Here is a 69,973-nt window from a genome sequence, read left to right as displayed (position 1 = left end):
AGGATTAAAGTCCAAAAGTAAGCTCAGCTTACAAAAGCATGACATTTGAGCAGGTCAAAGGTACTTAATGCCCCTGATTTAACTCTAATGGGTCACTACATAAGCCAGCAGTGTTTAAATCAGGAAATAGGGGGCAAACACAAGTATTATCTTAGTCACTTTAAACTTTTGTGGCCTTACCTTCTTCATCAGTACAAACAGTCCTTTTATATAAGAAGCAAAATATCCAGTTTACTCAAAAGTCAGCAACTCAACTGTTGATCATCCAGTGACAATGGACACAGAGCAAACTGCTGAGACGACAGGAGTCTCTGCCAGGGTCATTCATAGTAAAACTTTATTGAACAGAAAACCCAGCAAAGGTTTCCACCTCTGCACAGCTCCCCTTGGTTTAAAGTCAAGCACTGCATTTTAAAAAGCAATTATACATAAGTCTTTCCTAGAAAAGTCCTGCTAAAACACGTCTAGCAATTCATTGATTATATAAAGTAGTACACTTAGTGTAATTTAAACATTCCAACAGGAATCAAATCGTACCAGCAGAACCATTTCTGCCTCTATGTCATCTATGTACAAACACACATGCAGACACACACATCTGGAAAGGTTCCTCAGGCATGAACAGGTGACACTAATGCTTTCTACTTATGTCTATTAAACTACAACAGATAGATATTAAAGCTCTTCACAATAAAGACATGAAAAGCCCTAGGCATTTTTTGTTCATCAATCTGTATCACGGCTTCATGTCCTCCTGCTTTTGCTCAATCACAAAAGCAGATCATCCTCTTTGATCTTTTTTTTTTTTTTTTTTTTAAACTAATTCTGTGCCATTACCACATCCAGGTAAGGAAATTGAGCTGTAGTCAACTGATCCAGTCCACGCCTGTCAAAGCCTCTGGCAGCCAGAGAGCAAACACCGTCAGTTTGCTATGGCTGGGGGGCCTTCTGGAAGAAGGGAGGCAAAGAACGTCTTGAAGACAAGCCAGGCCGTGCTCATGAACGAGGGGCTGGTCTGCTCTTCATCCAGTACGTCCCTGTCTGGAGGCAGGTGGTTGGGGTCTTCGATTTCAGGATCGGGGCCTTCCTATAAGTAATGAAACACGACGAGAAGATGATTAGGGCCATGAAGGGCACGAAGTAATGAGAGGAAAGGGAAGTGACTCCCTGGCCCCTTGTCCCAAATGCCAAGCCAGCCAGGCAGGAGCCCAGGGAATGATGTCCTGGCTGGAAGGACTCCTCCTCAGGCCTCCACACCACAACGGTGCTGGGATGTTCTCAGGCTTCTCAATATTCCTGGCAGCAAGTATCAGAACAAATGAAGTAACTAGAGCTTCCACTGTTATTAAACTGGTAATTCAATTAGCCATGTCACTAAATGTGGATATTTCTCTGATTCTGGCAGTGTACCAAGTTAAAAAAAACAAAAACAAAAAAAAACCCTAAAAATAAAACAGAGGATTCTAAAAACAGAATCTAGGGTGATGCTTTATATTAAAATGAATATTCTTGAGGCTGATGCATTAAACTGCCTTATAAAAATTCTATTTCTGTGTGTTTTCTTCCAGGAAATCTGTTCTGTAAGTGAGGGATGCTTATGTTCCAAATGCTTCATCAGAGTAACTATCCACTGGAGGTTTCCATGGTATGTAACACATTGTTACTGAGCATGAAACACTCAAAACAGAGAGTTTTAAAAAACCGTTATTTATATATGCCAAAATGCAAATGACCACATGACAAAAAGGGATCTAAAGAGGAAGGTTTCGAGAGCCTGGCATCTCCTGCCAAGCTCACTGGAGGCTTCTCACCTGGAAGTTATTGTTGGGGTCCTGGTTCACAGCTTCCTGAGGAGGACCGTCGTTGGGCAAGTTCTGAACTGGCCTCTGTCGAAACGGAAACCACCCAACGTGATGCCTTCAAAGGAAGCACATAAAGGCCATCTTAGCGTAGGCCGGAAGGAAATTCACTCAAGAATTTAAGGGTCCTCTCAATTAGAGGAGGTCGCCCGGCTCCCCTCTAATCAGAGCAGCCTCTGATCAGAAGCTCCCAGCCAGGCCCGTCTGCAGAGACATTTCACCACACCAGCTCCTAGACTTTCTCACGGGCCTGTTAGGTTCTCAACAGTCACCATGGAAACTATGTTTTATTCATCACCATGTGCCCAGTAACATAAACAGCATCTGGCACACAGTATATGCTCAATATGTACTTGTTCATCTGAACTAAACCTCACACGTGAAAACCCGAGCAAAGAGGGGAAATACACACACACAGAGCTGGGATTATAATATACATAATAACATACGAAGACCTAAATTTGGTCACCTAATTACATGATTCTAGAGACTGCAGAATGTAAACAAATAACTAAAAGTTTTATCTGGAAAATCCAATTAAATCTAAGGCTTGAAGCACATATGATAAAATATTAACAATGATTAATACTGGATATAAATATTTAATGTATTATTTTAAATAGTCTCTTAAAATTTTTAAAAACCAAAATAAAAATCCATTTTTCTTATAGGGGAAAGACTTGTCAGTTTTCCTGAAAGACAGCTATAGTTTGATAAAAGATAAATACGTTCTCATTCAACACAAATAAATACAATTTTCCTGTCCATGCCTCAGTATGGTTGTTTTACTGTGGTTAATGAGCCTGGCAGGTCCCCTAGCTCGAGGCAAAGAAGAAAATGTTGTACCTGTACTAACAAAAAATTAACGGTACTTTCCGCAATGCACAACCAAGTCATCAATTCTTCCCATCAAAAGTGCTAGAATGACAGGCCATTTCAATACATCTTCTTAAATAATGACTGAGACTACTCAAAAGAGAGGAAAATCTATATTTGGTTTGAGTCACCATGTAGTGTAATTTGTAGTAATTTTCTTTGTAGTACAGGGAAAAAAAGAAAGCAAAATAATGTGCTTACAGGTACATAACAATGGTGGCCCCCATGACCATGAGGAATCTGCTCAGGGAAGAGTAGAAGTAGAGGATACAGAGAAAAACAGAAAATGTAGCTGCTGAATAGGTCCAATCCAACCAATCTCGATTTATCTCATCATCTTCTTCCACAATAGGGCCACCTTGTGCATTCATCCGCAAATTCTGATTGGCCCCAGGATTAACCACCACTTGAGGAGCAGCATTCTGATTGGCTGGCTGGTTTTCAGCTGGAAACTGGTTGTGGATAGGGGCTGGAGCGGGTGCAGAGACCACAGGTATCTCTTGTGCACTTGGAGAGGGGACGAAAGCCCCTGACGCAGCAGTGGCTGCTAAACTAGAATAAAAATGACAGAGGCAGATACTGTTCAGAGCAAAGCACTGTGAAGACGGGTTCTCATAACCTCATTTATGGAGGGATCTTTCACTATTAAAAATTATAAGTAGGTACATTAAAAAACTTGATTTTTCTTTGACTTTGGGAAGAACTTCTTCACTAATAATCTTATCTATAAGTGCCTTTTTTGCTCTTTAAAGAAGCAAAATTTCCTCTGGAATTAAACATCAAGGCCACCATATAACACGGTGCAGTAACAAAATTTTCACAAAAACATTAATTGAAAACATTTTCATAAAACATTAATTGAAAATAACATAGTCTAAATAAAGTCATCAAACTATGTATCAGACACAAACACTCCTGCCTAAATACACAAATTAGTAGTTATCATTTACACCCTATTCCACCCATAGTAGCAGATAGACCAGAACCCTGCAGATACTGATGAAAATAGACTCATCCCTCCATTCCTAGCTTTATAAGTTACATGGATGGGAGCTTCCGACTTCCCGGGAGCCCTGGCCACACTCAGCATGTTGGGGAGAGACTCACTACTGCATGTAGTACTGCCGTGCATACATCTGCTGGAACCAGGAGAGCTGCAGCCATCCGTACGTTGTGTAGCCTGAGAAACCAGGCCCCAGGCCTTGGAATGCCAGCTGGGCAGCGTCTGACCTGTGAAAGATTAAAAAAAAAAAAAACCGCTTCTTCTGAGTTTAGTATGGATAAATGAAAACTAAGTTTATTTATTTATTTATTTATTTTGAAAACTAAGTTTAAATTACAATAGGGAGTTCAAAACAAAGAGACAGAAGATGGAACTTTCCGACAGTTACCTGCAGATTACTGTGTGATGCACTTGTGTGACACAGGTACAGAAGCACTGGCAGAAGCTGTTCCTACCATGGTCTGGATCCTTGCCCAGCACTGGGTTCTCATCAGATCATCACCATGACATATAACAAACTAGATCTTTTCAGGCTAAGTGGATTCCCACCCTTATTTATTTTTTGTCTCTGCTTTTATTAGGGCCGCTCCTGCGGCATAGGAAGGTTCCCAAGCTAGGGGTTGAATTGGAGCTGTAGCCGCTGGCCCACACCAGAGTCACAGCAACTCGGGATCCAAGCCGCATCTGCAACCTACATCACAGCTCATGGCAACACCAGATCCTTAACCCCCTGAGCAAGGCCAGGGATTGAACCTGCAACCTCATGGTTCCTAGTCGGATTCGTTAACCACTGAGCCATGACGGGAACTTCATCCCACCCTTATTTTGGACTTGCTAAGTCTCACTGAAGGTCGAAACCGCACCAGTCATCCTTTAGGGAGCAGCTCTAACAAGTCACATCTCTCCCAAAGCCTTTTCTGGAAATCTCCCCTCCTCCCTTTTCTCGTTTCTCTCTCACCCCCAGATCTGAACACTACAGCGGCAGAGTTCTGTGTGGCATCAACCATGCATGCTTACTGACCACTTGTGCCTTATACAGGCTGCCAGGCTGTTATCTCCCTGGATCCCCAACAACCTTATGGGGAGGGAGCAGTCCCTGTCATCTTACAGAGGGGCACCTGAATGCGGCCTAGGGAAGACAAAGGTTCCGCACAAGGTCTCTGACCTACCAAGCAGTAGGGCTAGATTTGAGACCTGTTTGTTTGATGCCAAACTCATGCTTCTATCATTCAGCACAGCCCAGGACACGTTGTGTGTAGCAGTCACCTCTGGCTTTGTGAGCCCTACAGAGTGGACTCCTCTGGCATCACCTCACGAAATTCAAACTGACAGCTGCAGAAAGATCAAGAGGTGGCTGTGTGGGTATCGATGCCAGTCAACTCATACCCTTAAAAAAAATCACATATGCTGGGAATTCCCTGGTGGCCTAGCACTTAAGGACTCGGCATTGTCACTGCTGCGTCTTGCGTTTGATCCCTGGCTTGGGAACTTCTGCGTACCACAGGCACAGCCAAAAAAAAAAAAAAAAAGAAAGAAATATGTATGTATATATATATATATTTATATGTATATACACACACACATATGCACACTGGCTGTTCAATAAATATTTGTCAGATGAAATCAAGTTTTATTATGGTGAAATTCACATAGTCATCTGTGGGCATCAATTTTCAAATCCTATTGCCAGAAAAAGGGGAGGAGTTTTACAAGTTTCTATTCAATAATGAATTCAATTATCCAACTTACATGCTGACAGTATTTTAACCAAATTCCATACACAGAGTACTTCTAAAATGGTATTCTAATACAAGTAGGTCTTAGTATGATGCTGTTTTTGATCATTTTAAAAAGATCCAGTGCATGAAAATGAGTGACCAAGTGCTTTTGCTGGGTTTGATGATGGCACTGCAGATGTACAACTACACGTTTTTAGAGTTAGGTCCTGAAGTATATAGGAGTGAACCAATATAATGGCTGGGAATTAGTTTTAAACACTACAGGGAAAAAGGGGAAGCAGATGAAAACAGTATAGCAAAACATCGATCATTATATGGAGATTCATCACACAGTTCCTTTTACTTTTGGGTGTACCTGTTATCTCCATGAAGGAAAAACACAACTCTGCATTCCTCAAACACCTGAGCTATTAAATCAAGTCTTTTTTTTTTTTTTTTTTTTTGTCTTGTTGCTATTTCTTGGGCCGCTCCCGCGGCATATGGAGGTTCCCAGGCTAGGGGTCGAATCGGAGCTGTAGCCACCGGCCTACGCCAGAGCCACAGCAACGCGGGATCCGAGCCGCGTCTGCAACCTACACCACAGCTCATGGCAACGCCGGATCGTTAACCCACTGAGCAAGGGCAGGGACCAAACCCACAACCTCATGGTTCCTAGTCGGATTCGTTAACCACTGCGCCACGACGGGAACTCCTAAATCAAGTCTTAAGAGCTACTAGGAAAGGGAGGGCAGCACACCTGGGGAGTAATGGAGTTTCAACTTGTAGTTAATCAATTATTTTTTTCCCATAGGATCTTTCCTAATAGTTATTTCAAGAGCTACGAAATCAAATCACCACAGCATTTGGTCACTTCTGGCTTTTGGGCTAAGGAAAAGCTCTAACTGCTCTAAAGAGAGAACCTTTTCTCCTAGCACCGCCAATGCAGGCCTTGGTAGACCATTTCTCTAACAACCCTACACCTCTTGTCACCCACTGTTACTGGAGACGAAGTGCAAAGCCACTGGGCAGAGCAGCTGTACAGAGCTGATGACAGCTATTTCTCTGTAGCAGTGCTAATTCCCTACGCGAGGTCAGCAGTGTGAAGCAGCCCACGCAGGAGCAGAAATGCTCGTATTTTTCATATGTGCATCTCTGCTTTTTATTTTTGGGTACGGCATGCAGTGGCTTGATGTGGGATCTCAGCTCCCAGACCAAGGATTGAACCTGGGCCACAGTGGTGAAAGCACCGAGTCCTAACCACTAGACCACCAGGGAACTCCCTTCTCCACGGTTTAGATGTTCCTAAGAGGCTATGCATTAAGAATAATTAAATATAGAAGAGTTTTTAAAAATGAAGCCCTTACAAAGCAAAATTCCGTACACTTTAAAATTCCGTAACTGTAAGGCATAAACACACCTTGTTCTTCAGTTGATAAAAATGAGGCACATTCACTGATGTTATACAGAGCTGACTCTTCGCTCTAACACTCACCTGGAGATGTTCTCCCATCCAGAGGGAGAAGGGTTCCGAACAACCTCCCTTTGCCTTAAACCATCACTTGAGGAATCCCCAGGAGACGGTCCCTGATTAAGACCGGCGGGCTGTTCTCTGGATTCAGCAACCTAAATAAATGTAACATGAACAGAAGAACAAAAGGCCTGACGCAACTGCCTGAAATCAAGCTACAAGGATTCTGCTGCTGTGAATGGCTTATATTCCCCACCTCAACCTCTAAACTTGACGAAATCAAATAGACAAAATGTTACATAAAGAATACTCTGAAATTTGCTCAAGGCAGTAACAATACTAAAAAAAAATAATAATAAAAAAAATTTTTTAAATCCATTATTTTTTCCCTAGAGTAGCTATACTGTAGTTTCACTAAAATCTTCCAATGAAGTTCCTTGGTGAGAAAGTTTCCCATTAATGCTCAAAATATCTCAAAATTTAATAAATGGCATTAAATTTATTATCAAAAGATTAAATTTGACCAATAAGATTTATAAATACAACCCAGCCAGCAACTTAAAGAACTTCTTATGCTATGTTTCAGATGTTCATGATGTATAGTTGTGATGCAAATTTAGAGTGTATCACCACCTCAGAATATCAGTACTATGTATTTGAACCAATACTGTGTGAAAAAGGAAGGATTTTGACCATGTACTATAAGTACGCCTTTAGAGGTCACCTGATAAAGACTGTAGCCTCTTCCTATCCAATCGGTCACAATGACAATTTCTAAATGAAGTATGTTCACTTCTTTACTCTTTATAAAAATTAACGGTTCCTTGGAAGCTATTTATTATGTGCAATATTCATGAGCGCTTTGCTAGTTCAGTGATCTGGATACGCAGCTACTGTTCAGTCAAACACCATCCCAGAAGAGGCTGCAATGCCGAACTCCCCTCTTCCATTACAACCCCAACGAAGAGTCTGCTACTATTCCCAGGCAGAGGAGAAACTGTCACTTCTACTGGTAACAGTTTCCTATTCCTGATTCTCGCTGGGGAAGAGACAAAATATTTCATGACAAAAGCTTACTTAAGAGTTTTATCCAACTTCCTTTACTTCTACCTTGAGAGTCTGAATGACACAGATTACTATAATCATAAAAAAGCAGACACACCTTTGTGCTAGCTTCTGGTATTTTTGAAGGACTCTTCACACTGCACACCAGATGCAAAACATGTCGTTTTTCCTGCTGAAAGTAATGAGGAGGTACTTTAGGGTCGGAAATCCGCCTAGGGAGTACTTACAAACATTCAGCAGTTAACATATTAAGTGATACCTTGGGAAGCAAGTCCCTGAGACACTGGTGATCCAACAACAGCTTCCCGGAATAAATTAACCTCTGGTCCTCTGGACGCTTATCATGGAAAGAAAGAGAGCACTGGTCAGTATGTAGCCCCCGAAAGTTCCAAAGCACAGAAGAAACTGTTTTATATAAATATTTTAATATTTTAATATTATATTTTTATTATATTTTTATATTTTAATATTTTTATTTAAATGTTTGGATTTTTTTCCCCCCAGCATTAGAGGAAGACATTTTTTCAAAGGCCCATATACAAACCTTTTATTTCAAAAATATTTTATTTTTATGGCCACACCTGTGGCATATGGAAGTTTCCAGGATAGGGGTCAAATCAGAGCTGCAGCTGCCAGCCTACACCACAGCCACACCTGACCCAAGCTGCATCTGCATCCTACAGCAGCTTGAGGAAACCCTGGATCCTTAACCCACTCAGGGAGGCCAGGGATCAAACCCTCATCCTCACAGAGACAGTGTCAGGTCCTTAACCTGAAGAGCCACACGGGAACTCCAAAATAATAGCATCTATTTATCTGCATGAACTTTAAACCGATCTCCAACATGCAAACGAATTTAGGATGGTAACCTACTTGACTCCTTAACTCCCAGGGAAACTGCTTTCTGCCACTAAAGTCACAAATGTGGGGGGTCCTACAGCTATGAACTTCAAAACTTTGTTTGGTCTCAGAGTAAACTCAAAGTTCCAAGGTCAGCCCTCTCTAAAACCACCTAGCATTGTCCCAACATGAAGCAATTCTAAACGTAAGTCTTCAAAGAAACTTTTCCCAACGTACAAATGCAGCTATAGATGAGATGGTGTGTGGTAACGTGCCACATGACAACCCTGTGAGGTTTCGTGTGCCTATTCTAAGGGGGGAAAGTCTAAAAATCACTTGTCCAAAGCCGTCTGCTGCTACAGAGTCAAGATTCTAAACCCTCTTCTCTATTCCAGTGATTTTAAACCACAGTGGGGCCACACGTTTGTACACAAATCTCATTTTTAAAATCCATTTTTAATTCTCTTACCAAAATAGACTTAAAAATAATGACTTCAAAATGATGTACACCGAAGTCAGTACCCTGGAGCTTATTACCAACTTGTCAACCCACTCCTGCCAGAAAAACCAATTATGCAAAATGTGGAATAAAGGTGCTCCTGCCAAGCAGCCTGAGACTATAAAGCTGTTTAAAACAAAATAACAGCATTTATTTATCTCCATGAATCAGGATTTTATGACAAACTACAGAAATATTCCGGATATTGTGTTCACCAGTGTTCTCACCAATTGAACTTTATAAGCAAATGCTATGCACATGGACTTGTAAAGTGTTACTGTATAGGTGGGGTCCTGCATTGTATTAGAGTTTCACACTAGAAAAGGCTTGGTAACCACAGGTGCCTGTGACTTGAGGCCTATTAAAAACGCAAAGTAAAAAACTCTGCGTCTTTACTGGGAAGGCTGATTTGAAAAAAAAAAAAAACAACAACTACGTAAACAACTGTGATAAAGGCTTCTCACGTAAGAAAGCAAATGAGTATGCTCCAGCCATAATTTTTGAACCCAAATTTACATATCTGAGAGACCCTTTTATTTACAACTGTGGGTCTTCAAACTTCCTAAGAGCCATGTTCCTCACCCCAGGAAGTCCTGAAGGAATGCTCTCCTCCAAAGCACTGCCTTTCACCAAATGACGCAACTAAATGCTACACCTGCTTCACCAATTTGTGTACCTAATAGCCATTCTCACAGCAGCACTGCCACCTGGTTTCTTGGAGGCAGCCACGGTGAAATTACAAACAGTGCCAAGGCGAATGCTAAAGGAATGGGAGCTTATTAAATAAATAAGCACATTTCAAAAGAACGACTCTGACAGCAAACTCACTTCCACATCCTCTACAATGAGAAACGAAAACAATTCGACCCATGAGCTGCGACACGTTGCAACTCTTCAAAGAAGGAACGATTTCACAATCGTCTCCAGCCCTGATGCCCTCTCCTGTTTGATGGAGAATTACATTTGTGGGTGGTGAAGCACACTGCTGAGGCTTACATAATATTAGAGTAGAAAGTAAATACAGGAAGGTCCAGCTCAGAGCCTCCATCACGTGGTGGGAAGGGGGGGAGGGCGGCGCTAAGGGTGATATTGACAGACATGTCAACCAAAACAAAGCGAGGAAATCTCTGTAATTGAGAGACCCCAGTCTTAAAATCCAGACTCAGGAGATTCCTTCCACCTATTTCCTTTCCGAATCACTCTTTACCAGAAAGTGCACCACTCTCCCCCTACGACTAAGCAAAGGCTGTGGAGTCCAGCTCACAGGGAGGGGCCCAGGGCGGAAGATGGACTGGGAGGGAAAGAGCCACGTCTTGCTCCTGGGTGTGGGACCTCAAGTACACACTGCCCGGTGCCCACCATGTTTCTCTGGCCACTGGCTGGCGTTGGCAACTGCCCTCTCCTCTCCGCAACGAGGGGCTATATTCAGAGAACTCATTTCGCAGCCTTTATGTTTTCTCATTCGTCTTCATTGGGCGCAATCCTAACGAGGAACACACCTCGTCACCCTGACGTTTTGGGGAAACTGAGGCTTGGAGGGTGAAATGACTCGCTCAAGGTCAAAGGGCTGTATCAGTGGTTGGGGGACGGCTGGACGCCAGATCTAGGGTGCAGCGAAGGGGTATGGACAGGTATGGCAGGAGTGTGAGGCCTTGGGGACCTAGGAGGCGAGGCGACAGGGGAAGGCAGCCAGTCAGGAAGGCGGAGCGATGGCGGCCTGGAACGAGGAAGTGACAGCCACTGGGCTAGGACGGGGGCCAGGAAGAGGGAGACCACAGGTCGGGGAGAGCAGACCTGGGGAGCACCGGCCGTCGGGGGAAGGCCGGCGAAAGGAAGTAAAGGCAAAGGGGAGGGGGACACGGCACCCTTAGGGGCCGCGAGGTGGACAGCCCGGGCGCTGGCAGCGGGAGTCGGGGGCCCCCCTCTCACCGGGCGCTCGGGGTAGACGCGGCTCAGATGGGCCTTGAGGCGGCCCACGCTCCAGCTGCGGTCGCCGCTCAGCTCCAAGTCGCGATGGCGCTGGTTGGGGCTCTTCACCAGGAGCGTGACGGGCTCGGGTTCCGGCTCCATGTTGGCGGCGCTGTGGGCTCGGCGACGCTCCCGGATGCCAGGCAGACGACTTCGCAGCAGCCCACAACCGCCGCAACAACGGTTTGCGTCTTTGGGGCGCGCGCCCCCACCTCGGCTACCTTTTATAGGGACCCCGCGCCCGGGCTCCGCCGACAGAACGCTCTGTGGCTGCCGCCCATTGGCTGAGGCGGAGGCCCCTGCCCCAACGTGGCCCAATCGGCGCCCGGCTCCGTGGGCGGAAGGGCGGGCGAAGCACGTGGGCGAGGGCTGATGCAACCTGCCGCCGTGGCGTCACCCAGAGTCGCTGCTGCAGCCCCAGAATCTGCGTTCGCTGGCCATGCTGGGGTGCGAGCGGCCCGCATGGGCGCCTCGGCCCTGAGGATACGGTCTTGCTCCTTGGCTCGGGTTGGTCAAGGCGCTTTGGGGCGGGCCGGCCCTGCAGACCCCTGTCTGGCGGCCTCTGCAAATTGTTTCCTCACAAAGCAGCACCCCCGCCCTTTTGACCCCAGCCCCACTTACTCTTGCCTTCCCTGGGTGGCGGGCGAGGTCAGGTCCGCCCCCCCGGGGGCAGGCCTTCCCCAACCCCTGACTCCTGCCTCAAAGAACCGGGGTGATCCTATTTGTGAGCCCACCCGGAAGGGCACTCCTGGTGCGTTTTAGAAGGGCGAGGAAAATAAAAGGCGAGTCTTCCTGGGGTTGAGAATGCAGGCATCCGAACTGATGTTGGCCATTCATCTGTGGCCTCAGACTTGAACGTTACATCCCCAAGTGTGGGGACATCACCCTAACGGGGGGGTCAACAGGCCACAATCCAGCTTATGCTGAGAGATGCTAGAAAAGGGCCTCCCGTCATAGAATACTAACACATGCTTCCTTGAATTTGGGGCTGAGACAAGGCAGGCAGGGTTCTCAGTGTCCTAAAAATGTGACCACAAAGGCCTCCCTGATGCAGGCACTCTCCATCTGTGGGAAAAAAAGGTCTTGACATACAAAACTGACATTGTGCTGCCCCATTTGTTCTAATCCTGCTGGGACGTCTGTTTTGCCAGGTGTGTCAGGAGGAACTTGGTCTGGTTGGTGGGTCTATTAAGATAAACTGGGTGGTTAAAAACTATAGAACTGTATTGTCTCAAAGCTCTAGAGGCTAAGTCTGAGATCAAGGTGTCAGGCAGGGTTGGTTCCTTCTGATGGTTATGAGGCCAGGTAAGACAAGCGGAAGGCCTTAGAGGAGGCAGCCAGACAGGAAAAAACAGCTTCACTGGGAACTCAGATATATGCCATATATCATGGTTTCCTGTAGCCTGCAGCGACAAGCATTAAGTCCTTAAAACAGCACATCCATTTTCACTCAATAGTAAGAAATTAAAGGGGTGTGATTTTCCCTAGGGAAAAGGCAATCCAATTTCTGTGATTCCCTCTTGAGTAATCAATGAGCTAGCTCCTTTTAAAGGACTTTTATTGTTCTGCCTATAGAACAAGGGATTGAGTCCAGGACACCCCCCCCATTACCCCAATCCTCAGCTTCTCAAGTACCTTCTATAAAATGGCATAGTATTTGCATATAACCAATGTACACCCTCCCATATACTTTAAATCATCTCTAGCTTATTTATAATACCTAATACAATGTAAAGAATTATAAATACCATGTAAATGCTATGTAAATAGTTGCCAGCGCGAGGCAATTTTAAGTTTTGCCTTTTGGAACTTTCTGGAATTTTTTTTTCTTTGGAACATTTTCCATCTTCAGTTGGTTGAATTGGTGGGTGTGGAAGGAACCCGCAGATGTGGAGGGCCAACTGTATTTATAAAAACATTAAATTCAGGAATTTATGAAAACATTAAGTGCTAGGAATAGAAAGATAAACATGGAATGACCCTATTCTCAGTGACCTTACGAATATAATCAATGTGATAAGACAGGGAAAAAACAGAAAAAAAGACAATCCAAAATCTCATACAATCTCTGAATGATTCATGATTACATTGAGGGGTTACAGAGGCAGGTGGAGAAGAGGGGAGACAGAGAAAACTGGATGGAAGAGGTGGAATTTGAGCTTAACTTTGAAAGATGAGTGGGATTTGAATAAAAATGATAAGGGCAGCAATTATTAACTAAATCTAATAGGGACTTGTGTACACAATTTGTATGAGCAAGTATAGTTCAGTGGTTCAGCTGATGGGTCCAGAGCCAGACTGCCTGTTTCAAACTCAGCTGTGCCATTTATGAGCTGTGTGACCTCAGGCAAGTTACTCACCCTCTCTGTACCTAAATGTCCTCATCTGTAAAATATCAAGAATAATAGTGTCTAGGAGTTTCTGTTGTGGCTCAGCGGGTTAAGAATCTGACAAAAATGGCCATGAGTACTGGGATCCGATCCCTGGCCTCGCTCAGTGGGTTAAGGATCTGGCGTTGCCATGAGCTGTGGTGTAGGTTGCAGACGGGGCTTGGATCTGGCGTTGCTGTGGCTGTGGCGTAGGCCAGCAGCTGTAGCTCCGATTAGACCCCTAGCCTGGGGACCTCCATATGCCTCTGGAGTGGCTGTAAAAAGACAAAAAAAAAAAAAAAAAAAAAAAAAAATTTAGGCAAATGCAACAAGTCCAGCCCAGAGGTTCCAGAGCCTAGCTGAAGACAGAGTCCCCTGAGGAACTCTTTTTTCAAAGTGAAGGTTCTTACAACACTAAGTATTAACAGAGATATGGAGCAATCGGAACTGGCATACATGGCTGGTAGGAGTAAAAAATTGTACAGCCCCTGTGGAAATTGGCCTGGCAGTTTTCATAAAGACACACCTAACCTATGACCCAGTTATTACACTCATAGGGATTTACCCAAAAGAAATTAAAGACTTGCACAGGAATGCTTTTTTTTTTTTTTTTTTTTCCTTTGTAAGGCCGCACCTGCAGCATATGGAAGTTCCTGGGTTACTGCTGCAGGCCTACGGCACAGCTGCCACAGCCACGGCAGATCTGAGCCACATCTTGCAGCAATGCCAGATCCTTAACCCACTGAGCAAGGCCAGGGATTGAACCCCCAACCTCATGGACATTAGCAGGTTCTCAACTCACTGAGCCACAACGGGACCCCCCCAGCACAAAAATGTTGATGGCAGCTTTATTCACCACATGAATCGCCAGGAACAGTTGAGATGTCCATCACCAGGAGGCCAGATAAACACTGCGGTATATCCACACGAAGGAAAACTATTTGGCAATAAAAAGAAACCATCTACCATACACATGTAGCAACGTGAATGATTTCAAAACTGTGCTGAGTGAAAGAACCAGACAAAAGGAGTACATACGATATGATTTCATTCACATAAAACTCTAGAATAAGCAAAACGGCGATGGAGAAGAGATTCGAGTTGCTTGGGGACGGGCTGGCTGAGATTGACTTGGAAGGGTCATGGCAAAGCTGTGCTGAAGTCAGCTGGTGCTGGGTCACAGAAACCCAAGGGGACCCTCTCCTCCTGACTCCACTCTCAGTGGCATGTATCCTGATCGCTTGAAATGGGCCAGAGTGGGAATATTCACACTCAGCGATCAGAAAATGCAGAAAAGTTAAACTTTCACCAATGTACCAGTGGGCGTGAGGGACATTTCTGGGGTGGTGAAATATTCTGTCTTGGCAGGGTGTGGGTTAGACAGAGGTGATTTTCAGTGTGGATCTTAGCTGTGTCATTAAGAGATGTTCCTTTCACCGCCTGTACATTTTACCCCCAATTAAACAGGAAAACAGTAGGTTGGCTGGCTGGTCCCACATCAGGCGTCCCAAATGGGACCCGAGGCATCTAAAGTGGTACTGATTCAAGCGCCAGGTTTGGAAACCACTGGTGAAGTGTGGCAATAGTACAGAGTTTATTTTATTTTATTTCATTTCATTTATTTACTTATTTATTTATTTTGCTTTTTAGGGCCGCATCCATGGCATCTGGAAGTTTCTAGGCTAGTGGTCGAATCAGAGCTGCAGCTGCCAGTCTATACCACAGCCACAGCCACGCGGGATCTGAGCCGCATCTGCAACCTACACCACAGCTCACGGCAATGCCGGATCCTTACTCTGCTGAGAGAGGCCAGGGATCGAACCCACATCCTCATGGATCCCAGTTGGGTTCATTATTGCTGAGCCATGAAAGGAACTCCCCAGAGTTTATCTTAAAGTGATAATAATGATGTCAGTGAGACCTATGACAGGAAAGAATTACTGGAATCAGCCCAGGGAAGATTGCACAATCTCACCCTAGAGAGTTGGCTTTCTTTTGTGGGCAGAAAGGTTTTGGGGCCGTAGAAAGATGTGATCAGATCAGTACGGAACCACATCCTTAGGAAGGCTGGGTTTGAGGGGGAGAGACTTGGGGCGGGGAGACCTGAGTGCTTCACTCAAGAGGAGATGTAGATCAGCACTAGGCTAGAGCAAAAAAGGAAATGTGAAAAAAATGAGGGTGGGGGAATACATTGCAGAAATAAAGCAGGAAGGAAAGAGGCTTAAGAACAAAGATAGGCACATGAATAGAGATAATTCTAACACGGGGTGGGGCTGGGAGGCGGGCAGTGCTTACCACCTGCCGGACACAGTGCTTCATTTCCATGGCATGTAGAAGTTCCTGGGCCAGGAATTGAACCTGAGCCACATCAGTGACAACACTGAATCCTTAACCACTAGGCCACCAGGGAACTCCTAGAATGCTTTTATCATTGCTATCTTACAGCTGGGGAAACTGAGGCACAGGGCATTTAACCGAGGCACTTGTATATATATGGTCACAGAGCTAATAACTGAAATTTTCATTTTTTTTTTCTTTTTAAGGCCACACCTGGGGGATATGGAAGTTCCCGGGGTAGGGGGTTGAATCAGAGCTGCGACTGCTGGCCTATGCCACAGCCACAGCAATGCCGGATCCAAGCCACATCTGTGACCTATATCACAGCTCATGGCAACCCTGGATCCTTAATCCACTGAGTGCGAGGCCAGGGATCGAACTCACATCTTCACAGACATTATGTCGAGCTCTTAGTCTCCCAAGCCACAATGGGAACTCCTGAAATTTTAATTTTTGTATTAACTGGTACGGGTGTAACTTACATACAGTAAAATACACGGGTCTTAAGTATGCAGTTCAGAGTTTCTATAGTTGTAGTCACCTGTGTGAACCCCTGTCGTTCCAGATATGTTCCTATCATTCCAGAGAGTTCCCTGGCCCTCCTTCCTAGTCAGCCTGCTCATTTCCATCACTCCTGGTCCCAGGCATCACTGTCCTGCTTTTTGTCACTCCAGTTTGGTCATATCTGTTCTAGAAGTTCATAGAAATGAAATCACACAACACATACTTTTTTTTTTTTTTTTTTTTTGTCTTTTTTGCCTTTTCTAGGGCTGCTTCCCATGGCATATGGAGGTTCCCAGGCTAGGGGTTGAATCGGAGCCATAGCCGCTGGCCTATGCCACAGCCACAGCAACGCAGGATCGGAGCCACGTCTTCAACCTACACCACAGCTCACGGCAACGCCGGATCCTTAACCCACTGAACGAGGCCAGGGATCAAACCCAAAACCTCATGGTTTCTAGTCGGATTCGTTAACCACTGCACCCTGATGGGAACTCCCACAATACATATTCTTTTGTGCCTTTCAAAAATAGAAATTCAGGTGGCTCGGGCAAAGAGAAATAGTGAGCTCAAGGGAATGCCTTTTTTTTTTTTTTTTTTTTTTTTTTGCTTTTTAGGGCTGCACCTGCAGTATACGGAAGTTACCAGGCTAGGGGTCGAATCAGAGCTGCATCTGAGAACTACACCCCAGTTCACAGCAAGACCAGATCTTTAACCCACTGAGCGAGGCCAGGTATCAAACCTGCATCCTCATGGATACTAGTCGAGTTTGTAAGCCGGTGAGCCACAACAGGAACTCCAAAATCCATATTCTTCAATGAGATTTCTGGAAATGTGGGAGAAAAAGACTATGGAAATTTTAAAACTTGATGGTAGTAGCACCTCTTTGGTGCTAGGTCTCTGCTGTGACCTAATTCATCCTTCATCTCTGAGAAGGGGAGAGGGAAGGAGCCAAGACCTGTCTTATTTTACAGTCAGACCCGTGAAGGTCTAGAAGGAGCCTGTGCGGAACCTGAGCAGGCAAAAGATCACTGACGGTGCATGTATTTTATTTCAAACAATCTGGTGTCTCAGGCCCACTGGACTTCCGTACATTGTTCTTGGAACTCTTGTTTTTATTTGGTTTCTAGAGATTCTCCCGAAATAATTCAAGCTCCAGCCAGACATCTTGCCTTTTATGGTCATTTCTGAAAACCCTAATCGGGCCCCCCACACAAACCATCTTCTTTAGGCCAGGAAATGGACATCCTGTTTTGTACTCGTGAAATCCATCCCATGGCAACTCTCATGCCCACGCTAAGCTGCAAGTAGCTTTCTTTCCTCACCAGAAGTAGCCCTCGCAGCAAATCCTCCCAAACAATGCGGCCAGGCATTGGGATGTGCTTTTGTTCAACAAAGAAAGGAGGTATCTCGAACTGGGAAGCTCAGTCTTTGAGTGTGACAACCATTTCCTGGTTACTTCCTGATGCCCGTCTTTCTAAAAAAGCCCATGTTACCGACATTTTTGTAATCAAAGAGAATGAAGACTTATTTGGTTTTGAGAACCCTGAAACTGAGCAGGGCCCTGGGCGGGGGGGGGGGGGGGGGCTCCCAGAGAGTACAAGCCTTTCTGTGTCACCCATTTCTTTTTTTTTTTTTTTTAGAGAATAGGCTTCAGCCTCCATGATCAAAGTTCCAAAGGGCAGGTTCAAAGAGTTGCTCATCAGGGAAAGAGGGGGAATGCAGAGACCCAGGAGGAACAGTCAAGACACAACAGTGCAGCCCGGGGGCAGGGTCCTGGTTTCTGCTCAAGGATACACGGAATATCTTTGAGCTCTTCTGCAGAACTCAGCCCCCCCAAAGGGAAGATGTTACCCACTTTGGTGAAGCATTCTTCATTCCAGAAAGTACTAGGACCAACCACCAGAACCAGGGCCACTAAACACCAGCTTTGAAGAAGGAAAGTTTGTATCTACCCTGCTCCTTATCTGTGGCCCTGTTTTCCACTCCCCACACTATAAAACCACTTCCTAGTCTCTCCCAGAGAAGAGCATAGTCTGTAGGGCATGAGCCTGCTGTGGCCTCCTTTGCCTGGCAAAGCTATAAAGCTATTTTTTTCCTCCATTGCCCAAAACTATCTCCACATTTCCGTGTGGCACTGGTGAAGAGAAGCTGCGTTTCAGCAATAACCCCACTATCTCTTGAGTGGGAAACTCCGAGGGGTGTGGCCAGACAAGACTGCCAAGGGGAAGTTCCTGTTGTGGCGCAATGGATCGGAGGTGGTCTCTGCAGCGCCTCTGCACCGGAACACAGGTTTGATCCCCCGCCCGGTAGCACAGTAAGTTAAGAATCCAGCATTGCCACAGCTGTGGCATGGTCGCCACTGCGGCTTGGATCTGATCCCTGGCATGGGAACTCCATATGTAGATACACACACACACACACACACACACACACACACACACACACACACACACATCTCCTTTATCCACTCATCTGTTGATGGACATTTAGGTTGCTTCCATGTTTTGGCTATTGTAAATAATGCTTCTATAACATGAATTAAAAAAAATCTTTTTAAACATACTTGGTTTTCTCTGTGCTGCTGAATGCTACTTTGCAGCCTTGCCTCCAATAGAGCGAGGAACCCAAATAAAACAACTGCCATCAGACAACAAAAATCCTTATGATTACTCCCAAAAGGATGGGGTAGATGAGTGGGGGATGTCTGCCTGATTCAATAATCTCTCACAGAGTAAATGCTTGGCTTGGCTTTGCTCTATTTTGCAGGTGCAGCCTGCTCCAGGCTTATGGCTCATCCTTGCTGCTTGGGTTTGGCTCCACAGTGAACACCACACGGCGAGCCCTGCCCTCCAGGCCTGCATCTCAGCCGGGATCATGGCTGACCTCCGAGGCCCAGGAAACCTCAAAAGCCCACATTTCGCCATGACAGCCACCGGGCCAGCCCTCTTCTAAATTCTGATGGCAGTTCTGCACGTTACTTAAAGGAAAAGAAAAAATCCATGTTTATTTACCTTAAATTTTATAATGCCTTTTTATAAACACAGACTGTTCTAAGCAGAATTAGAATATTGTAAGTATAATTTCGATTGTGTGTTAGTATCTTTTTTCTCTTGCAAAACCCTCAGCTTCCCCAAGCGGGTTTCAGACTAGAAGATGTGTAAGACTGTAGAATTTGCTACAGCAATATTCCTTTTTTTTTTTTTTTTGGCTTTTTGGGGCCGCCCCTGAGGCATATAGAAGTTCCCAGGCTAGGCGTCAAGTCGGAGCTATAGCTGCTGGCCTCCACCACAGCCACAGCAACGCAGGATCCAAACCGAGTCTTTGACCTACACCACAGCTCACGGCAACACCGGATCCTTAACCCACTGAGTGAGGCCAGGGATTGAACCTGCATCCTCATGGATACTAGTCAGGCATAACCCACTGAGCCACAACGGGAACTCCCTCCCTTGTCCATTTTAATGGTTCTAGCTTTCAGCTCACACTCCCTTTCATTCAGTTCCACTTTTATCTCATCTCTGCTCTGTTCCCACTGCTCATTGGCATGACCCACTTCTTGGCCATTCATTCATTCTTTTTTTAAAAGCTTTTAGGGTGGCACCCTCGGCATATGGAGTTTCCCAGGCTAGGGGTCAAATCTGAGCTACAGCTATCAGCCTACACCACAGCCACAGCAATGTAAGATCCGAGCCGCATCTATGACCTGCACCACAACTCACGGCAACGACAGATCCTTAACCCACTGAGCGAGGCCAGGGATCAAACCTGCAACCTCATGGCTCCTAGTCGGATTCGTTTCTACTGCGCCATGACGGGAACTCCATTCATTCATTCTTTCGACAAACATTTATTGAGTGACTACTCTGTGCTAAGTCCTGTGCTGGGCACTGGGGTGCAAAGATGAGTCAGCTGTGGTCACCATTAGGGCTGATGTGCACTCATTCAGCTATTGCAGCCATTAGAATATTAAAGTCCCCCAGGCCAGCTGGTAAACATGCCATGAGTACCTCCAGCTGCTCTGGCCCTGAGACCCCCGGGTCTTCCACCCATCCAATAAATGAAAGTTCATTCCAATTGCCACCTTCATAGAGCTCATCCTCAAACAGTAGACACACTCGATTCTGCTAAAAAAAATGTTTACCTCCTGCAGAATCTCAAACTTTGAAATGCACACGCACGTACTCACTCAGCTCCCTTCCGGTCTCTCCATCCACCTCGGAGCCCATGTTCCAAAGTACTTCCATGTACTTTTATCATTCTCCTTGAATTCCTTGCCCCTGGGCCTTCCATCTTTCTTGCTTGGCCAGCCCTGTCACTGGGGAACATGGCCCCTGCGTCCTGCATATTTGCTATCTGACCTGGTGCTCAGGAGCCCTGCCAGAGAAAGGCTGGGGGGGGGCAGGTGTCCTGAGAATTTTACCCCCTTGCACTGGCAGACATCAGCTGTGCCTTCCCTGCTCCTTGGCAAAATTTCCCCCATATTTGGTCGACTCACCATAACCACCACTTCATCAATTATCCTCTGCCTTGCATCTTAAATCTTTCCCCTCTGACCTATAAAAACACCCAGATCTCTTTCTCCCTTCCCCCGTAACAGACATTTATTGCTCAGTGAATATTCATATTGCCCTCTCCCCCCAGCAATTTTCCATCAGCTTCCATGTGATTTATTTGGCTAATGGACTTTGAGTAGAGGCAATGTGTCCCTTCTGAGCTGAAGCATCTGAAAGCCAGTGCATGACCCTCAGCTCTCTTTTCCCTTCCCTGGGGAGCTGAAAGCTCCTGGCTGAGGGAGTGGCCTCACAAGATGGGGAAAGTTTTGATTACTGGGTCTTGAAGTGGAAAAGGGGGCTTCCCTCGCATAGACAAATTTGCTAAAGAGAAGCCGATCTTCGTCATGTAAGCCACTGACATTTAGAGGGTAAATTGTTACTGCAGCCTAGCCCACCGTTACCCCGGCTGATACACCCATTTAAGATAATAACAATCAAAGGCCTTCTCTAGAGTCTGCTTCTCCTTCAAGTGCTCACCTTATTTTTTGTCACATTAGCCTCCTTATTTTTCTCTCCATCGCTGAGTTACTCAGGCACAGGTTTATATGCATGTCTGCTGCTTTCCTTTCCCGTCTGCCAATTATTCCTCAGCCCCAGTCCCTGATCACCCTCGCCAGTGCAAGGGTGTAAAATTCTCAGGACACCTGCTCCCGGGCCTTTCTCTGGCAGGGCTCCTGAGCACCAGGTCAGACAGCAAATATGCAGGACGCAGGGGCCGTGTTCCCCAGTGACAGGGCTGGCCGAGCAAGAAAGATGGAAGGCCCCGGGGGCAAGGAATTTAAGGAGAATGATAAAAGTGCTTTACCAGCTCACCCTCTGCCAGGCTCCCAGGCATGCCCAGAGCTGCAGTTCAGCAGCTCTCTCAGGGGCTTCTCCTCGCAAGCCAGCTCCCAAGAGGGGGAACTCTGTGCGTCTTGGACCCTTCTCTGGTGCCTCCAAAGGCCTTTGGTTACCTGCTTTCTCCTCCTGCCCCCCCACCCATGATCTTTCCCAGACTGCTTTGCTGGCAGCCTCCTCTTCCTCCTGCCCCTGAATGTAGCCCTTCCCAAGGTCTAGCCCCCAGCCCTCTCCTTCTCTCTACCTTCTCTCCTGGGGAGCTCCCCCGAGCTGTGAGCTGGATTTCCCCTCCATGACTGTGACTCCCAAATCCACTCATGGTCTCTGTTCTCAGAGTGTCAGGCACCCCAAGCTCCAGGACCACAATTCTGACCACTGGATGTCTTCACACTTTAAGAGTCTGAAACCAAACCTGCCACTAGCTCACTTCCTCCAGCAGAAAACCTTCGACCTGGCCCTCCATACTGCATAGTTTGTTCATGCTTACAGCTGCCTGGGCTCAACTCCTGGGGCCCGGTTTCCATCTACACACACGTCCAGGCAAGTCCCAATTCTGGAAGATACCGTTCCTCCCCCTTTCCGTGCCCTTTGCCACTCTTAGAGTGTTGAGACTGGCTGACTTGCTTCTGCATAGCCTCCCCTCTGGATGCCCTGCCTTTTCTCCTCCTGCTTCCTCCATCTCCCGTCTGGCCACGCTTCCTAAGGCTCAGATCGCCCCTTCACCTTCAGTGGCTCCCCAGTGCCTCTCAGTGAGCTGTGAGCGCCTCGGCCTTACTGTGGGGACCTCATACGCCAGGAAGACTGGCTGATATCCTGTTCCCCAAACATACCTGGTAAGCTGGCCTTACTCTGGCCCTGGCTTAAAGCCATCCTGCCACCTGCGGTACCTTCTCCCAACCCCAGCCCTCGTTTCTGATGGTAGAATCCCAACGATTGTTCACACCTGTTTGAAATACTTGTTGCCCCAGCCAGAGTTTCCTAAATCCCTTGACCTTCGCGTTTGCTTCCTCTTAGTTGTGTTTTGTAAGTCTCCCATGAGCTGGAGTGAAAAACACTTGTCCTTTCTTACCACTGTCTTGCGTCCCTGTGACAATTCGGCTGTCCGGCCCCTCAGCCAGGTGGTTCTTCTTCACGCTTTGCCACATGGTATTTTTAGAAGCGAGTTTGTTACGGCTCCTTTCGGGTAGGTGCGCCGATGACATGCTGTGCTTTCGGTCACAAGGTTAACCCTCATTGGTGGGGAATTGGGGAATTACCAACGAACCCCGTGGCTGGGCTTTCCTGGGCCCCGTTTCTGTGAACACTTTTGAAGTAGGCAGTATTTCTTTTTTTGATATCCTGAGCTATACAAAGTTACTAGCGAAACCTGGCTGCTTTGCATGTGCTTGGGGGCCTCCCAGCAGGTGGTTCTTCTGGAACATTCCAGCGATCCTCATCCCCGTGAAACCTACCTCTCCCTCCCAGCCACATGAGAGGTCGGGCAGGTATGTAAAAAGGGAATTCAGCCCAAACGGGGATCTCCCTGCGCTAATGAGACCCCCAACTTTCTGTCTGGGCGGGGGAGCTCAGAGCACCAGATATGGTGGAAAATGGGCACTGCTGTACTCATGGCCAAACCACGGCAAGTCTGGGTAGGAACTGAAAGAGGATATGAAATCTGGAGGCTGAAGGGCCGCAGGGAAAATCAGGAGCTATCTGGGCATTGGATGGATCCCAGGGAAGATAAGTCCCTTTTGCAGTGGCCGGTGTGGCTGCTGGCTGGGGCTGGGCCCCGGCCCTGATGACCCACCCCCCTGTGGTTTTCCATGACGTTCAGCATTTTCTCTTCCAAACACAGAGAGAGAGACACACACACACCATGCACCAAAATCTCTTACTTTCCTAATGCCCAGTAGGGCCCACGATGACTTGGCCTTCAGAGCCCCCAGGCACACAATAGGGCAGCAGGAGGTGGGGGGCCAAGGGTGGGGGTGCCTGACAGTGTGCTCTCCACCCTCACCCCCGATTCCACAACTTTGATCAAGCAGGCTTGGGTCAGACCCCAGTCAGCAGCAGGCCAGCTGGCTGGTGACAGCTGTTTTAGTCCGAATCTGTCATTTCATAGACTGCAGCTCAGAGAGGTGAAGGGGCACATCCAAGGTCACAGGCCAGTTTTGCAGGGAGACAGCAACTCAGGTCCAGGGCCTTTGGTGGCCACGCTGGGGCTCTTTCCACGCAACCTCTCCACCTCTCAATTTGAGGCAAGACTGAAAATACTGGGAGACTTTTATAAAACTGAGGAAAGTGGATTCCCCGTGAATCCGCAAACGCATGTCAGGGAAGCAAAGGGGAGATAAGTGGCTCCTCTAGACGCTCATGTGGAAATCTGGCTGTCTGACCCACAGAACCAGTGCAAGCTCAGAGAAAAGGTCAATCCAGGGTTGAAAAAAACCACACAGTTAATTTTTTCAAAACACTCCACAGAGTTGAAAACCGGTGTGTTCCAAAACAGCGAAATTCTGTTGACTGAGGAAACGTATTTTTTATTCATTTCATTGTTTTTGACCTTACTGTGAACTCAAGGCCTTTTTTTCTTTTTTAAACAAAGCTGCTATCGTTGCTCGAAAATCTGATGTTCAACATGGTAAAAAAATTTTTTTTAAAAAAATTCCTGAAGCCAAAGCATTCTCTGTTCTTAGATCAGGGTCTCCCTGAGTTCAGAAGAGGGAGCACCCGTTTGCCAGAAAATGGTTTTCCATGTGGCTCTAGAAAGGCCAGCGTTCCCTGGGGGAGGCTTCGCCTCTTCTAGAGTTGGAGTTGGTCCAGGTTCCCTGAATGACTCGGGAGCCCGGCCAGGCGCTCCGTCTCTCTCAGCGAGCCCTGAGGGCTAACAGGACAGGGGCTCATTTCACAGCCTGGGAGCCCAGAGCCTTGGTCTCTGAGGTGGGGTGAACACTAAAGTGCCTGGGGTCCCAACCCCAAGAAAGATCGTTTGCCTCCATGACTAAGTGGGGCTTCAGTGCCCCTGGAGGGGGCCAGCCGGACCCAAAGATGCCTCATTCCTTGGCCACCCCAGTGCTATTGGAAGAAGGCCCAGCCAGCTGAGCTCCCAGCAGCTCACCTTCACCCTGCTTAGGGACATCTGAGCTGAAGTGCCCTTTCAGGGAGCCTCACCCACCGGCTGTGGGCATCTCTTTCTCTCTCTCTCTCTTTTTTTTTTTTTTTGGCTTTTTAGAGCCACATCCGCAGCATATGGAAGTTCCCAGGCTAGGGGTCGAAACGGAGCTACAGCTGCTGGCCTGCGCCACAGCCACAACCACACAGGATCTGAGCCGGGTCTCTGACCTACACCACAGCTCACGGCAATGCCGGATCCTCAATCCATTGAGCAAGGCCAGGGATTGAACTCGTGTCCTCATGGTTCCTAGTCAGATTTGTTTCTGCTGCGCCATGAAGGGAACTCCTGGGCATCTCTTAATGTACATTCTGCTTCTGCATCCCAGGTGATTGGTGCAAACACTCTGGAGGGGTTCCATCCATAGTAACCTGAACACCCTTACCTGAGCAAGTTTCACCTTCCCCAGTTTCTCTCTCACCTCTGACCCTCACCTTACACTCCCCTCACTTCAGCCCCCTCTGCCACTTGCTCTGTTTCCATCTCTTATTGATGGTTCCTCCCACCCTGTTCTTCCACCCAGCCTTGGGCACAGTTTGGACCCGTTTTTTCTTCTTTTTTCTTTTTAGGGCTGCACCTGTGGCATATGGAAGTTCTCAGGCTAGGGTGACATTGGAGCTATAGTTACTGGTCCAGGCCACAGCCACAGCCACGCCAGATCTGAGCCCCGTCTGCAACCTAGACTGCAACTCATGGCAACACTGGATCCTTAACCCCCTGAACAAGGCCAGGGATCGAACCTGCATCCTCATGGACACTCGCTGGTTCTTAATCTGCTGAACCACAATGGAAACTCGTAGAGCTTTCTGATTCTTTGCCCACTCTTGCTCTCTTTACACCTACCTCTCTGCCTCCCCATTCCTGACCTGCCAAACCCAGTCCCTAACCAAACCACCATCCTCCATCTCCAGCCACACCTGAAATTTAACACCCTTCCACCAGATTCCCTAGACCTTGCCCCTCCTCTGAGGCTCTTTCTCAGCATGCCCACCATCTATACTCCTCCACAAGGTGTTTTTTGCTAATTCCCTTTCCTTCCTCGAGGGATGAACTGGAGAAATGGCTATGAAACCCACCACGGCCTTTCCCCACGTCAGACGAGCTCTCTGTTGTGTAGAAAAACACAGGGTACAGAGAAAAGTCTAAGCTGTACTTTTTCAGTTGTAGGTCAGCACCCATTAGTGGGTCCCAAGATCATTTTAGTAGATCGCCAGCAACATTAAAAGGAGAAAAAGAACCAGAACAGGAAATACTGGAGTATGTCATCCACGGTAAGAATAAGGACTGTTTTGTGACATGTTAGTTTCCCTGTGTTTGCTCCAAGTCTCAGTGTAAAAGAGATTTCTTACTGTGTAGGTTGCAGCCCCCAAAAGTTTGAAAGTCCCTGGCCTACCAAAGAACCAACCAAGACACTGGAGATGTGCTGTTGAAAGTGAAGGAAGTGAGACGTGGTTAAAGACATTTGCATTATTATGGAGGCTCAATGATCCGTGTATCCCTCCTGTGAGGGCTGCAGGGTGTGTGTGTGTGTGTGTGTGTGTGTGTGTGGTTGTGGGGTGGGGCCTGGTTAGGGCACTCCCAGGAAAGAGCCATAGAAACCATCAGGATTCACACTCAGCACTCTGACTCAAATTTGTATACCAGTCAAAGACTGAAATCTTAATTTGTTGTGACCAAGAGCAAAAGGAAACTTAAAAGGACTCTGGCTCCACCAGAGAGTTTTCCAGAGAACTCCATCTGATACTTCTCCAGCCCATAAACACAAAGCCCAGAGGACGTGTCCGATGGGAGTGAGGTCCAGCCGAGGTTTGGAAATCCTCCAGCTTCTTCCGTCGGATCGACAGATGCTACCATTTAAAGTGCACCTTTAAATGGTCCCCGTGGACAGGTGGGTGGCCCGTGCATCCAGGCCTGGGGCAGGCAGTGGCCAAGCCTGGAGCTACTGGCAGTAAAAGGTGAGCACGTTTTCCTGGTTTCCTCGGATCAGGACGACTGGGGGTCTGAGGTCCTGGGACAGCGTCTCCAGCCAGGCCATGTAGAGCGAGCTCGGGCACTTGCCCTGCCTCCCTATGGGCAAGGTGCTGCGGAGCGGAGGAAGCGCCAGATGCCACGTTACTAAGGGGCCTTCTGCACACGGCCCACTTCCCGGTTTGCTTTCTTTTCTGTCTTTTTTTTTTTTTTTTTTTTTTAATTCCCTAGGGCTGCACTTGCGGCATATGGAGAGGTTCCCAGGCTAGGAGTCCAATCGGAGCTGTAGCTGACGGCCTACACCACAGCCACAGCAACACCAGAGGCGAGCCATGCCTGCCACCTACACCACAGTTTCGGCAACGCTGGGTCCTTAACCCAATGAGAGAGGCCAGGGATGGAACCCGAATCCTCATGGACACTAATCAGTTCCGTTACCTCTGAGCCATGACAGGAACTCCCTGGTTTGCTTTCTGAACAGCCTCTCTCTTTTTTTGACTGTGCCTGCAGCATGTGGAAGTTCTGGGGCCAGGGGTGGAACTCATGCCACAGCACCAACCCAAGCTGCTGCAGTGACAATGCCAGATCCTTCACCCGCTGTGCCAAAAGAGAACTCCACAGCCTCTCTATTTATTAACCCTTTCCGAGTGCCTTCTTCCTAGCCACCCTAGGAATGACCTCCCACTCTCTTGAAAGCATGACTTGAAATGCACCTTCAGTCCCAAAGCCATGGCTGTAAGATTCCTGGGATCTAGTCACCATCAGCCCCTCCAACCTCACCTTCCACCACCCTCAGCCTCGCTTAACCACAGGGGCTTCCTTTCCACTCCTGAGAAAAATGGCAAGCTTACTCCTGCCCCAGGACCTTGGCATGCGATGTTCTTTCCACCCAGAAGGCAGTTCCCCCAGCTCTTCACCTGGCTGGCACCTTCGAGTCCCTCAGGCCTCGGCTCAAGTGCACCTCCTTCCCCCATCACCCTCTCCAAGCCCCTCTTCCCGTCTCTCTGTATCAGCCCTCCCGGTTTCATTATCCTCACAGCACTTCCCACTCCCAGATCCCCTTTTCACTTATTTGCTGTCTGTCTCCCCCACTCGAAGGTAAGAGCAGGCCAGGTCTGTTTTGTTCACCACCCTCTCCCCTGTGTCTAGAACAGAGTCTGACATGGTGAGGCCATGTCCCACCCCAGCAGGCCACTTAGGTCACGCCAGCCTCGCCTCTTCTGCCTGTGGCCACAACACCACGACATGTTCATGCATTCCATCTGAGTGTCCTGGTCCTGCCCCCTGCCCTCTGTGCAAGGTCCTGGGAGCCGGACTCTGCCATCACCCGGGGAGGGCCCTTATCCAAACCACAATGCTGTGCAATTAACAACATGCCCTGGGAATGCCGTTCAGCTGCATTTTCATGGCTATTTTGGGAAGAGCCTTTTCCATCGTCTCAAGATTCCAAAGATACATGGTGATGACTGAAGCCGCCCTGCTCCGGGCTGGAGGAGAAGGGGGCACCACACAGACCCCACTGGCGTCTCATGAAGCTGGGGCAGCAGCACCTGACCTGGGACTGCACCTGTTTGTTTCCCTAAAGTACACCCACAGGTCTTATTTCACCTGAACCTCAAAACCTCCCTGGAGAAAAGCTGAGAGAACCGGGCAGGAAGGAGGATGCGGGGCGACGCAGGGCTTCGGAGCCCAGCTCTGGTGTCAGAGAGGCTGTAGGAGTTGTGGCTTTGCCATCTCCTCAGCCACGTGGCTTTGAAAAATAGCTCCCTGGCCCTGAGCCTCAGGTTTTGCTCAGTGAGAACACACTCATCCCCCACGGACACTCGGGAACTCTTAGGAAGCCCTGGCCCACGAAGGGTGCCACAAGGAGTAAGCACTTTGTTAACAGGGGTTATCACCCCTCATCACCATTCGCCAGCACGAGATGCCCACGCCAGTGCGGGGCGGAGCTGGACTTGCCTTGAGGTCCTGGGATCTTCGTACTCCCACGGCCCCTGCTCACCGCGACCCCCACTCTACTGAGAAAGTGAATCAACATCTCTAAACAGCTGCCCCTTAATTAAAATTTCATCCTCAAAGTGTCTCGCAGGGCAGCCATCCTCCTCCCTGAAAAGGCAAGGTCCCTAGGCCGGAGGAAGCGGGGGGGGGGGGGGGGGGGGGGAAGCAAGGACATGCCGTCAAGCCAGCGTCCCCTCAGTTAGACTGTGTGTGCATCTGGTGACTTTCCAGGGAAAAGGAAAAGTGGGAATATTGACACCAGACTTTCCTGATTTAAGTTAGGCCTGAGGCTGAAAATGCCCTCCGGGAACCATTTTCAGGGACCGAATTCAGAAACGTCAAAGGCCCCAGCGGGACTGGTGGCTGTGTTATCAGGTGCAAGGGACACCCATCGCTCTTGCTGTGGCCTTTCAAGCCCAGTGTGAAGTTCCCTCCCCTAGTGGAGCCTGTCCACCTGTTGAGGGGCAGCCTCCCCCGGGGCCCGTCAGTGACACTCCCTACTTCGGCTCCCAGGATGTGAGCCTCTAAGCTCTTAATCTTTAGAAATAAAGCTGCTCCAGAACAAAGAAGGCTTTTGTTCAGAACTGCATCTCTTAACCACAAAGAAAGGCAGCCTTGGATCTAACCTAGATGCGGAAAGATAACCGCGATTCAGAACCGGTGTCTGAAGCTTCAAAACTCAGTCCCCATTTGGCAGCTGTGAGATCCTGGCAGGCGCTGAACGTCTCTGAGACTCAGTTTCCTCAACCCCTGGGTGTGGGTGGCAGGGTGGGGATGGGGGCGACAAAGAACCTCTTCACCGAGTTCTGAAAATTCATAAGGCCCAGTGCCTCACAGAGGCTCAATCAATAAAAGGCAAAGTTGATTACTATTACTTTGGCTACTATTATTTGGTTTTGAGGAAGGAGTCCTTTTTTTTTTTTTTTTTCCTTTTCACGGTCACACCCGCAGCATATGAAGGTTCCCAGGCTAGGGGTCTAATCGGAGCTACAGCTGCCGGCCTACACCACAGCCACAGCCACACCAGATACGAGCCATGTCTGTGACCTACACCACAGCTCCCAGCAACACCGGATCCTTAACCCACTGAGTGAGGCCAGGGGTCAAACCCACATCCTCATGGCCACTATGTCAGGTTCTTAACCTGTTGAGCCACAATGGGAACTCTGAGAAAGGAGTCTTTACATTAAAAAAAAAAAAAAAAAAAAAAAGAGGTAGGGGTCTAGACCCAAACTTAGGCCAGAAATAGGATGTTAGTGTGGTCAAGGTTGTTGGAATGGTTACAAGACTGGTTTACCAGCTGGGCAGGTTAAGCTAAACTTGAACATGGGCCAATAATCAGAGAAACTGCTGATTAGTACATGATGAATAAGCCAGTTCTGCCTCAAATCTGCTCTAGAAAACAGCTCAAGTGTGCTCTCCAAAATGCTGGGGCACGTGATTTTGTCATTTCACTGAGGCTCGGAAGGATTTTTTTTCATCCTTAGAATTTCTGGGGAATGTGGGCTTGTGGGCCCCACCCCACCCTCTGATCTGGAAGGAATTGAGGAATTTGCCATTTTCCACAGTCCCCCGGGGTTCAGATAAAGCTGACCCTCAGACTCAACTATTCACAGGCAGGTCTCTGGGTTAGAGATTAGCAGGACCAAGCTGCAGCTCCCTCCCAGGGGTGTTGGCTTGACAGCTGTGGCTGCCGCCATGGGGTGGGGCGCTGCGAGCAGGCGTGCAGGCGTCTACTCTGTGGGGGCAGGCCTCCTGATGATTTGTGTCAGCTAATCCCACAAAGGCCCATGGGCAAGAGATTCATTTTCCCTTGAGGTCCCGGGGCTGGGGGAGGGGGAGGGGGCTGGTGCCAGGGAGTGGTCACCTCCCTGGATGAAATTCCTAGTGTTATGGCTTGAGAGACTGACTCATTTTAGTGGCAAATAAATGCAGGATCAGAATATGTTAGACTGGAAGAGAAACTTGGACACAATTTAGTTCAACTCTTCTCTATAATCAGGGAAGCCAAGGCTCAGAGAAGGACGGTTACTTGCCTGAGGCCACACAGTGGACTAAGGGCAGAGACAACATGCAAATCTGCTTCTCTGAACAGAGGTGGCAGTTGGGAAGAGGTGGCTTGACACACTGGGCCTCAGCTGGCACACACCAGGTACCCCACGTGGGCGGGGAATGTCAGGGAGCCATCCCACCATGAAGCCATGGCTACCGCCTTGCTCGCTGACCTGGTCCACACTCAAGCTAACCTGGCCCTAGGAACATTCTCTGCGAGATGTTGGCCAGAGGCTTGGAGACGAACCCACTTTCCCTATACCACAGTCCCCACAACAAAGGAAACATGAAGCACTTCCTTTGTACAAAAATTATCTCCCCAAACCCCAGGAAGCATGGCTTCCAGCAAAGCCAGCTTCGCCAGTGGGCCACCTGTGCATACACGCCCCACGCTGAGAAAGTCCCCTGGCTGGGTTTAATGCCCTGCTATCACCAAATTGACATCCTTTTTTTTAAAACATTCTTTTGGGGGGCCATGGCCAGTAGTAGCTTTATGTGGGATCTTAGTTCCCGGGTGGGGGACTGAACCCCAGCCGCAGAGGTGAAAGCACCGAGCCCTAACCACTAGACCACCAGGAACTCTCCCATCTTGACATTCTTAATCATTTTTTTTTTTTTTTTTTTTGTCTTTTTGCCATTTCTTGGGCTGCTCCCGCGGCATATGGAGGTTCCCAGGCTAGGGGTCCAATTGGAGCTGTAGCCACTGGCCTACGACAGAGCCACAGCAACTCGGGATCCGAGCCGCACCTGCAACCTACACCACAGCTCACGGCAACGCCGGATCGTTAACCCACTGAACAAGGGCAGGGACCGAACTCGCAACCTCATGGTTCCCAGTCGGATTCGTTAACCACTGCGCCACGACGGGAACTCCTCTTAATCATTTTTGAACAAGCGGCCCCACATTTTCACTGGGCACATGGCCCCACAAATTGTGTGCTCCATCCTGGCTTCAGGGTAAGAACAAGCAGGTTCTGCTGGCCTCTTGGCCGTCCTGCGGAATCCACAGGTGGCTTGTCCTGGGACATGTCAGTCACTCCTCTTGGCCAGCGCCCCCCACATTCCCTCGGAGCTGGGCCTCTCCCTTGGAGAGGGGACCAGATGGCCTGGCTGACGGTGTTCTGTCTCCTGGCCTCAGAGAGAGTGGAGCCACTCTGAGAATCCCCAGGCCACCGTCACCCTCCCCTTGTCTTTCCCGTACTCAGCCTTGGCCCATACCCACCCAGGGCAGCCCTAACCAGAGCAGTGGAAACCGAGGGTCTGACAGGCATGGAGCCTGAAGAGCTGCCCAGACCTGGCACCAACATCCACCAAGGGTGGCCGATGGCCAAAGAGGGCTGGGTGATTCCCAAACAACAGCTTTTCTTCTGGAATGAGCTGGGTCCCCTTTGCCAAGCTGAGTTTGGCAGGAAAAAGGGCAATGGATAAAGGGGAAGCAGGGCCAAAGGGCATTGGTGAGGCCTGGGCCACGTGGGGCCCAATAGCTCTGCCAGCTGGCACTCGGGCCAGGGCGCAGGGCAGACACAGGCCTGGCCACGTGCTGAGAAGCCACCTGGACTGTGTTCATGGGAGCTGGGGCCTTTCGTCTGCACAAAGGAAGGCTCCGGTCCTCAGCCGGTGGCCGTCCCTTCAGAGCAGACACCCTTGGCCTCGGTGACAGGCTCCTCGCGCAGGGTGCTACTTACACGACGACCAGAGCGGCGTCCCGGGAGTAATCCAGCAGAATCTCGTTCAGCCTCACCTGCCGAAGGGACTGGATGGGGAAAGACACGAGGTCACGGCCTCCACCCCCTGCGCCGTCACGACCAAGCCAGGGGCCTCTCGGAACATCTCAAACCGGATGTGTGAATTGTTCCCCATAACTGACCAGAGACTGTCCCGCCTCCGAGAAGGTACCTGAGTGCCAAGCTCCCTCAGTTACCTTCAGCCAAGCGTGGCTCACTCAGCCATGCCTCCCTGGGTCTCTCCCTCCTGAACTTATTACCACCACCAGCAGGATGGCTCATGTGGGGTCAGGGGACCTGGGTTCGAATCTCAGCCCTGAGAGTGTCTGCAGAAAGAAGCTGAGCAGGCATCTTGCCTCCCCGGGCGTCGCTGTCTCCATCTGTGCGAAGGGTAGGACAGTGCCCTCTGCCCGGAAATTTAGGGAGGCCTGAGTAAGATTAGCTGTGCAAAAGCGCCAGGCCGAGGGGAAGGCCCTTGATGGGCTGGACTTGGAGCAGGGCTGGACGGCTCTACCTCCCCAGTAACAGTGGGCAAGAGCCTCCTGTGGACGTGGAGACTTGCTCAGCGTTGTTCAAGGAGCCGGGAGGCTGTGGGAGGCTCTGGGGCTTCAGGGCGCCAGGCCAGGGCATTCCCCGAAGCCCAGGTGGCCCGGCCTGTGGCGGGGGTGGGGGTGGGGTCCTTTCTGGCCCAAGGCCTGTCTGAATTGTCCAGAAATGAATGATGCTCGGGGTCCGAGGGGCAGCGGACACTCCATTTGAGAGACTAGAAAACTGAGAGGAAGTGCATTCACCTGGACCTCACTCGGTCGACACTGGGGGTGGACTGCCGTTGTGGGAACCCGCCGATGTGCTGGAGGATGTTTAGCAGCATCCCAGGCCCCTCCTGGCTAAGTGGGAGTAGCAATGCCACCCCCGGTGGTGACAACCAAAAATGTCTCCAGAAGTCACCAACTATTCTCCACGGGGCTGCATTGCCCCCTGGGAGAGAAGCACTGACCCGGAGCCCACAGGGAGCCCAACCTTAAAATAGCCAGGACAGGACTCTCCGCTGTGGCCCGGTGGTAACAAACCCGACTAGTATCCATGAGGATAAGGATTCAAGCCCTGGCCTTGCTCAGTGGGTTTAGAATATGGTGTTGCCATGAGCTGTGGTGTAGGTCGCAGATGCGGCTCAGACCCTGCATGGCTGTGGCTGTGATATAGGCCAGCAGCTGTAGTTTTGATTCAGCTTCTAGCCTGGGAATTTCCATATGCTGCAGGTGCAGCCCTAAAAAAATAAATAAAATAATAATAATAATTTTTTTAAAAAAGGAAAAATAAATACATAAAAATAAAATAAATAAAAATAAAAATTGCCAGGACAGCCATCGGTCTCCTTCAGGCCTTGTCAGAGTCCTGAAGGTGCCGCCTGGGCAGGGGGTGGGGTTTACAGCCTCGGGGAAGGTCAGCCAGCTTTGTCAGCCCACAGGACAAACTGCACCTTGACCTTCACTGTTTTCCCTGTGAATCCCTTCCTGCAGGTGTGGAGGAACAGGGCGGGAGATGGAGGACTCTGGGCAGTCCACTGTCACCACTAGGAGGTGACTCAAATCGGGCAGGGGGACCAGGCTCCCACACCAAAGATGACTGTGACATCAACCACTGGGTCACCATCAGCTTGCGCGCTTATGGCTTGAGGACCCCTCAGAGGCTTGGGGCAGGGAAAGTAGACCTGAGGGTCAAGGAACGTGAGTTAAGGAAGCCCAGGTGAGACGGGCACAGGCTCTGCCCCAGGTGGAGCACCTCGAACCCCACCCCACCCAGCAAGTCCCTTCTCTCCCCTGCACCTTGATTCTATTCTTGTTAATCTCTTCGTCCGAGATCTTCCAGGGGCAGTCCCGCCTCATCTCGCTGACGGTGGCCTCATCCTTGAAGCCATCATTCAGGCGGAAGGGTGCGACCATGTCCTCAAACCGCTTGGTGCTGGGGACAGAGAGAGCAGGTGAGACCGGGTGAGATGCCCGTTTCCAGGGGAACCAGGCCCTCAGAGGGGAGAGAGGTGGGTACCACAGAGATACACGTTTCAGACTGAAACCCATTCTGATGCTGCTTTTTACATCAAAGGAGCTTCCAGCTTTTTACTCCAAAGCAGCGTTGGTTTTGGCACTGACGGTTGGGTCTGACTTTCCACAGAACTTTACAAGCTCTCCACAGTGGCTGACCTGGGATCCACCTCCACCCACCTGACTGTCCCCCAGGTATTTCCTGAGCACTGTCCTGGGCCAGGCTCTGTGTGACCCAACAGTGAACAAACCAAACAACATCCCCCATCCTGAGAGAGCTCATGGTTTTTGCTGCGTGACAAATAAGCAAATAAATACAGATGGGAGGAATTCTGAAGGCACAAATTGAGGACTGGGATGGGGAATAACCAGGCAGGGAAGGTTTCCCTGGACCCAAGGAAGCCCATCCTTCCGAAGCCAGCTAGGTATAGGGCAGAGGAGGCTGGAGCCAACAGAACGGAAGGTGCAAAGGCCTTGAGGCAGAAGCGTGCCTGGGCTGTTTGAGGAGCAGCAAGGGAGCCCATGTGGATGGAGCAAGGCGAGTGCCAGGGAGAGTGGATGCCGACACGTGTTAGGTCAGACAAAGGAGGAAGAGCCAGGAAAGGACACTGAGGAAGGACCGCTGAGGAAGGAGGGAACCAGGGGAGAGCAGCGTCTTAGAAGCCAAAAGAAGAACTGTTTCAAGAAGGATCACTGTGTCAAATGCAGCTGAGAGGCAGAGAAAGATGAAGACAGAAGCAGGCTCTGCTTGTCTGGCAGTGTGGCCATCACAGGCGCAGCCGGCGAGAGCGATTTCAGTGGCGCAGTGGGAGGGCAGCCAGGCTGGAGTGAGCTGGAGGATGAGGGATGGGGAGGCCTCACTTTGGAGAAGGCTGGCTATGCAAGTGGGGAGAGAAGTGGTCCAGGAGGTGCAGGCAGGGGCAAAGGGGGTTGAAAGATCAGATGTGCTGGATGGGGTCTGTGTGGTGGGTGGCCCTGTCCTCTCCACCGGGGAAGGTCTTCCCCCATCTCTGTTCACGGCCTTTCTCAAGGCTCTGCTCCTCCACCAGCAGAGACGGCCCTACTCTCTTGTGCATTCTGGTCCATCTTTGCAGCATTCTGATGGCTCTTGACGCCCCCAGCCTGCACCTCAGCTGGGGTCAATGCCGCAGGAAAGGGCTTCAACTTACTCATCTCCACCCCAGCAGCTCAAGCGCAGCCTTGAGAGAGTGGGAGGGTCAGTCAGTATATCCACCACTATTAAATTGTTCCTTGCTTCTCCTGATTTCCTTCCCTCTCGAGGTTAACAGGGGCTAAAGAGGTCAGGACAGACCCTACTTATTAAGACAGAGTCCTGGAAAATGTCACGTAGACAAATTTACAGAAAGCAGTCCTATTGTAAACATTTTTTTTCTTTTTTTTTTTTTTTTTGCTTTTTAGGGCCACACTGTGTATGGAGATGCCCAGGCGAGAGGTTGAATCGGAGCTACAGATGCCGGCCTATACCACAGCCGCAGCCATGTGGGATCTGAGCCATGTCGGCAACCTACACCACAGCTCATGGCAACGCCAGATCCTTAACCCACTGAGCAAGGCCAGGGATTGAACCCACAATCTCATGGTTCCTAGTCAGATTCGTTTCTGCTGTGCCACAACAGGAACTCCGGTAAACATCTTTTAAGAATGTGAAACTGAATTGCTGGCAAAGTAAATCATCCCTTCTGGTCTGACGATCGAGCCCTGCTGCAAATTCACACAAGAGTTTGCTTGAAGTCTGCCCACTTGCCATTACTTGAGGGGGCAGGGGGAGTGGCTGCCCAGACCATTCGACATCTTGCTCCCTGCAAGTGCCAGTGTGTTAACATAACATCAGGGGCTCCAGCTACCATGCTTCTGCCTCAGGGCCTTTGCACCTTCTGCTCTGTTTGCTCCAGCATCCCTCAGACCTGTGAAAGGGACATGCCTCTGCCTGGTCCCTAAACAGAAGGAAGAGCCATCTAGGTGGACATTTGGGGGCCTATGGTTCTGCCACTCCTGGCCACGGCCAACTGGACCAAAGGTAGCCAAGATATAGGTCTGCCAGTGACCTTTACCTTGGCCTGGCAGGAAGGGATGAGCTGGGTGAGTCATAGTCCCTTTGGCAAGCCCTTCAATTAGACAATGCCCGGAGAAGGAAGGAGGCAGCTCGTAGCAGAGGTGAGACTGCAAGGAAAGGTGATATGCAGACAGAGCTTGGAAGACACAAGCAGGCAGAAGCCATGAGACCAGCATTTACTGACCATTGACTCTGGGATGGGTGCTGCGTTAAGCCCATTCCAAGGATTATCTCTAAGTCAGTGGTTCTCAAACTGGGGTGGCTATGTCAGGACGGGAGAGCTCGTTAGAAATGCACATTCTCATGCCATACCCCAGACCTACTGTCTCAGAATCTTGGGACTGAGCCCCCCCCAGCTATGTTTCCACAAACCCTCCAGGTGATGCTGATGTTTGAGAACCACTGCTTTACGAAAACACTCCGGGGATTGGAGAAAAGTTAGAAAACCAGCGTAGGTAAAATCAGCGTTTCGTGAGTAGCAAGCAGCCTGAGCTCCTTAAATGTGAAGCCAGAGACATCCTCAGCCACCCAGCCACCCTCTGCAAGGTGGGTGGGTGGGGGCCTGAGAGATGAAACACCCCCCTCTGTTCAAGGAGCAGAACAGCCATGATCTACACCAGGAAGAGCTTCAAAAACACCTGGTCTGTGAAAAGCATGAACGTGAGCATTCATTGGCCTCCAGCCCAGGTGTCCGGCAAAGACCACAGCTCTGATATGCAAAGGACCAGCAAGCGGGGGAGGGAACACAAATGAAACTTAACGGCTGCAAACTCGATCCTTCCTCTTTCTTTCTATACCCAGTCTAGGCAGGGGCAGGAAGGACCATGCTCTTGCCCTTGACTCAAGGGCCCACGGGCAGAGGGGGGTCTGTTCCTTTCTGCCTGGAACCCCCAGTACAGAGAACTTACTGCTCAGCCCGTGGCTTCTGGTTGATGTCAGGAAGGACGTGAACTTCGTGGAATCTCAACCGGAACTTGCTCAGCAGAGAAATGATCCTGGAAGAGAGAGATTTTTTTTTTTTTTTAACTGTATTCATTCATTCAGTGAGTGTTTACTGAGCCCTGTGGAGGATACAGTGGCAAACAAAACAAACCTGCCTTTGGGAGGTTCACATTCTAACCTGGGAGGGGGACAGACAGGAGATGAATATTGATAAAGCAGGTCAGATGATGACAAGTGACATGGGAAAGGAATGGTCCTAAGTATCTGGTGGCCATCTCTGGACTAGTGCACCTCACATTTTAATGTCTGTGCACCTGCAGGTGATCTTGTTACAATGCAGATTCGGATCCAGCTGGTTTGGGTTGGGACCTGGGATTCTGCATTTCTAACCAGCTCCTGGGTCATGTGGGGCTACTGGTCACTGGTCACACTTTGAGGAGCAAGGGTCTAAAGAATGCAAGGTGCATTCCACTCCTGGGCATATATCCGGACAAAATTTTCATTCAAAAAGATACATGCATCTGTATGTTCACAGCAGCACCATTCACAATAGCCAAGACATGGAAACCACCAAAATGTCCACCAATAGATGAATGGATTAAAAGATGTAGTATAGGAGCTCCTGTCGTGGCTCAGTGGTTAATGAACCTGACTAGCACACATGAGGATGAGGGTTTGTTCCATGGCCTTGCTCAGTGGGTTAAGGATCTGGCATTGAGAAAGATGAAGTTTGGATCCTGCCTTGCTGTGGCTGTGGTGTAGACTGGCAGCTACAGCGCCAATTGGACCCCGAGCCTGGGAGCCTCCATGTGCTGCGGGTGCAGCCCTAAAAAAGCCAAAAAAAAAAAAAAAAGATGCAGTACATATATACAATGGACTATCACTCAGTTACAAAAAGAATGAAATAATGCCATTTTCAGCAACATGGATGCAACTAGAGATTCTCATACTAAGTGAAGTTAGTGAAAGACAAATACCATACATATCACTTATATGTAGAATCTAAAATATGGCACAATGAACCTATCTGCAAAACAGAAACAGACTCATGGACACACAGAACAGACCTGTGGTTGCCAAGGGGAGTGAGGGGGTGAAGAGGGATGGACAGGAAGATTGGGGTTGGTAGATGCAAATGATTACATTTAGAATGGATAAGCAGAAGTTCCTGTTGTAGAGCAGCAGAAATGAATCCGACTAGGGACCATGAGGTTGCGGGTTTGATCCCTGGCCTCACTCAGTGGGTTAAGGATCCGGCGTTGCCATGAGCTGTGGTGTAGGTCAAAGACTCGGCTCGGATCTGGCGTTGCTGTGGCTGTGGTGTAGGCCGGCAGCTGTAGCTCTGATTAGACCCCTGGCCTGGGAACCTCCATATGCCGCAGGTACAGCCCTAAAAGGACAAAAAATATATATATATCTATATATATAAATAAAAAAGGAATGGATAAGCAATGAAGTCCTACTGTACAGCACAGGGGACTACATCCAATCTCTTGGGATAGAACATGATGGAAGATAGTATGAGAAAAAGATGTGTATATAGATGCATGACTGGATCATGATGCTGTATGAAAATGACACAACACTGTAAATCAACTGTAATAAAAAGAAAAAAAAAGAATGGGTGTTACACTGCAGCAAGGTCCTCAGGGTGGCTGAGGAAACAGATAACAGACATGAACTAAGTATAGAATCAGGAGCAGCAAGCCAGCTGGCCCTGACTTTACCCCCACAGGGAAGAGATGCCACCTTTGGTTTGCGGCAGTCAGGGAAGGCTTCACAGAGGAGGTGGTGATCTGGCTGAATAGTGAATAGTGGCTAAGACTATTACAGGCCAGAGAGGGTCGACAGGGGTGTCCACATTGGAATCACCCAAAGAACCTTCTAAACAACACGCCTGCCTCGTCCCTAGCCCACCCACTGCCTCAGAGTCCCTGGGCAGGACACAGCTTTGGTGATGCCCCAGGACTAGTTGGTGGGGAGTAAGCACCCCAGGAGAGTGGTCCAAATGAGCTAAGACACAGGGGTTCAGGGATGGAGCCGGAGCAGTGAAGAGCTGCCTGGGAGGGTGCGGGGCATGCAAGGGACGGAAAAAGGAGATAAGCCCGAAGGACCAGGCTGGGGCCCATCTGTCAAGCCACCGCTGGTCCCTGAACTTGGGAGTAAAATCAGGAAAGCAGAGCTGTGGGCACATGTCTTGGTGTGCAGCCCGGAGGTGCCAGGCCCAGGAAGGGCCTGGGCAGGAGGCAGCACGGGCCTGGGGTCACTAGGAAGGCAGAGGATGTGGCCGGGTCAAGAATCAGCTGGAAGGCAGAGATTTCACAACCTCTACTTGAGAGACAACCCATGACACACAGTGCCGCAGCCTTGAACGAAACCAAACTGGCTGAGTCCAGCTTTCAAGTGGAGCTAGAACAGGAAACTGAGAGGGAGGGCAAAGCAGCCTTCACCACGTATTTGCCTTTTGAGGACACAAAGAAGCAGATACTATGTTTCCCAGGCAACGTTCCCAGGCATGGCTGAGAAGGGTCCTTCAGTAGAGAAGTTCTCAGCGGGAGCAAGGACCCAAGATGGGATTGCTGGTCACCCCTAACTCATGCAGGGGGCGACTCAGAGCAGGTGGGGGGATGTGGTCCTAGCAAAGGACTAGAGTGCCACAGGCCACAGGCTCCCGACTCTGGGGTGTCATGGCGAGCACCAAAGGCTGGGCAGGGTTTTCTCTTTGGCTAATTAGTTACATGATTTGAGGCAAGGTACACCCCATCCTTCCCAGCCCATTTGCGCCCTCTAGTGGTCCCTCCATCCTACAACCTTTCACTTCACTTGAGCTGGCCTGAAGTAGCAGGTACCCAGCTCTAGGCACACAGGTGACTCCTGCCAGCAGCACAACTGTGTTCTGCCTTACTATTTACTTCCTTCTCAACTTAAGTCAACTCACATTCTTTTTTTGTGGCGTTTTTAGGGCCACACCTGCAACATATGGAAGTTCTCAGGCTAGAGGTTGAATCAGAGCTGCAGCTGCCAGCCTCAGCCACAGCCACAGATCCACGCAGGATCCGAGCCACTTCTACAACCTACACCACAGCTCATGGCAATGCCGGATCCTTAACCCACTGAGTGAGGCCAGGGAATCAAATCTGTGTCCTCATGGATACTAGTCAGGTCTGCTACCACTGAGCCACAGTGGGAACTTGCAACTCTCATTCTTACTTAGATACATCTTGAAAGGAAATATCATATCACAATACAAACAGAAAATCAGCATCTCCTGCCAGAAAGATGCGACCAATAAAACCAGTAAACAAATGTCACTAAATTCTGGTGGATGCCATTGCCTGTCAAGCACTCAAGCCAGGCTGGCCCTCTCCTGTCTAGACAGAGAACCAGCCACAGGAGAATTAAGTCATTTCTCACCAAGAGATTCTGTGGGATTTGCTGCCCTTTATTCTGGCCACCGAAGTCACCTCTGGTCTCACCGTGGATAGTACTCCAAGCTTGGGGGAGGGGAGACAGTGCCCTGAAGGAGCCTAAGCTCTGCCTCATTTCTGAGGAGGAGGGGCCTTCTCCATCCTTTATTTCACCCAAGGTTCTCCTTGAGATTTGTGGTTTTATAATTTGACAACCCTCCTGGTCATGGTGAGGACTAGGGAATGCGGTTTTTGTTTTTCATTTTTTTTTTTTTTCCTTTTGTAGGGCCACACCCACAGCATCTGGAAGTGCCCTGGCTAGGAGTTGAATCGGAGCAGCATCACCACCGCAATGCCAGTTCTGAGCCGGGTCTGCCACCTGCACCACAGCTCACGGCAATGGCGGAGAGTGAACCCACTGAGCAAGGCCAGGGATTGAACCTGCATCCTCACGGATACTAACTAGTCAGATTCATTACTCCTGAGCCACAGCGGGAACTCCTTTGTGCATGTTATTGAAGAGGTCAGAACACCAAAACAGCTTCTGCAATGGAGAGAAAGCTGCTCTTGCCCAGAGCTCCCTCACCACCACTGCGCCCTGAGCGAGGCGAGCCCTGGGGCAGCAGCGGAGGGCAGAGGGGGCGGCTCGCTGTGGTGTCACCGGATGGCGCTGGTCCTGTGGACCCACATGGCGCTCCCCACTTACGCCTTTCTTTCCTGGTCCATCCTGTTGATCTGGCCCCCAACGAACACGCGGATCCTGCATTTACTCCATCGCTTCTTCCGGCCGAGGAGATAGGGGACCAGGAGGGTGAGGCCTGGCAAGGAGGGTCCCATGAGACAGGAGAAAAATGCCCGCAGGATGCAGCCCTCTCTGGGTTCCCACCCCACTCTGCCCCGAGCAAGCCCTTGCCCCTCTCTGGACCTCAGTTTGCCCACCCCTATGATGAGTGTACCAGACTAAACCAGAATGGCACACAGGGCTCTCTGGGCTGGGGTTTATTTGGCCTGCATGATGCTTTTAAAGAGGCGAGCTAGCATTGAATAATTGGGGGATTTCACCTGAAATCTAAATCACTGTCCCTTATCACCGTGTCATTCACAAACGACCTCACCGCTCTGGGCCTCCGTTTGCTTGCTTGTAAATAATAGTTCCTACCTGGGGACTGCATTAGGTTAAGCCAGACAAACAGTGTCAAGCCTGGAGTAACTGCTCCATCTACATTATCTCCCATTAATAGGATACGTCCTGCTGGAGCATGACGTTTTCTTTATATCTAGGACCCTATCAAGAGTGGGAACAAGAAAGCTGAGTCATGTTTTAAGAAAAATGGGAGAGAATGTTTTCTTTGGGAAACAAAGACTACTCCTGCGGCTGTCCTGGGCACTGGCCCATCTCTCCCATTTATGTCATGTGCCTGCGACCCCAAAGGCCTGTCTCGTCTGAAGCTTCCCCCTCACGCTGACCTCAGCGGCTCCCATAAATCCTGCAGTTGACAGTTGACAAGGGAGGGGTGAAGCCAGCCTCCTCTTTGCTGGGCTCCGAGGTCTCACCAGAGGCCTTGTCAAGAGCGATCAGGAAGGGCGGCAGAGAGAGGAGAGTGTCGGGGGGGGGGGGGGGGTCGGCGGGGGAGGGGAGCCGGCGGCCGGCGCTGACCTCCATCGTCAAACAGCCAGTAGATGTCGATGGTCTTCTTGCCCTGCTCCGACTGGAAGACGGTGCTGGCCTGCTCCTCCCGCACCAGGGCCTCGGGGTCCGCTGCCAAAGCAGAGGGGCAGGTCACACGGGAGTGGAACATACTCGCAGGCTGCGGTCGGTCTGAAAACACAGTGAGCTGCCCTGGGAGGGGGGGCTGACCATCACCCGGGCTGGGCACACGGTGACAGGAAGCCCCTGCTGCAGGTGAGCACAGGGGAGACCGGCCCGGAGAACCACAAGGGGCCCTCCTGATGCTGAGACTCCAATTTTCAGGCAGGTCTACCAGGAGCAGGGGCCCTGGATGTGCCGTGCTGATGTACCCCACCCTGCTCCCAGCTTCTCTTCCTGGGACTTCAGTTAGCACTGGGGGTGGGAGCTGCTCCCTTAAAAACTCCCCTGTGCCCCCTCACAAATGCCCACAGGATGCCTCCAGCTCCTGCACTGCAGGATCCCCACCTCCCAGAGCATCGTGCCCTCCTGACTGGAGCATGGATGGGGTGGGGCTTGGAGAGCACGAGACTTGGGCCCCGGAGACCACTGGGTGGGGTCCTAGGATGCCCGGACACCGATTTCTCCAGCAGACTTGGCAGTCTTTATACCACCCCCCTCCACTCCCCGTTACCCACCCCCAGGGGTCCTGGGCATCACTGGCCAAAACCTCCTGCCCTTGACCAAGTTCCCAGGTGGCCCACTGCTAGCCATCCCCCAGGGGGAGAGCGCCCTGAGCCTCTGAGTGGGTGGGACTGACCTGTGCCAGAGACAGACGGTCTGGAGCCACCGGCGCGGGCGTCCTTGCTGTCCTCCGCTGGGTTAAACACAGGGTTAACTGCAAAAGAGGAGAGCTTTGTTCCCAGACTCTCCTGCCTGGGGCTCTTCTGGGCTCCCCCTTATCCTAGGGAAGAAGCGCTGACTCCGCAGCTTCCACCGATCTGGCCCCTGCCTTCCTCCACGAGCCACCCGGCTGCCCTCTGCCGCTCAGAGAGGCCACACTTTCCCACCAGGCCCTGATGGTGGGTGATCCCCGAGCCAGGAACCCTCCCCTTCTAGCAACAGGCCCCCTCTGCAGAGAGGCCCTCCTGCCTGCATGCTCTGTGTGTCTGTGTCCGTCTCCAAAGGACACTGTCACTGCCTGAAGTGACTCCTGGGTCCATGAGTTTCCCCCTAGAATGTCAGCTTCCAAGGGCAAACTTTGTACCGTTTCCTATGGCACTGCCAGCACCTGGAGCAGCCGTGGTCAGGAGCGTGGTTGCTGCTCTGTAAGTTCTGGTTGCATAAATATTCAATGAACACTGCTGGGGCCAGGTGTGCCCTCAGCCCACAGTGACCCAGATGAACAGACCCAGGCCTGCCTGTGGCGTCCACTCTTCTCTTTCCCTTAGCGCCCCCTCTTTCATTTGTCTCCCCATGTGTTATTTCCTTCATGTCTCCAAAAATTCAGATCTGCACATTTGCATGTGACTTTAGGCGTAACACACAGCCCTCCTCAGTGCCCCAATCACGGGCCTCGAGACCAAACGCCCAGTGTCACAGATTTCCGGGTGTGTTTTCATACTCTGGTGTCTTTTGGTGGCCCTCTCTCACCCCTCTTTCCCTTTTTCCTGCCTACTAGAACCTTTTCATTTCATCTGGTGACAAAAGCTCTCATCAGGATTCAGGGATCTCACATCCCCTTTCTGGGCCCCAGTTCCTCCATTTAGAACCACGATGATCTGCATTAAAGCAGATTTGGAGTCTGTGCCTTTTATTCCTTTCTAATTTTCCCTTCTCTTCGCTCCACCACTTAAACAAGAATTAGGGAGTTCCTGCTGTGGCACGATGGGATTGGTGCCATCTCCACAGTGCCAGGACGCAGGTTTGGTCCCTGGCCTGGAACAGTAGGTTAAAGATGCGGCTGTGGCATGGGTCACAGCTGCGGCATAGGTTGCAAGTGGGGGCTCAGATTTGATCCCTGGCCCAGGAATTCCATGTGCCTCAGGATGGCCAAAAAAAGAAAAGAAAAAAATTAGGTTCTAGAATTTCCTGGGATTCTGTTCTGGTCGTTGCTGTTCTGTTGATGTTTTCTGTTTTTTTTAATTTTTTTTGGCTTTTTTTTTTTTTTTTTTTTTTTTTTTTTAAACTGAAGTTCACAGGTTAGGGGTCAAATCTGAGCTGCAGCTGCCGGCCTACGCCACAGCCACACAGGATCCAAGCCACATCTGTGACCTACACTGTAGCTCACAGCAATAACAGATCCTTAACCCACATCCTCATGGATACTAGTTTGGTTCGTTTCTGCTGCGCCACCACAGGAACTAGGGATTCTGTTCTGTTTTTGACAAGGGGTCTCAAGAAGGTGGGGTGTGAACTCACTGTGTGCCTGCATCACCTTGGAGATGTTGAGCCCCTCACGCATCCTCATGACACACACACCGTAGTTGAAATCAAAAGCATCACTGGAAAGAGACGTGGTGGCGTCAGCCTCTTCTCCACCCTGGCCCCTGGCCCCCAGGAGGCCGGGTGTCTCGTGTTGGCCCTGCTCCCACCACACCTCCCTTCTCTCTTGGCCTCAGCCTCCGCATGTGTATAATGAGCAGGCAGGACTGGAGAGGCCCCGGACCCCTCTAGCTCTACCGTCCTGTGCATCCTGTAGAACCTGTTCTCAGGGGAAACAGAGTCAGGCCAGTCCTGAAGCCAGGCCCTGGGCTCCTGATACACAGGGATGGTCCTGACAACTCTGCCCACAGAGGTGGAGAAGGGAATTATTAGACCCACTTGATAGATGCAAAACTGGAGTTTGGGGAATAACTTGCATGTGATCAAACACGAAGAAAGAGGCCAGCTGGGAAAAGGATTAAATAGCTGAGGCTGGAAATGCTGAGGACGGCAGGCACACAGGCTGCTCTTGTTCATGAAGGCACCAATAGGTTGTCTATTTGGAACGTGTAGAAGGTTCCTACCCCCCAAGTATATTTCCTGCCTGGTTGACGCAGTACAGTGCTCAAGAGCCCACCACTGGGGCTAACCTGAGAGGCTGGACTCCTTTCATTACACAGCTCTGGGACAGGGGCCTTTGAGGCCCCTGCAATTTGGAATTTGGGGATGTTGAAGCTGGGGGTTGGGTCCTGGAGAGCAGGTCTCCACCACCGCCTGCTGTAACTGTGTTAGAGGCAGCTGATGTGCACTGTTCAGAGTTGCGCATCTGGGTCACTGCAGACCTAGAAGTAGGGCCCAGGTCCCCAGCACGCAGCCTCGTGTTCCTTAAACGCTACGGCACACTGCCCCTCTGTACCACATCAGGGCAGAAAATCAACTCAGGCAGGCATTTTCTGGAGCTTGTACAGCAAAAGCTGAAGGAGAGAGGGTTTGGAGTGAACCCTGAAATCCCCAGGGAGTTTATTCCCCAGTCCCATGCTCAAAGCTTGTGGCTCCTTGGAGACCTGTTCTCGCTTCTCACTCAGTGGTGCCACCTCACAGTTCAAGAGCTGGCTGTCTGCATGTCTTCTGCAGCTCCCAGGCAGGCACAAGATTTTCACATCAAAACCCACATTTTCAACTTCTTTGAAAAACTAGAAGATCTGGCAACACTGGGTCCACATTTCCGCCTGGGCACAATTGGCTGAAGCCAAGTAATGGCTGTTTTTGCCCGTTTGCCACACTCCCCACTGCTCCCTAATGTCCCTCACCCAGCCCACTTCCCTGCGTTACATGCCTGTTCCTTGCCGATCTTGGTGTCTATGATGCTGCATAGGTCAGAGTGGAGAACCCTCAGTCTGCCTATTTCTTCCTCTGCTTTGAACCAGCAGACTTAGGTTCTTACAGTGCCCATTGCTTCCCTTCTCCTTCTCAAAGCCCAGGAAACTCCAAAGGCCCAAATCTAGAGACCCCGGGTCCCACCTCCCCCATGCCCTCACTCACTGCAGGAGGCCGATGTAGTCTTCCACTGTGGCCGGGTGAGCTGACTGCCAGTTCTTCTTGAACCCGACCACCAGGATGTTGGGCTTCATTCTCCCAAGACCTGCGGCCTGTCGGGGGGCGGGGAGCAGGGCGGATGGGGGGGGGGAAGGGGAGGGGATGGGGGGAGGGGATGAGGGGAGGGATCAGGCTGCCTGTCCCACCAGGGCTCTGTTCTGTGACCAGGGTGGGGCTCTGTCTTAGCCCCAGCTGCCCTCTCCATCATGTGGTGGGGGCTCATGAAATACATCTCCAAGTTCAGGGTCCTGTCCACCTGGACACACCCACGAGAAAGGTGAAGCTACAGCCAAATTTATCCCCTGTGGCCTCTCCTTGCCAGGGCCAGTAGCTGGACTGGCCTGTCTGTTCTGAATTATCTCTGTTCCTGCTTCTCTAGCAAATTATTTCTTATAACAAGGGACTTGAATTTGGATGTCGAGCTTGGAGTATTCCTGGGTCATTTAATCCATACATCTTTTATATTTCTCTTTTATTATTTTATTTTATTTTATTGCTTTTTAGGGCCACACCCGTGGCATATGGAAGTTCCCAGGCTGGAGTGGAATCAGAGCTGTAGCCACCGGCCTATGCCACAGCCACAGCAATGCAGGATCAGAGCCGTGTCTGCGACCTACACCACAGCTCACAGCAATGCCGGAACCTCAACTCACTGAGAGAGGCTGGGATTGAACCTGCACCCTCATGGATCCTAGTCAGGATCATTAACTGCTGAGCCACTAAGGGAACTCCCTATTTTTTTAAATGTTAAAATATTTTTTAAAAATTTTAAGGTGAAACTTACATAACATAAAACCAACCATTTTAAAACGTACAATCCAGTGGCATTTAGTACATTTAAAATATTGTGCAGCCACAACCTCTATCTACTCCCTAAATATTTTTATAATCTCCAAAGGATTATATCGTATATGCCCTTTTTTTTTTCAAGTTTGAGAAATATTGAAAACTATTGAAAAGTATTCCCCTATGTTGACTCAGAATCAACATCTGTTATTTTATCCATGCATTCCCTTTTACAAATGAAAAAAACCTGAGCAGGAAAATGAAGTACCCAGTGGAATGTTCTAGAACTGAGCAATGTCTGCATGTGTAAACATTTATCGAACTATACACTATTTCACTCTGCTGTCTGTAAATTATATGGTAAAATAATAATAATAATAATAAAACAAGATGTGTCACTCAGCCCCTACAGGCCTCCAAGTCAGTTTCCCAGGTTCCTGGGCACTCAGAGAAAGTGCCCTGCATCAGCACATCTGGAGAAGCAAGAATGGTGGGACGCCTGCTGCAGCAAAAGGGGCTTCAACTAGCCCCTCAGGGCGTCCTGCCTTCCAGGTTGTCTCACCACGTAAGTCCCATGGGGAAGCCCAGGCCCACGGCACCTGCATGAGAATCTGGACCCCACTGCGGAGGTCCTCGGCAATGACGTCAGAATAGAAGGCCTTGATCTTCCTCTTGTTCAGCCACTTGGTGTGCCCATTGGCGATGAGCCGGAGCTCGGGCCTCCTCTGTTTGTGGGGTCCCTGTGGGTGGTGGTGGTGGGGGCAGGTGACATCGGGGGGGCTTTCACCCTCTGGCTTGAGCCTCATCCCGTCTCCTGCCCTGGAGCCTGGCTCCTGGGCTCAGCAGCACCCAGAGGTGCTGGTTTTCCTTTATGGAATCATGGGAGGGAAAGAAGAGGAAGAGGGGGGTGGCTGGTGGAAGGAAGATGAGGGAGCATGTGAGAAGCAGCACAGTGGGGAGAAGCCAGTGAGAGGGACAGGGAAAGGGACAGAACTGGGCCCCAGGCTCCACAGTCCTTCCCCCAGCCCGCACCCCTACCCCCACCTTGGGCTCCTCCAGGAATACAGACCCGCCCCACCTGCAGGGGACACTCACGATGAGCACGTGGCCACAGATCATCAGGCTGAGGTTCCGGGTGAAGGTGCCCACAAAGTCCACTAGGGCCGGGCGGAAGTTGGGGGGCCCCGTGAGCACCAGGCACTGGGGGCTGAGGAGGGAAAGGGAAAAGGGCGTGAGCCATCAGGACAAAGCGGGGGGTCAGGATGCCAAGTACAGGCGCCCCAGGAGTTCTGCCGCCTCCCGGGACTCCCTTCCTATACAGGGAACCACCCTGTAGCCTCGTCTTCCCATCTGTGACTCCAGGGCAATTCGAGGGACCTTCCAGCTCTCTTGGTGGCCACCACACTGGGTGTCCCTCATCCACCTGCTCAGGCCACCAAATGCTCTCGGTGGGCAAAGTGCCCTCCTGCTGCTCCACCTGGTGCTCCTGCCCTGCCCAGCCCAACATGACGTGGGTGTGTGGGGGGGGGCTGTCACTTATGAGATCACTGTGTCACCTGGGTGGGTAAGTCAGCCTCGGGGTGGAGCGGCAGCCAAGGACCCTATCAGACTCAGCTGAAGCCAGACAGAATTGGCTGCTCACCAGCTGTGTGACCTGGGGCCAGTGACTTAACCTCTCTGTGCCTCAGTGGTCTCATCTGTGAAGGGGTTAGTAATTTCATATACTTCAGAGGGTCGTGGTGAGGCTGTGTAAGGCACCTTGCACAGCAATGCAATGTAGATGCAACCCAATTATTAACATTGTGATCCGGTGGGAAGGGAGTCCCGACCCCCCTCGGATATCCCCTGTATTATTGCTCTGTGTATTTTTTTTTTCTCTTGGTCCTTTTTCTCTTTTTAGGGCCACACCTGCAGCATATGGAGATTCCCAGGCTAGAGGTCAAATCGGAGCTACAGCTGCCAGCCTACACCGCAGTCACAGCAACCTCAGATCCGAGCTGCATCTGCGACCTTCGCCACAGCTCATGGCAATGCCGGATCCTTAACCCACTGAGCAAGGCCAGGGATCAAACTCGCGTCCTCATGGTTCCTAGTCGGGTTTGTTTCCACTGAGCCATGATGGGAACTCCTTACCGGTAGTTCTTGATGTGGTCCTCCACCTCGTTGAGCCCCACCGAGTAGCTGAGGGCCAGGTTGTAGGAGCCAGCCTGCACCGAGGAGCCCCAGTTCACCTCTGAGAGTGAGGGGAGGGGGCGGGTGTGGGGGAGGGCAAGATTAGAAGTCACAGGAGGAAACAGACATGCACAGGAAGGAATCGAGCACCTATGGGACAGGTAGGCAGCCTGCAGATCTGTTCCTAACCTTTGCACATACAATATAGCTGCTTGTTTTAAAGTGATACCTCGAGCTATTGAACTCTACAAAAATATTCTCCTCTCTTGAGACAGACAGACCTTCACAATGGCCTGGAAGGCCAGGTTCAGCTTTAGAACTCTAGGCTTTCCTGGAGTTCTACATCCCACCCCCAGATTGCTGTCACTCCAAGATCCTTGCCTGCATGCATGTGTACATCCCTGCCCATGTTTGGGTTTTTTCTTTGTTTGTTTTTTATGGCTGCACCTGTGGCATATGGAAGTTTCTAGGCCAGGGGTTGAATCCAAGCTGCAGCTGCCGGCCTGCGCCACAGCCACAGCCACGCTGGATCTGAGCCACGTCTGTGACTTATGCTACAACTTTTGGCAACACTGGATCCTTAACACTGAGCGAGGCCAGGGATTGAACCTACATCCTCATGGATACTAGTCAGGTTCTTAACCCGCTGAGCCACAATGGGAACTCCAAGACACCTCTGCCCATGTGTGCAAGCTTTGTCCACCCAGCCGTTGGTCAGGCAGCCCTCGGTCTGGTGTGCACACCAGCAGGCCAGCCACTCTCAGGAGGATAGACCTGGGCAGGCAATTCCAGGTCCTGAGTGCCCAGGATGGTGTAGCAATAGAGGTGTGGGCTCCTAGTGGGCACACTCCTGGGGGCTCCTCACCCCATGGGGTGGGGATGAGGCTGGAGGACCAGAGGATGCCCTGGAGAGCACAGAGAACAGGGCAGGCCCCCTAAGCTGAGTGGCCGGTGGGGGGCTTAGCAGCCTCAGGGCAAGAAGGGACGCCTGACCCCCGGGCACCTGGCTTCTTGTAGATCACGTAGAGCAGGAGGAAGAGCACGACGCCGATGGCGATGAGGGCCGCCCACCAGGTGAGAAGGAACATGATGACCACAGAGATGACTGCCCCGAACAGCGCTGCCCACTTGCTGTAGTATCGGAACGAGGGTCTCCACCCTGGGGCGGGCACAGGGCAGTGGGTACGCTCAGCCCCCCAGAGCCGGGCAGGGCCTGGGTGGTGATGCCTGCAGTGCCCAGCACCAAGCTTCCAGCCTCTGCCCACCTCCCACCTCCACCTCCTGGAGCTGGGCTCGGAGGCTCTGGGAGGGCCACACGCCTGCCCTGGCTGGCATTCCACCAAGGGGGAGACTCCAGCTCCAGCCAACACAGCCTCAGGACATCCCAGGTCAGCAGTGGTGCTGGCTTCTGTGGCTGCCACAGGGCAGAGGGGGTAAAAGGGAGGGGAAGGATGTAATTCTGCCTGGCAGGTCACACCAGGGCCACCACTAGTGACAGTCGCTCCACAGCACAACTCCAGGGCACCGTAGTCCACAGTCCAGGGAAAAGGCAGCCCAGGGACCAGCTCATCGGCCATTTGGGGCCAATTAGAAAAAAATCTTCCTCAAGACTTTATTGCCGCCTGCCAGAAAATTTTCATAACATACAAATCTATGACATGAGTGGCGCCCCCTGGAGTTGGGCAACGTGCAACCTGCAAGCACCCTGTCTGTGACTTTGCCGATTCTCTTCCCTCTCTGGGGCCTCAGACTCTTGACTCCTATAAAGCTGGTGGAAGAAGGCACTAGAAGTCTCTGCACACTGTAAACAGTATATAATCCCTGTACAGTATATACTCTAAGTGCCTGATAAAGGAGAGCTATTATTATTATTGTTACAGTTATTATCATTACATGAATGGTCCCTCTAATTTGTTTTTTTTTTTTTTCGTCTTTTTAGGGCTACATCTGTGGCATACAAAGGTTCCCAGGCTAGGGGTCAAACTGGAGCTGTAGCCACCGGCCTACACCACAGCCACAGCAACTCGAGATCTGAGCTGCATCTGTGACCTACACCACAGCTCATGGCAATGCAGGATCCTTAACCCGCTGAACGAGGCCAGGGATCAAACCCAAGTCCTCATGGATCCTAGTTGGGTTCGTTAACCACTGAGCCACAACAGGAGCTCCCCCTTTAATTGATTTCAATTTGAGGGGTGACCTTGGTCTGCCCAGCTGCATCCATGACTTCCACACCCCGCTCCAGAGCCCAGCCCCAGGTGCCTTCCATGGAGGAGGAAGGGGCTTGCTTACCAGGCGAATTGGTGATGGAGGCGTGGAAGCAGCTGAAGTTGATGAGGGCGTAGGAGCACAGGAAGAAATTGGAGATGATGGGGGCGATGGTGTTGAGCTCAGCTTCAGGGACCCCAGGGAGAGAGGAGACAGTGGGTTGGGCAACTCTACCAAGGAGGCCCCGGCACCCTCCCTCCAGGTCACCAAGGCTCGGTGAGTTTCAACTTTCTCATCTGTGCAATGGGTCCATCATTTGGTGATTCTCAAAGTCCAGTGTTTTGTAAACTGTAAACTGCAGGCTTTAAGAGGATGGAGGGCAGGGTGAGGGTAAACCCTGCCAGGCCATGGGATGACCAAGGACAGTGGCTGTCACACTTCTTTTGGTGACCACAAATTACAGTAAGACATACATTTCATAATGTGACCCAAGACACACATCATTTGTTACCTGAAACCTTGAGAGAGTAGCACGGTTGCACCCACAGCGGAAACCCCCCTCAAGAACTGGCTCCTTCCCTTCCCTGTCTCACAAGCCCCTGCCCTGCCACAGCCCCTGGCCGCCCCATATGCGCTTTTGCACATGACTCATTGTCTCGACGCCTGTTTCTGCAGGTTCCCCAAAATGGACAAGTGCATCTCATGTGCCCGCCCTCTGTCCGTGAGTCCACTGAGTCACCACAAGAGCCCTGCCCAGAGCATCTGAGATCACCCTCCTCAGTCTGAGGTCCAGGCAGAACCACCCACATAAAAGGACATCGAATCCAAGTTGGGGAGGGATGCAGGGTGAGCAGGAAACATCGGGAACATCCGGGGATATCAGGCCTGAGTAGGCGTTGCCATCCCCTGGGTGTGGCCCTGCTGCCTCTTCGTCGGGTGCAGGAGCCAGGAGTGTCCAGTCCCCTTGAGTGGGAGTGACTAGACCATGAGGGTAAGTCTCGTGGGTTGGTGACGCTGGCCTAAGGAGCAGGGATTCAGCTGTGGCAGGAAGATGCTTCCTAGCTTGGGGAGGTTTAACAGCAGCTGACCCCAGCCGGGTTCCTGCAGAGGGACCAGGGGGCAGGGGTCATCATGCCATTGGATGCCCACTGCCCTTGCTCGGTAGGGCCACCTCTCTCCTTTGCATGTTCCGCCTTGGCTAAGGAAATCAGGAAGGATTGGAGAGTGTGCACACATTAGTGTGTGTATATGATTATGTGTGTGTGTGTGCGCATACACACATGGTCTCTCTCTTTTATTTCTTCTTTTTCTTTTCAGGGCCACTCCCATGGTATATGGACATTCCTAGGCTGAGGGTGGAATCGGCCACAGCCACAGCCACAACCACAGCCACGTAGGATCTGAGCTGCGTCTGTGATCTACACCACAGGTTACAGCAATGCCAGATCCTTAACCCACTAAGTGAGGCCAGGGATCAAACCCGCATCCTCACGGACTCTATGTTGGGTTCTTAACCTGCTGAGCCACAAAGGGAACTCCCACACATGGTCTCCCCCTGCCTATCGGTGACATGTCCTCTGTGCGTGTTTGCTCACATTTTGCAGATGAGGAAACTGAGGCTCTGGGAGGTAAAGTGATTTTGCCAGGGTCACACAACTGGCACATGGCCAAGCCAGGATAGAAAGTCAGTCTAACTGATTAATGGGGATCTTCTGCTAGGGCAGCCCTTATCTTGGAGCCCAAGGGATCTAGTGCTCGAGGTTTGAGAAATGAGATTGAGCTAGTTTCTACACCTACAGAGACAGTGACCCAGCTGTTTGAATTGGCTCCCAAAGAGGAATCAGTGAGCCTGTCCTGGGCTCCAGATGTGTCCTGGGGGCTAATTCAGACCTGAGGAAGGAGGACCCTGCTGCCAGGACACAGGGATGCAGAGCCAGGGAAGGCGGGTAGGGTCCTATCCCCGCACGGCCCTCACGGCCAGCCAGGAGAGGGGGCAGCCCTGTGTGCCCCGCAGCCACTCACCAATGATGATGAAGGCCACCGCGATGGCGTAGGCCAGCAGGTAGCCACGCACCGGCTCATTGTTCTTGCCATAGCCTTTGCCGAAGAAGCCGATGAGCGGGTACAGCTGATCTACACACAGGCACTGTGGACACAGGATGGCACATTCACCCCTTGACGGGGACCTGCCCCGTCCCCTCCCCTGTGGCTACCTGGACCGCAGCCCCTGCTTGTTCTCTCCGTGACCTGGGCAAGGCACTTCCTGATCTGAGTCCTGGCTTCTGACTCTGAAAGGGGAGTGACGGCCTGCCCCCGCCCAGCCCATCTCTCCACCAAGACAGTGAAAGGTTGAACGAGAGGGCTGATCACATGGCAGTGAAACGGGGGCAGTGGGTTGCAGGTGGGGTGCCAAGCTCACCACGCCAGGGCTGCTTCCTACAAGCCTTCACTTCCCCAGCTCCCTTTCCTCCAGGCTGGACACAGGGTCACGTGCCTCCCCCAGGCCTCTGCAGCAGTCACCTGGGGAGGGGACCCCTGCACCCGGGCCTCCCAGACACGACCGCCCCCTTCTGCAGCCTCACCTGGAAGACTTTGGCGGCGGAAACGAGACAGGCCAGGGCTGAGGAGAGCGTAGCGCCAAAGATGCCGGCCGTGATCAGGGGTGCGAAGCCCGACACCATGCTCATGGTCTGCAGGGACGCAGGGTGCCGCCCCCAGGGTGAGGGCGGGGCCCAGGGCACCCCAGGGCCCGCCGTAGGCAACAGCTGGGTCTGGAAGCTTCCGCCTGAGCCTACCACTGTCCCCTGGGGACCCAGGACCCACCAGAGCAGGAATTGGGCCCTGCCCCCCCACCGAAGCTCTTTCCCCAAGTCTGAGGCCAGCCCCTCAAACCACTTCTGCTCAGCCCAGTCTGGCCTCTACCTGGTGGCCCCTGTGTCTGGCGCGGCGGACTTCCCAGCAGGGCCGCGTGTACCTGGTAGTAGTTCATGAGGCCAAAGCGGCAGCTGTGCTGCTGGGCGCACTCGGTAAAGTTCCAGCCGTAGCCGCAGGCCAGCCCCTCGCAGGTGCCCAAGCCAGGGGTCACCGTGTCATTCAGGACCCCAGAGGCATCACGAACCACACAGGAGCCTGAGGAGGAAGGAAGGCATGGGGAAGCCTGGCTCCCCTCCTCTGCCCTCCCCTCCGACCTGAAAATGCTGGCTGCTTCTGCAGAGGGCGAGATGCTGCTGATGGGCCAGCACTTCCTTTACTTTATAATAATAATAATAATAATAATCGCCATGGTTTTAGCTACCATGCAGGAACGCTTTTGATGTGCCACGCTCTGTGTTAAGTACAACAAACACTCCTGAGAAACAAGTATTACCGTTATTTTTGTTGTCACTACCTTTCTTCAGGGTCATAGGGAGCTTAAGTGACCTAAGGTCACAGTGTCCTCCTTAAAGTGGAGACCTCTATCTCGGGCCCTGAGTGGCTGAGACATGGGCCACGTCCCTTGGCCATCCGTGAGCAGCTCACCTTGCAAGGTGCTTACGGGGAGCAAGAGCATGTGTGAGGATCTCACTGAGAAGCACGTGTCAACAGCCCTGATCCGGTTCCATGGCCCACCTCTATCATTCAGGCTGTGTGACCTTGGCAGGTCACTTAACCTCTCTGAGCCCTTGTTTCCTCTTCTGCCAAATGGCAGAAACGACAGTGCCCAGATTAAATGTAATGAAGCATGTAAAGGGCTGGGCACCCGATAATAAGTCAGTGGCTAGAATCTTCTTCCTCCTCGTCATCGTCATCATTGCTTTCATTATTATCCCTAGAGTCAGAGCATGATTTTTTCCTGTAGGATTTTCACACCCTTGAATCTGTAATCTGATCTAAAGGGACCAGAAGAGCCTGGTCTGACCGCCCCCCATCTCCGCCACAAACTCCCCCCCCCCCCACTACGACAATGTTCTGGCTGCCACCAAAGCTCCTCCCAAAATAAAGTTTGAGGCTCCACTCCCTGGCTTGCCATGTCCTCTAGGCCCAGCTCTCCCCATGTGAAAGCTGGGTGCACCCTGTGACCCCCGCCAGCAGTCTGGGCTGGTGGCTTACCGATGGTGGCTGAGATGGCCAGGTAGGAGATGGTGGTCCAGAAAATGGCCATGAGCGTTCCCTTGGGGATGGCCACAGCAGGGTCCTGGAGGAGGGAGGGAGAGATGGCGTCAGGCAGACCCTGACCTTGGCCCCTCCTTGCAGGGGCCGAGAGAAGGAAACTCAAGATTGAAGACCCACACGGGAGAATGGGACCCAACCAAGGCGATGGCTGAGACCACCTCCAGAGCCCTGGGAGCCTGAGGCAGGGAGAGAAGCTCCAAGCAGCCTTGGCTCTGGTCCCCAGGGACACTTGGCCAGAGCTTGCTGTGGAGGCAGTGAAGGATGGGGTAGAGGGCTCCCAGCCAAGCTGCCTGGGTTCGCCTCCAGGTGATCACTGAGCAGCGTGCGTGTCCTCCCACCTCTCAGCCCCTCCAGCCTCACGAGGATGCTGCTGAAACGAATGACTCCTTGCCAAGCCCCCCAGAACCGGGGCCCAGCTCAGCAGCTGGGCTCGCTGTGTGTCATCACTACTACGTGCCTGTTGATCTGTTGGATTCCGCAGCAGTGAACACCAAGACAAGCCCCACGCTCTCCCCTCCTCTCTGAGCAGAGCCTCGCTGGTGTTTTCCTGGCAGTAACACCAGTGGCTGGTGGGGAGATGGAGGCCAGGGACCCGTGAGGAGGGCCCAGCTCACGGAGCCTTGGGTGGCTCGGTCCTGAGCACACCAAGGGCCACAGCTCTGGCCCCAGGGGTGGGGGCTGATCCTGGGGGGAGGAACAGAGGCTGGGATTTTTAAGGCAAATTTCCCTCTCTGGGCACAGATCCCAGCCTGGAGGGGAAGGCCACATCAGCCACGGGAAGTAAATTCATAAACATGTCAGGTTGCCCTGGACCTTTCTGCTCACCGCTCAGCTGGCAGGGAGAACCACAGGTGACACTGCTCAATTTCATGGACAAGGCGAAACAAAGCCAGCAATGGTCCAGCTCTCAAACACTGGAGGTCTAAGCTGGAACCCATGGTCACTCGGCGATGACCAGGCCCTGGACCTGCCCTGGCCTAAGCGGAAGAGGTACAGGGGGGACCCTGTGACACAGGGTAGATGGTGCCCCCCACAGGGAGGACCGCAGTGCACTGGGAAACAGGGTGGGGTTCCACTGCGGGGAACCGTGGAAGGCTTCATGGTGGAGGGGACGGCGAGGTGGCTCTGAAGGCATTGGGGAGCGAGGAAGGGTGTGGCAGGTCAGAGAGAAGTGGAAGCAGAGCCGGGAGGAGGCCAGAGGCTCTGGAGCACCCAGGGTTGCTGAGGTCTCTGCTCTGGTGGCCCTGCAGCCATGGCCCTGAGAATAGGTCAAGCACACAGAGGCCCTGGTCCCAAGGCCAACAGAGTGGAGCCCATCTCTGGTGGTTTGGGTTGTGTCTCCAAAAATTCATGTTTATCCAGAACCTTAGAATGTGACCTTGTTTGGAAATAGCATCTTTGCAAATGTCATTGCTTAAATTGAGCCCATACGGGATTGGGCAGGCCCTAAATCCAATGACTGTTGTCCTTGAAAGGAGGGGAGAGGACACAGAGACACACCGAGGCAAGAAGGCATGTGCAGCCAGAGGCGGAGGTTGGAGGGGTGCAGCTGGAAGCTGGAAGAGGCAAGGAAGAATTCTTCCCTAGAGCCTGGGACCTCTGACACCTACTGACATCTGTGTTTTGGCTTCTAGAACTATGTGAGAAGAAATTTCCACCGTCTTCATCCACCAAGTGTGTGGTGGTGTGTTACAGCCACAGGAAGTGAAGACATCAGGCTTCCCTTCTGCCCACATGGCTTGGTCTGAAATCTCAGGGCCCAGCTCACAGGTCAGCCATATCTGGGCCCACATTTCTTCTTGACTGTGTGCCTTGGGACAAACCCCTTAACCTCTCTGAGCCTTGGTGTCTCCCCCTCAACCTGCACCGTCTGTGAAATTAGAACTAGCCTGGCACACAGCGAGCCCCCATCAATGTGAGCGGTTAGAGGCGGGGACTGTGTCTTGACATGCTGGGACAACACCAGCCTGGCACAGTCACTAATCGTCCATTGTCCCCGAGCCTTCTTCCCTCCATCAGAAAACCGAGTTACTCACGCTTTCCTTGCCTATAACACAGGGAGGTTTTGAAGATTAAACCCACAGGCGATTGTAGTCACAAGATTGCTCTGAAAGCACTAAAGGGTTGGAGGATGTAAGGGATTAACAGAAACAATGACAACTTTGTTATCAGCCCTTTAGGTCTTGGCTCAAGTGTCACCTTCCCAGAGGTCTCGGGCCGTCTTACGTAAGTTTGCATCGTGCTCCCTGACCCCGACCCACGGATTCCCTGTGCATCTCTGCTTGATTTCTCTCCCCATCACTCAACCACCATGAGGCAAACTATGGACTCCACTTAGGTACTTGTCATATTTGTCGATTATCTGTCTCTTCCACTAGAGTGTCAGCTCCATGAGGGCAGGAATTTGTGTCTGTTTTATTTAGTACTGTATCCACAAGACACTGGCATCAAAGCAGGTGCTCCAAAAATAGTGGTAGAATGACGAAGTTGTTGGGATAAACTCAAGGCCTCTGTTCTAGAAACGCGATCCATCTCTGCCCCGGGCAAGTCCCTGAACCTCTCTGAGCTTGGTTTCCTCCTCTATAATGTGGTGGCAATGATGGCACAAGCCAACAGCTGCCCCGAGGGGACTATTTGGCACTGTGCCAGCCACATGGTAAAGATGACATTGACCTTGACAATCAGCCCTTAGCACGCCCTCTGCACTTTATGTAAATCAGCTGGGGAAGGTGAGACCCAAAGAGGGTTTAAGGGACTTGCCCAAAGTCCCCGTGAACAGGAGCTGTACTTTGCTGAGGACATATTGTCCCACCGGATGGGAAAGGGGCCAGACCCAGGAGGAAAGGGCCCCTTTAGAGCTTGAGGGCATTGAAGACAGAAGAAACATCTCCCTCCCCCAGCTCCAAGATAGCTGCCCGGCCCACTAGGCTGGTCGGCAACCTAAGAAGCTTGATGAAGCATCTAGATAAATGCTCAGGCTACAATGATCTATAAAGGGGCTGGGAGGGGGAGCCAGGCCACGTGAGCGCAAGCCTGAGCTCTGCGGGGACGTTAGGCCAGGACGACCAGGCCCCTGCTGGCCGCTCCCTAGAGAAGAGAGGGGAGCTAGGTGAACTTGGCCTCTCTCCCATCTCCAGGCCCTGCTAGAGCCAGGCTGGGGTTGGAGACGGCCTTGGCTGCACAATTCTTTATTTCTTTCTTTATTTTTTTGGTCCTTTTAGGGCTGTACCTGCAGCATATGGAAGTTCCTGGGAGTGGGGTCGAATCAGAGCTGCAGGTGCCAGCCTGCACCATGGCCACAACAACGCCAGATCCAAGCCACATCTTCGACCTACACTGCAGCTCATGGCAACGTTGGATCCTTAACCCACTGAGCAAGGCCAGGGATCGAAGCTGCATCCTCATGGATATTAGGTGCTTAACCCTCTGAGCCGCAATGGGAAATCCCACTGCGCAATTCTTAATTCATTCAAGAAAATGCGGGAACGGGCACCATTCAAGTGGGGCTGGAGATGGAGGGTCTTTCCAGCACAGAGCCAGGCTCCTCACTGCTCACCCCCAATTCTTTTTTTGTCTTTTTTTTCAGGGTCGCGCCCGCAGCATATGGAAGTTCCCAGGCTAGGGGCTGAATCAGAGCTACAGCCGCTGGCCTACACCACAGCCACAGCAACTCAGGATCTGAGCCGCATCTGCGATCTACACCACAGCTCATGGCCACGCCAGGTCCTTAACCCACTGAGTGAGGCCAGGGATCAAACTTGTGTCCTCATGGATCCTAGCTGGATTCGTTTCTGCTGCGCCACATTGGGAGCTCCTCACCCCTGCTTCTGTACCATCTCCTTGGATGAGCTCACACTGGCAATGACTCCACCAGCTTTCTGGTCTTTCTGAGCCCAGCTCCAGCCCGTCCTCCAGCCAGAAGTTTTGCTGAAGCCCCTGTGCTTCTCCCCTACGTTATTGCACTTTGTACTTCTGCTCAAACACTTCCTGTTCACTGTATTTCACCACTATTCACTTAACGAACAGGCACCAAGCACCTATCACATGTTAGACTCTTAGCTGGGAACAGAGACGCAGAGGTAGGCCCCAGTTCTCTAGATGCAGGGGGACAGAGACCCAGGTGGCCTGACATCATTATAGGAGAACCATGACCCTGACCAAAGGGCTGGAAGAGCTGGAAGGGTGGAGGTGTTACTTTGCAGGGAGAACAGACCTTTGCGAGGCACAGCAACGAGGAGAGCGAGTCCCAGTAGAGGGCACGGCAGAGGCAAAGGCGTGGAGGAGGGACACGGCAACAGGGACAAGGCAGAAGATCCTTGGGGCTGGGGCAGGGGTTGTGGGGCCAGCACCAGCGGGCTGGGGCCAAGGAGCCTGCCGCCACTAAGTCGGTGGAAAGCCCTGGGAGTTGGTGTGCGATCCCGTCTGGATTTTGGAAAGTCAAGCTGGGTCAGTCTTCCCCGCAGGCTGGGGGTCCCAGGAACGAGGGAGAGGACTAACCCGTTTTGGGGTAGCCCTTGAACACAAGAGTGCAGCAGTGTCCACCAACAATCTCAGAAGTAAGTGGCATGAACACAATGGATTTGGTTTGGCTTGGACTGAGTTGAGTTGGACTGGAATGAATTTTTTTTTTTTTTTTGGTCTTTTTGCCTTTTCTAGGGCCGCTCCCCCAGCATATGGAGGTTCCCAGGCTAGGGGTCTAATCGCAGCTATAGCTGCTGGCCTACGCCAGAGCCACAGCAATGCAGGATCCGAGCCATGTCTGGAACCTACACCACAGCTCATGGCAATGCCGGATCCTTAACCCACTGAGCAAGACCAGGGATCAAACCCGCAACCTCATGGTTCCTAGTCAGATTTGTTTCTGCTGTGCCACAAAGGGAACTCCCCTGGAATGAATTTTAGAAGCATTGGCCCCAGGGTCTCGGCGCCCAGCTCAGTGCCCAGGGGGCAATCGAGGTAGGACAGGGCCAGGAAGTGGGAGGGATAAATAAGGAAGATGAATCTTTTTCCCCCCTTTTTTAGGGCCACACCCACATCCTGCTCACCTTGAGGTCCCCAGAGATGTTGGCTCCTGCCAGGATGCCCGTGGCTGAAGGGAAGAAGATGGAAAACATCCCGAAGAAGCTGCCGTCTATGCCTCTCCAGTCAGGGACCAAGTTCTGGACAAAAATGTCCGCTGCAAAAGGAAGGCCTGAGTCAGGGCCTCCTGGAGGGCCTCGCTCTCCTCACTGGGCCCAGCCGGGCAGGCAGGAGGCTCAGCCGGTAGCTCCCGGCTGTGGGCGTTGAGGGCGCCATTCTCCCCAGTGCCCAGAGGACAGGCCAAATTGGCAGGCAGACTGTCCCCGTCCCCGGAGCCACGGCAGAGGCCCTAACCCGCACGTACCCCGGTAGCTGAAGAAGCCTTTGGAGGCCTTGTCCTCAGATGGGGGGATCAGCGTTCCCACCAGGTAGTTGGCAAAAGAAACCATGATGACGAGGAAGAAGAGCACCTGGGCCTGGGGGGAAAGGAGCCGGGAGGTGAGACGGGCGGGTCCAGCTGCTCAGGGACCCCCAGCACGAAGACCCTGCCCAGGCCCTTCACTCTCTCACTCATCTATCCACTCAACACCACGATGCCAGAGGCTCTGTCTTAGGAGATAGGGCTCAAGATAGCGAGGCTCCTGTCTTGCTAAGAAGTGAGGACGATGAATCTTTTTTACCCTTTTTTTAGGGTCACACCTGTGGCATATGGAGGTTCCCAGGCTGGGGGTGGAATTGGAACAGCAGCTGCTGGCTAGACCACAGCCACCGCAACGCAGGATCCGAGCAGCCTGTGATCTACACCACAGCTCACAGCATTGCTGGATCCTTAATCCACTGAGCAGGGCCGGGGGTCAAACCCACATCCATGTGGATTCTAGTCGGGTTCTTAACCTGCTGAGCCACAACGGGAACTCCAAGAAGATGCATCTTGAACAGGGGTGTCACAGGGACTGGGCTGGGGCTATGTTAGCAGGGTGGCCTGGGAAGGGGTCTTCAAGGGCCCTAAAGGTGGGGATGAGAAAGCAGCAGAATGATTGGGGCATATGCTTGGCTCATTCTGGGAACAGTGGGGAGGTGGCAGAGCTGGAGGTCAGAGCGAGGGGACAAGAGGAGGGGGGCGGCGCCAGGGCCAGCCGAGCTGCAAGCTGCGGCCCCACATCCCTCCTTCCCTTATTTCTTAGCACTGAACCCCTGACCTGGGGGCAGGTTCTGATGAAGACCAGATTTCCCAGCCTCCTTGCAGCGAAGTGTGGCCCTGGACCACGTTCCGGCCAATGGGAATATGAGCAGACAGAATGTCTGACTTCCAGGCTGGACAGGAAATCAAGGGGAGGGGGATTCTCTCCTTGTCCCCCTCCTCCCGCCCCTGGGCTGTAGACAAGGAGCTGGGTGCCGTCATGGGATAGGCGGATGAGGGCCAAGCCCCCCCGGGTGGGGGTGGGAAGAGGCCTGGGTGCCTGACCACACACCCTGGACTGTTCAATGAGCAAGATATGACGGACTCTGGTTTAAAGGCTTCTTCCTTAGGGTTTCCATTACCGCTGCAGAATGTAAAGTCTAGCTGATACACACAGGAGGCAGAACCAGGCCCACGACTCCCAGCCCCGCACTGACCACGCCCACGTGCCCCCTCCAATGTCCTGTCCTCACCTTGGACTCCCACTCCATGCCAGCCAGGGAGATGGCCAGCAGCACGGTGATGGTGACCACGCCGATGATGCGGATGTCATTGATGGGGTCCACGATGGGCGTGCCGTACTCCTGGGGGCGGATCAGGCCAGACTGGGTGCTGCCTCTGAACACCCCACCCCTCCAGGCTCCTTGATTCCCCTCATTTATGGATGCTGTCTTATTTAAGAAAACCCCACAAACGTGGAGTTCCCATCGTGGCTCAGCGGAAATGAATCTAACTAGCATCCATGAGGAGGCAGGTTCGATTCTTGGTCTCGTTCGGTGGGTTAAGGATCTGGCGGTGCTTAGCTACAGCTCCTATTGGACCCCTAGCCTGGGAACCTCCATATGCCTCAGGGGCAGCCCTAAAAAGAAAAAACAAACAAACAAACAAACCCTCCTCAAATCCCTTCTCTGCCACAGGTCCTCCCAGCAGCTACCACATGAGCCTAGACAATCTGGCCCTAAAGGCAACATGCACCCCTGAGGGCGATTTCTGGGACTGGGTCTTTATCTGATGAGATGGTCATGGTTACCCACAGTGATCAGACTGTGGTTTTGATCCCTGATGGGCAAAATTGGGCAGACAGGCAGGAAGGGCCAACCCACATGGGGTGCAGGAGAAGGTGGCAGGTTGCCCGGGCCCCCACTGCCCAGGGTCTGGCCCCCGCCGTACCTGCAGCAGGTCCCGCACGGTCTCTGCAAAGCCCACGGTGTGCATGGCCACACCCACAGCATTGGCGAAAGCAAAAATGAGGCCAATGGAGCCCCCCAGCTCTGGGCCAAGACTCCGGGAGATGAGGAAGTAGGTGCCACCTGTTGGGGCAGGAGCCATGAAACCAGAGGAGTCAACTGGCTGGGGTGGAATTGGGGCAGGTGGAAGCTGGGGCTGAGAGAGGGTAAGCACGGAGCCCCGGGGGGCCATGGCTCAGGGGACAACCCAGGCCATCCCGTGGGTGTGGAGAGTCTGCCCAAAGCCTACATCTGGAATCAGAAGGAGCAGCCTGGGGCATCCCTATTCGGGCGAGGGTGGTTCAGAGAGCCGTTCCCAGGGTGTAGACTGGGAGACCTACAAGAGGAGGTCGGGGGGTGGGGGTGGGGGTGGACAGGCGGTGGGGGTGGGGTGGGGCCCACCTGACTTGACCTTGCCGTTGGTAGAGATGGCCGAGATGGAGAGGCCGGTGATGGAGGTCACTGTGACCGAGAGCAGGATGATGATCCAGGTCAGGACTGTGGGGGTGGGTGGAGCGGTGATCACCCCAAATCTCAGTCAATGTCCCAGACATGTGAGGAACCCAGGTCAGCCAAGGGATTCACCGCGTGACTTAAGCCACTTCCCTTCTCTGAGCCTCAGTTTTTTCATCTGAAAAATGGCTCTCTGTCTGCCTCCTGATACACAGCTAGGTAGCTGATGAGACAATAGGTAAACGTCGTTATGTATGGAAGGGGAGGTACCTCCTCTTTTAATAAAAAATAAAGTAATAGTTACACTGGATGGGCACTTCTGGAGGCCAAATCCTGTGCTGTTTTATGTGTACCAGAGGAAGCCCACAACAGGTCTGTGAAGTGGAGATAGTTATAGCCATCATTTTACTGATGAGGAAACCAAGGCTCAGAGAGCTTAAAAACTTGTCCAGGGTCACACAGAATAGTACAGAGCTAGCAGCTGGTCTGTCCAAAGTGCGACTTCCTAACCCACATGCTCTGCAGGAGAAGTTGGTTCCAAGAGGCCAAGGGCCTTACTGAGGGCAAAATGAGCCAGAAAAAGCCCCCCAGGCCTGCTAACTCCACATCCAGTGCTCCTCAGCCACACTCCTCTGACCTCTGTCCTTGCAGGGGCCTATGGGCTGTACAACCCAAGTTCAAGTCTGCCCCCTGGGGCCTAGGAAGGCTGGGACCCTCGCTCCACCTTCCCGCTGTTGCCAAAGGCAGCACTCACCAATGCCCGCCTGGGCGGTGATCCAGGGCAGCCGCAGGTAGAGGATCACACCCCAGATATTGAGCATGCAACGGATCTGGGAGGAGAGGGGGGGTCAGAGGCCACGGGGCGGGGCAAGTACCCCAAGACCAAACACAGTCCCCACCCCCAGTCATGGCATGGCATGGGGCACCTAGAGGACACCTGGGCTCTTTCTTTGCCTTAACCACTTCTTTCCTTCAGTGGCTTCCAACATCAGTGCCCCTCTGGTTCTGTGGGGCAGGGAGAGGAGGGGCACCCAGAGACCCACCTGTCCCTCCCCCCACCGAGGCCAGAGGGTGGGCGGCAGGTATCATCACCCCTCACTTCCCTCCAAGCCCAGGGTCCTGTGCCTGCCAGCCCCCATCATGGCCCCATGGCCAGCTGCTGGCCCAGAGCCTGGCTTTTAGGGAGGGACCTCAGCAAATGCCAGCTGAGCCCATGCCCCACACACAGGCAGAATTTAGGTTGCTGTGACTTCAGTTTCCAAATTTAAAGAAAGCCAGAACTACTGCAGAGCACAAGGAACTATATCCAGTCTCCTGGGATAGACCATTATGGAGGGGGGGAAATATATATATATATATGAAACTCTGTATATATATATGTATACGTGTGTGTGTTTATAAAGAACGTGTGGGTATATATATATATATATATATATATATATATATATATAAAGGATGTATATAAAGCAAAGCCAGAAGCCATAGCTGAAGCTGGAATTCCCACCGGAAGTGGGGGTGGGGGTGGGGGTGCTGGTGTGGTCTTTGGCCCCAGCACATTTTGGGGTGGGACATGAGGAATTTACAAACCAAGGAGATTTTTTTCTTTCTTTCTAATTTTCTTTCTTTCTTCTTCTTTTTTTAAAGTCATTAAAATTCTTAAATGTACTTTAATTTTTAAAAAATCGAGGTACAGTTGATTTGCAATGTATCATATTAGTTTCAGGTCCACAACACAAGTGACTCAAAATTTTAGGCCCAGGAGATTTCTAAGGCCCTCCACATACTTTGAGATCCTGAACAGGCCCAGACCAGGCTGTGACCACCACAGCAGGGGAGGGAGATCCAGACTCTGGATATGGGCCCCTGGGGAGAGAGGGAGAAAGGGGCACAGCCAGCAGGCAGAGTTGGCAGAGTTAAGGTCAGAGCCCAGGCTGCCTGCCTCCCAGAATAGGACTAAACTTTCTCCCAGATTCTGTATAATCCCCTCTGTAAGGTCCCATAATGTATTCCAAAGCCAAGTTCATTGATTCTTTGCTATCTGGGGACTTACTGGTGCTCAACACTAAAAGAGCAAACCTTCTTTTTCCATGGAGATTGAGAAAACCACTAGTTGTGGATGTGTGCATTTAGTGCTGCCCTCTGGTGGCTCTTTGGAGAAACACAGTTTCTCCCCACAGCACCAAGGCAGGCATTGATCCAAGCACTTTGCTTCTATTAACTCAATTAATGCTCATCATTCATAGATGAGGAAAGTGAGGCGGAGATAGGTTAAGTAATTTAACCAAGGTTACAATACAAGTGATCAGCCAAAGACAGTTCTGCCCCAGGGCCAGGTCTCAGTCTAGGGGCGTAATTGGGGGTCAGGAAGCAGAAAAGCAGAGAAAACTTGAAGTCACTCTGCAGATGAGGAAGCTGAGGCCCAGGCTGAGTCTTGGGTCTGCTTTGACCACTAAGGTCTGAGAGTCAGAGCTGAGCCCGAATGGAGCTCTGTCTCTCCACCCCCTTGCCTGGACATCCCATCCATGCCCTGCTTACCATCACCCCCTTGATCCAGCCAAAGCGAACAGGTTCCTCAGGGTTCTTCTCAGCCTTGGTAGCTGCCTCGTCCTCCACCAGCCCATCGGTCATCTCATGGCTGGGCCGGCTATCAAAGGCCAGGGCGTGCAGGTGGCTGCCTTCCTGCTGGGAGCCCAGAGAGACTGAGTATCAGCCAAGCCGAGGTGATGACAATCTATCTCCCAGCCCCCCACCCTCCACCATCCAGTCTCCCAGGCAGCAAACCCAGTAAGCCCCCTCTCTGATGCTGATCTTCCTTACCCTCCTCTCCCCATCTCCTTTCAGCATGTGCAACTTCTGTTTGTATACGTCCACTGACCATGAACTCATTACCTCCCTGGGCAACCCCTAGACTGCTTGATTGGGTTGCCAATGACTGGGCAATAAACATTACCCCATGTGCCTAGAGCTTGACAGATCCCATGCACATATTTCAGGCAGGCCTCTCAACCCATGAAGACATCTGTTTGTTCCCATGACACAGATGACAGAGCCAAGGCTCAGAGAGGTTAGGTAACCAGGTCTAGGTCACACAGCAGGGAAGCGCCAGTCCTCTGGGACAGTGTTTACCTTGAGGAAGGAGTGCAGGTCAGCCAGTGTGGGCCGGACCTTTCGGGGTTCGCCGGGCAGGGTGCTGTTGGCATAATGCTCATAGGCAGGCACTACATCGAGGGTATTGTAGCCGAAAGTACGCATGTAGAAGGTGCTGCCATGGGTCAGGTGGCTGGGATGGCTGCTGTCATAGGCGGCTGGCAGTGGTGGTTCATCGCCCCCCAGCAACGTGCTGATGGTGAAGCGTCCACTGCACAGAGCAGGGTCCCTGGGCGTTTCTGACACTGACAGCTCTGCCATTGTGGCCCTGGGTGTCTGGGGAGGGGGCCCGGGTCGATGGGGACATGCAGGGTGGCTTTATAGGCTGGGCCCACAGCAGGGAGGAGGCGGGGAGATTGGCCCAAACCGCCCAGGGCTGGTGAGCCAGGTCCTTGGACAGGGTGGGAGGCAGAGCACGTGGCGTCTGCAGTCCTGCCCACCATCTGATCGCTGAGATAGCAGCCTGGCCTTGGAGCCAGGCTGGACCGGGGCACACCCAGCCCCTGGGTCCTAAAGAGGCTCTTTTGAGTCTGGGGGCAGTGGATACCTGCAGCCGGAGCCCAGGAAGGAGTACTCACCCTTAGGGACCTTATGAGGGATTTTAGTGACAGCCTGATGTTCTGAGGACCCACTCTAGGTAGGTTCAAAAACCTCCCAGGGCAGTGCATGGTATTTAGTGGTTTTTTTTTAATTTACTTAGTATTTTGACCAGATAAATGGTATTATATTTATACCAATACACACACATTTATAAAAGTTAGTCTCTCTTATTCAGACCTCTCCCAGACACATCTCAGCATATCTAAGCCCTTACGGACCAGCAGCCCCCATCAAGCTGACACCCACAACACAACAGGTGTGGGATGCAAGACCTGGTGCCCTGCCCCCCACTCTGAAGGGCCATCCCAGCTCCAGAGGTCCTGAGATCAGCTGAGGCTTTGTCTACACAGCAGGCCCCTCCTCCCCCTGTTTCATCCTGCTTCCTTTTCTTCTCCGCAAGCGTCCTGACCCCAAGGGCCCTACTGGTCTGTGCCCTGCAGGCTCACCTTTGTCTCAGAGTCTGCTTCTTGGGGTGAATGGCATCAAGGCTCACAGGAAAACCACTCATCTCTTTGTCATCCGTGCTGGGCTTTGCATCTTTTAGCCAATCACCTAACAAACCTTACTGACCTCGGTGGAGACCAGAGGCAGAAACAGAGATGGCAGGTGCCCAGGCTCACAGGCTGCTGTATTAGTGGGAAATGGATGTGGAAACACACCAGCCCTGCTACGTGATGGCAAAGATGCCCCTGGAGGAGCATCAAGGTGGTGACCACCAGGGACCAGACAGACTGGAGTCTTGGAGGACGAGTTGCTCCTCTGGACACAGGGGATGGACTGAGGCCTCAAGGCTACTATCAGCCCCAGGTTTCTGAGCTTGGCTTTTGCTCAGGTTCTGGCCTCCTCGGTTGGGACACATTTTCTTTCCATGACTTGCCCCTCAGACCTGGGCCCTCAGAGCTCACATTGGTCCCCAGATACCAGCTCTGAGATGCTCAGAGTCCCTGGGGCTCCATGACCTCCATCAGCAAATCAGCACTAGAGGACTGAGAACTTGCAGGGGCCTAGCTGGCTGGCTGCCCCTCACTCCCAGTGCAGAGGGCCCAGGATAGGAGGGAGTGCTCAGACCATGTTAGGGCAGCAAACTGTGTTAGGGAGTCACCCTCCAAGATGAGGGTGCTTAAGTGGGGATCTAGGAGCCCCACAAAATTGCGAATGAGTTTTCCTACCTAAGTGCGTTTTTCTGGAACTTGCTAGAAGACCAGCACACAGGAGCAGGGATCTGGACCCACCTGGGTCACTGATACCAAGCAACTAGAACAGCACAGCGCAGGTCCTCATTAAACACTTGTTGAATGAATAACGAAGGGAGCTCAGAACCAAAGAGGTAAAGAGGGGCTGCCATAGACACCCGCGGCTGACAGAACAACCCCAGGGGGGCAGTGGGGGGGTCAGTGCAAGGAGCAGGTCCTCCAGATCCTCCCAGCTCAACTGGGCACAGAGGTGAGCGGAGGACGACAGGGCCTTGATGACAACTCCAAAAGGCCATGATCACTGTGCCCTATTTGGCAACATTTACATCTTCACTCTGTGCTCGTTTTTTAAAAAGACGTTTCTCGGGGCTCCTTGTAATGACCCCCAGACTTGCCTCCTCCCTTCCCAGGACATCCAGTCTCTTCTCAGGGAGGCTTCTGCAGGAGCATGTCCCCAACCCCCACGCCAGCTGCCAGGCAGGTGAAGGCTCCCAGGTAAGGACTCCAGAGCCGGGACCCCAGTCTTGGTCAGTTTTCCACCTTCCCTGCAGCCCCCACCCCGTCTGCCAATTACTCCTTCCCCCCATGGCCTCGGGGCAGATCTTATAGACCTTATCGCCCTCTCCATCTTTAACTGCCACTTGGCTGGTGACAATTACAGCTGCCCAACACCCCCTTACACCATCCCTATACACCCTGTCCTTGGAGCAGCTGTGGAAAATTCCTGATTAAGATCTCAGGGGAGGAAGTGGCCGGAGGGGCCAGGGCTGGTTTCCAAAAGCGCTGGGGCCCTGCAGAGTGAGGGGCCACAGCTTTGCTGGGTGACCTTGAGCGAGCCACCTCCCCCTCCACGATTCCCAGGCCTGGGTCAGCTCCAAGGTCCCTCCCAGGCCTGGAGGGGAGCACTTGCTGTTTCAAGAAGACTTCCCTGTG

General features: G+C 51.6%; 2 protein-coding genes across 12 annotated transcripts in view; both read right to left on the bottom strand.

Moving 5' to 3' along the window:
- Positions 1-11,496, bottom strand: part of HERPUD1 (homocysteine inducible ER protein with ubiquitin like domain 1) — an 11,745-nt gene extending 249 nt beyond the window's left edge. Inside the window, exons 1-8 of one of the 2 annotated variants that reach the window (XM_021093900.2) lie at positions 11,258-11,496; positions 8,249-8,326; positions 8,087-8,161; positions 6,949-7,079; positions 3,843-3,965; positions 2,937-3,287; positions 1,812-1,917; positions 1-1,087 (exon numbers count right to left, since the gene is read on the bottom strand). The exon at positions 1-1,087 is cut by the window's left edge and continues 249 nt beyond it. In XM_021093900.2, coding sequence (XP_020949559.1) covers positions 923-1,087; positions 1,812-1,917; positions 2,937-3,287; positions 3,843-3,965; positions 6,949-7,079; positions 8,087-8,161; positions 8,249-8,326; positions 11,258-11,398 — 1,170 coding nt within the window. In that variant the 5' untranslated portion in view covers positions 11,399-11,496 and the 3' untranslated portion in view covers positions 1-922. The remainder of the gene's footprint in view (positions 1,088-1,811; positions 1,918-2,936; positions 3,288-3,842; positions 3,966-6,948; positions 7,080-8,086; positions 8,162-8,248; positions 8,327-11,257) is intronic. The other variant, XM_021093899.2, reaches the window with a different exon arrangement.
- A 15,186-nt stretch (positions 11,497-26,682) lies between these two features.
- Positions 26,683-67,538, bottom strand: SLC12A3 (solute carrier family 12 member 3). 10 transcript variants are annotated; one of them, XR_014805607.1, is made up of 26 exons: positions 67,227-67,538; positions 66,636-66,782; positions 64,855-64,930; positions 64,050-64,145; positions 63,592-63,731; positions 62,895-63,005; positions 61,606-61,717; positions 61,268-61,398; positions 56,160-56,244; positions 55,045-55,199; positions 54,653-54,760; positions 54,093-54,216; positions 52,155-52,256; positions 50,866-51,021; positions 49,824-49,923; positions 48,786-48,897; positions 48,290-48,601; positions 46,851-46,957; positions 45,306-45,388; positions 43,705-43,782; positions 42,915-43,076; positions 41,964-42,075; positions 37,817-37,903; positions 34,619-34,754; positions 32,754-32,821; positions 26,683-27,131 (listed from the first exon to the last, which is right to left on the bottom strand). XR_014805607.1 is itself a non-coding variant. In XM_021093894.2 (26 exons), the coding sequence occupies exons 1-26, from the start codon at positions 67,506-67,508 to the stop codon at positions 26,990-26,992; spliced, it is 3,153 nt and encodes a 1,050-aa protein (XP_020949553.2). In that variant the 5' UTR covers positions 67,509-67,538; the 3' UTR covers positions 26,683-26,989. The 10 variants fall into 10 exon arrangements, 6 of the variants coding, with proteins under 6 accessions (XP_020949553.2, XP_020949556.2, XP_020949555.2 ...); XR_014805606.1 differs by having other exon boundaries at positions 42,915-43,016; XR_014805609.1 differs by having other exon boundaries at positions 66,636-66,779.
- Between the last annotated feature and the right edge of the window lie 2,435 nt (positions 67,539-69,973).

The sequence above is a fragment of the Sus scrofa genome, chromosome 6, assembly GCF_054392235.1.
Source record: "Sus scrofa isolate SSC_HxYL_T2T_F1_AM1 chromosome 6, Sscrofa_HxYL_maternal_Yorkshire_Landrace_v2.0, whole genome shotgun sequence".
In the NCBI taxonomy this organism is placed as follows: Eukaryota; Metazoa; Chordata; class Mammalia; order Artiodactyla; family Suidae; genus Sus; species Sus scrofa.
This window is presented reverse-complemented; position numbering and strand designations above follow the sequence as displayed.

Excerpts from the sequence above, each read along its gene's own strand:
- SLC12A3 (XM_021093894.2), bottom strand. The coding sequence starts at position 67,508 with ATGGCAGAGCTGTCAGTGTCAGAAACGCCCAGGGACCCTGCTCTGTGC. Across the intron at positions 51,022-52,154 it reads CTCCATCACCAATTCGCCTG|GGTGGAGACCCTCGTTCCGA; the intron begins GTAAGCAAGCCC and ends TGCCCGCCCCAG. Across the intron at positions 46,958-48,289 it reads GGGTCCAGATTCTCATGCAG|GCCGCAGGTCTTGGGAGAAT; the intron begins GTGCCGTGGGCC and ends GCCCCCCGACAG.